The 69,000-nt window shown below is 49.6% G+C and overlaps 5 protein-coding genes across 5 annotated transcripts; 1 reads left to right on the top strand and 4 right to left on the bottom strand.

The window, feature by feature from the left end:
* Positions 1 to 137: 137 nt before the first annotated feature.
* On the bottom strand, positions 138 to 5,844 carry LOC104373639 (C->U-editing enzyme APOBEC-1-like). Its single transcript, XM_086610784.1, has 5 exons — positions 5,823 to 5,844; positions 4,506 to 4,533; positions 3,690 to 4,078; positions 1,326 to 1,444; positions 138 to 164 (listed from the first exon to the last, which is right to left on the bottom strand). Exons 1-5 carry the CDS (start codon positions 5,842 to 5,844, stop codon positions 138 to 140), a joined length of 585 nt encoding a protein of 194 aa, XP_086466910.1.
* A 4,704-nt stretch (positions 5,845 to 10,548) lies between these two features.
* On the bottom strand, positions 10,549 to 16,237 carry LOC104378426 (C->U-editing enzyme APOBEC-1). Its single transcript, XM_009985442.2, has 4 exons — positions 16,170 to 16,237; positions 12,497 to 12,897; positions 11,833 to 11,948; positions 10,549 to 11,075 (listed from the first exon to the last, which is right to left on the bottom strand). The coding sequence occupies exons 1-4, from the start codon at positions 16,235 to 16,237 to the stop codon at positions 11,046 to 11,048; spliced, it is 615 nt and encodes a 204-aa protein (XP_009983744.2). The 3' UTR covers positions 10,549 to 11,045.
* Positions 16,238 to 27,785: 11,548 nt separating this feature from the next.
* LOC104371585 (homeobox protein NANOG-like) lies at positions 27,786 to 30,378 on the top strand. The gene is made up of 4 exons (XM_086610902.1): positions 27,786 to 28,088; positions 28,397 to 28,665; positions 29,411 to 29,500; positions 29,962 to 30,378. The coding sequence occupies exons 1-4, from the start codon at positions 27,920 to 27,922 to the stop codon at positions 30,376 to 30,378; spliced, it is 945 nt and encodes a 314-aa protein (XP_086467028.1). The 5' UTR covers positions 27,786 to 27,919.
* A 6,852-nt stretch (positions 30,379 to 37,230) lies between these two features.
* Positions 37,231 to 42,329, bottom strand: LOC104371068 (homeobox protein NANOG). The gene is made up of 4 exons (XM_086610783.1): positions 42,179 to 42,329; positions 39,424 to 39,698; positions 38,004 to 38,093; positions 37,231 to 37,593 (listed from the first exon to the last, which is right to left on the bottom strand). Exons 1-4 carry the CDS (start codon positions 42,327 to 42,329, stop codon positions 37,231 to 37,233), a joined length of 879 nt encoding a protein of 292 aa, XP_086466909.1.
* A 15,305-nt stretch (positions 42,330 to 57,634) lies between these two features.
* Positions 57,635 to 68,227, bottom strand: LOC104374996 (solute carrier family 2, facilitated glucose transporter member 3). The gene is made up of 10 exons (XM_086610695.1): positions 68,127 to 68,227; positions 65,450 to 65,545; positions 63,956 to 64,116; positions 63,390 to 63,630; positions 63,063 to 63,225; positions 62,240 to 62,427; positions 61,761 to 61,865; positions 61,219 to 61,320; positions 60,786 to 60,989; positions 57,635 to 60,296 (listed from the first exon to the last, which is right to left on the bottom strand). The coding sequence occupies exons 1-10, from the start codon at positions 68,139 to 68,141 to the stop codon at positions 60,081 to 60,083; spliced, it is 1,491 nt and encodes a 496-aa protein (XP_086466821.1). The 5' UTR covers positions 68,142 to 68,227; the 3' UTR covers positions 57,635 to 60,080.
* Between the last annotated feature and the right edge of the window lie 773 nt (positions 68,228 to 69,000).

Here is a 69,000-nt window from a genome sequence, read left to right as displayed (position 1 = left end):
TCTCTGGTGACAGTATGTAACTCATAGTTCAAGGCTATGTCAGGAAAAACTGCCAGGGACTGGCTTTTCCAGTCTTGTAAATAATGTTATGATGCACAAAGTGAGCTTGGAAGCACGCTGCTGATGCTTGGTACTATTTAGTTTTCCAGGAATGGAGGAAGCCCCTAGCAGGAAGAAAGAAACATGAACGTTAAAAATGAGATGCCAAAAGCTTAAGCTGTCTCTTCAACATGATCCAGAGTTTGAAAACACAGCATCTAGTCCAAGAGATCATCACTCTGATCCACCTTCAGCATGTCAGATAATCTGCCTTGGGACACAGCCTTCCAGACAACAGGGTAGAGCCTTGCAATTTACCATGAGTGCCATGTAAACCCCTCCTAGAAAGATACACCGCTCGGAAACAGAACCATTTAATAGGTGGCAGATGGCGAAGCTGAAACTGGGGGAAGTGGAGGTAGATCCTGAGAAAAGGCAAAATTTTGGGGGTTAGAAAGGCCCTCTAGAGGTCTCTAGTCCAACGATGTGTTTGCAGCATGGCTAACGCCTAAGGTGGACCTCTGACCTCGGACATTAGGAGACTCAGGAAGGCTGAAAGCCAAGGGAAAAATGTCTCCTAAACAATGACATTGCATTAACTACTTTGTTAGATCAGGTGACCGACTGGATAATTCCACTGACTGTGTACCCTGTCACCTAAAAGTCTTATTCAGACAGTTAGGACTAGAAAAATCAGGTCTTGTTCAGTTGACCACCTTCTCTTTCTTGTCTAGTAGGATCTCGGGCCATACAAGTAACTTCTGCAGCTGTATGGATTGCGAGAAATGAGGAATGAAGATCTCAGCCGTACGATACTGTCACGTGTAAGCTCTGATCCTGGGAGTGAATCCACCCATCCGGGCTTTGGAACTTGCTCAGAACTTCACTAAAATCAGTGGCCCTGTCCCAAGGCAAAAAGAGCGCTTGAATCATGTTTGGGCAGCTGAATGAGCTTTTGGGATCAAATAGCTGCCCTAAGCTGCGAGCTCAGGAACTTGAAGGTGATCCTTGTGAAGGGTTGAAATAATTTATCCTTTCCTTAGTTAAAAAACCCTGGGAGTATTGCTAAATCTCTTCTCTCCTCTGGGCCACAAAGGCACAATGTAGCAGCATAGTCCTTGGCAACCTCTTGCCCGCTTGGCCCTTTGTTCATGCAGCATCAAGCCCATGCTCATCTTTCCTACTAGCATTTCTGCTAACACCATTGCCAAGATCCTCCAACCCTCCTTTTCCTAGGATTTTGGACTACTTTTGGCTCGTGCCTTTTACTTCAAGTGCCTACTGACCAAAAGGATGCGATGGAGCTCTATCTGATTCAGAAAGATGCATGAAGTGAAGCTCCAGGGCCAATAGTCATCTTCTCCGTGTTGACGTGCAGCAAATCTTTTCCACCAGTAGTTGTAATCTGAAAAAAGAGACCCAGTCACTCTGGATGAAAGGCTGTTGTGGTTTAGCCCACCTGGCAACTAAACCCCACACAGCTCGCTCGCTCGCCCATTCCACCCCTGGAGAATTGGGAAGAGAATTAAAGGGGAAAAGGGAAGGAGACTCCTGGGTTGAGATAAGAACAATTTAATAACAATAACAGTAACGATAACAATAATTAAAAGTAATAATGATAATAATATATTACTATATATATATAATGATAATAATAATATACACAAACAAGGGATGGACAGTGTAATTGCTCACCACCTGATGACCAACGCCTGTCCCATCCCAGCAAATGATCCCAAAACAGGTAAGTCCCGACAGCACAATCTCAGATGAGCGAGAGACCCAAAAAGAGAATGAGAGAGAGAGCACTCCGAGAGACCAAGAGAACCCTCAGAAGAGAGTTCCTGGAAGAGCAAGAGCACTTCGTCCTGGTCAACATGCTATGTTGGACCTTGTTCTCACCAACAAGGAGGGACTGGTGCAGAACACGAAGCTCAAGGGCAGCCTTGGCAGCAGTGACTATGAAATGGTGGAGTTCAATATCCTTAGGGTGGCAAAGAGTGCACTCAACAAGCTCACTACCCTGAACTTCAGGAGAGCAGACTTTGACCTCTTCAGGGATCTGCTAAGTAGAGTACCATGGGATAAAGCCCTAGAGGGAAGAGAGGCCCAAGAAAGCTGGCTAATATTCAGGGATCATCTCCACCAAGCTCAGGAGTGGTGCATCTCAACAAAGAGGAAGTCAGGTAGGAACACCAGGAGGCCTGCATGGATGAACAAGATGCTCCTGAACCAACTCAAACACAAAAAGGAGGTCTACAGAGGGTGGAAGCAAAGACAGGTAGCCTGGGAAGAATACAGAGAAATTGTCCGAGCAATCCAGCTTGTTGTGGTCCTGCACACTGGCTAAAACGTGGCGAGCTGAAAGGTCCTTGATGTCTCAGTGCCAACCGTAAACATCAGTGCACTGTCAACATTCTTCTCACAACAAATCTAGATGAAATCCAAAACACAGAGCTCTTCTAGCTCTTTCTAAAAAGAAAAACTAACTATATCCTAATCAAAACCAGGACATATGCCCAATTTTTTCTTCATCAATATGTCAGTGAGTCACTTCTTTCTCGGTGAGACAAAGGTAAAGGGCAGGAGAAGGATATTCTTCTGAGAGTATTCATGCAAGGGACCAACAATGACTTGCAACTACACGAATAAGTTAGTGGAAAAGGGAACCAAAACTCCACAAATAGCAATACGTCTGAAAAGGGGAATTGCCAGACAGAGAGATCACTGCAGTGGCCTGGGCAACCTTCATCACAGGCAGCACATGAAGGGTTAAAGCCAGAGCACATTGACCAAAGGAGAAGCAATGGGTGGGTGGCAGGTGGCTTCTTTGGGAAGGGCTGAAAAGGGAAACGGCACACGCAACCGGGGTGTTCACGCACACCTTTTGGCAGCCTTGTGTTTGCTCACAGGAGCTTCGGGTAAGGCCATCAACTCGTTGCTTCAACCATGAATCTGTGTGACTTACCTCCATGATCATAGCAGTTTCGTACTGATCTTAGTGTTAATAGGATGGCCAGAGCTTCTGCCAATGCTCTGGTGGTATAATCCCAGAGATGGGTTCCTTTAAGTTTACATTTGACCTGGAAAGTTTTGTAGCTGCACACTCCAGTAGCAAGCAGACAGGCAGGTGTTGAGATTCATCTCTTCAAGTGTACATTCCTTTCTGTGGGCTACTTATCGGGACTATTTTTACAGCCAAACATCAAGAGGCAAGCAAGATATACGTACAAGAAGACACACAGGCAAGACACAATTATCCTTTGTGATGCATCACCTGAAAGTCTCCCTTAGATATGTCTCCTTCTCTTCTCCAGCTATCAAGGGAAACCAACTACTTGCTGCAGCTGGCGTACGTATGCTAGGAGGGGCAGGTTCTGTCTCACACTCAGGGTTTTTCACTGTGTAAAAAGGAGGCATGGATGGCCAGAGAAAGACATAACTCTCCTTGTTCGGATTTGGCAAGAGGAAATGACCATGTTGGCCCTGCTGCTGTACTGGATTGAGGAAGAAATGAGGCAGCAGAGAGGCATTTTTGCACTCAGTAGTCCTCCTCAATTACTCCATTACAAAGCACAACTGCTGAGAGTGCACATAATCCCAGAACTTTCAATCTACACCTAGACAAAGCTAAAGAGTTGTGGGGTTACCTGCAAGATTCATGATACGTATGATGACTCCATTCATTGCCAGGTTCCTGAGTCCTTGCCTGTTATGGGTGTCCAGGTGCTTGAACAGCTTGGCTGCGTATATTTCCAAGGTCACATTGGGATGCACCCTTAGGAACTCCAGAATTCTTTCGGAGCATTTCCCACAGGGCGTAGTAGACAGGACCCAGGTGATGGAGCAAGAAACAGACGGCATGGCCTTGAAGCAGTTTTCCAAGAAGTTGACTTCAGCATGTTGGGTAGAATTGTTTGAACACCAGTTCCTCCAGATGGTACCTCTGCTCCACCTGATTTCATACAGCAGGTACACCACCCTTGGATGTTGGCCAGGCAAATAATTTCTTTTGAAGTCATTTGACTGTATCTTCCACCTGTGACAAAAGTACCAGCAATACTATGGTCCCAATACGTCAATGATGTTCGGGCCATTGTTCACTGCCTGCTCCCAGCATCAGCCAAGCGTCATATCTCTCAGCTTTTCCCATCATAAATGAGCAGCTTGAAGAACATTGCAGTCTAATGACCTAGATCTGGAATTTGATGAAGGCTCCAGAATCATTCCCCTAGAGTGGCCCTGGTGAAACACCCACAGAACCTCCTTGAGAAGCGTTGGGAGTGTAAGCAAGACCGTCACCACTCTGAGATCAGCACTGGTCAAAGCAGTGAGTCAACTGGAGAGGAAGATCAGGGAAAGGGATGGCGAGAGAAAAAGAAGGCACAAGGCTTCTTAGCTTTGCCTGTCTCTGGAAATTGCCATGGAGCCCAGGCAGCACTCGGTGATAGAACCATATCTCTTACCCTCGGTTGTTCCCTCTGGGTGGAGGACCTAGATAGAAAAGATTTGTGAGTCATTGGGTAGAGTAGGTCAGAAAACGAATTTCCTCCACACCTCCTGTCCTGGCCCCTTTCAGTCTATACACTCCCTGCCAAATCTGTTCTATCTAGAAGGGCTTTATAAGTAATCCCCACACAGCAGGGTAGCCGCTCTGGGATGCAGGAGAGGTGGATTTCCACCTGGGAGCTAAACTTGATGGTTGTTTAGACTGTGCTCAGTTTACACGGCACCAACCCTTGCTCACTTGAACACATTTGGGTTGACTGTGATCTCACTCAAGTTTAACTTCACCGATTTCAGCAGCACTGCATCTGTTTTTCCCTGAATCAAATCTCTTCTCTTCTCGTATCTTCCAAACCACTTCTACTAGGCAAAACTTGAGCTATTTTCATGTTGGTACTCGTAATGTAAACCTAGAAACCTGTGTAAAACGTTTTCACAGCCAACGGTTCTTCCTTTTCTTACTGTTTCAAAAGCTGAAAAAAATATCAACGACAAGGAAAAATACCAGTGCAGAAAGGAGGGTGATTTCTGGCTAGCAAATACCTATGGGGTGGCACCGTAGACCTGTCTGATTATATACATTTTGTCTCTTGTGATGGCAAAGAAGTTCAACCTTATGACTTATTCATCCCTTCCCAGCTGAGGGTCTAGATGAAAACAGCTGCAGGTGATCAAGACCAGTTATTTCTTTTGCAAAAGTCCATCCATAGCAAATTTAAGGATCTAGGAACTCTCATTTTATTGAATAAAATAATTAATATATTTAGAATTAAGATACTAAAGTCACTTTTCCATAGCTCTTAGCTCTTTAAGATGAGGAATTATGAAACATACACATTGAAATGTGAAATAGTCTTCCACATCAACAGAGACCTGATCAGCTCCTTGCACCGATTCTTTAAGAGGCATTTTCTAGTTGTTTATTGTATTGAAAAAAAAAATAGGTGAAAATATAAGCCAACTAATTTGCTCCGTTCTTAATGGCCTTTGAGATTTCTTCCCACATTAAGAGATCTTTTGGAATTCGAATTCTTCCTGCCTAATGCCGCATCGGGGTTAAAAAAAATTATATGAAGATTTTGAAGCTGGACCTAAGACTCAAGATACAGCAATGTATTCAAAGAGACAACACACACAGATCCACAAATGTCTCCTAGGTATCTTCATGTGCCAACCCACAGGTTTGTCTGTACTCATCAGTTCCTTAGATACTACTACAGTACGTATCTACACCGAATACGGAGACACAGACCTGCTTTTCACGTCCGTGTACTTACCTCTATCGGTGACAGCAGCCATGGATGTTTCTGGGTTTGTCTGTCACCTCTCAGGTGATGGAGGTCTTTTTATTAGCCTTACATTGGTTTCAGTTTCTTTTCCTGAAGACTGAACTTTGGACATTAGTAATGCTGCTCGGCTGGATATTTCCTTACGGTCGCTTGCCCTTATGCAAGTGAAGTACCTCGCTGGGTGAAATGGAAAGCAAATTTCTGGCAGCAAAACACTGCAAAAAAGGGCGAGTCTCATTCAAAAGGGAATCTGGGGTGTAGACAAGATTACCTGCCAGAAGCTGGAATTAACAGGTGAGCCATTTTTTTTTCCAGTGCCGAACAGAATTATGTCACTTTATTACCACTAGCTCCAGAATAGGAAAGCAACTCTTCTCCAGTCACCCCAGTGGTGACTGCAGAAAGAGCAGCTACACCAACGGCATCAAGTCACATAGCTGTGGCATGGCAGATAACTTTTCTGGCCCCCAGATGTCATCAGAAAGTTGAGCAGAACCTGGTGGGGAGAGGGAAACAGAAAACGTCATCTGCAAAAGCTTGTGATTTTATGGATCTCCAGCAGGTGGTGACGGTTACTGCCGTTTTTCTTCATGGGACCTTTCGGTGAAGTTCCAAGGACCGCTCATACACCCTTGAACCTGTGTCCTCACGTAAGCAAGGAAGACCCTCCATGTATGTGAGGCCACATCCACAGCTGTGGTCAGTAACTGGGCAGACACTCTCAGGCTAACTCAGTTGTTCCTGCCAGCCTAATGTGAGGAGTCCCTTCCAGATCTGGTAATTGGTTCAATTCTAACAAAATCAGAAAGAAAAGGTTACCACACAAGTGGATTTTCATGCTTCTAGAAGAGCTCGCGCATCCTGTCTACGGGGACCAAACTTCAGTGCTTCAGAGGATGATGATAAGCTCCAGAAGGGTCATATATCTGGGTGGAAAAACCCTTTCTTGGCCTTTATGAGCAGTAATCCAGTATGCCTTGAAGTTGCTGTATATCTGTAGCAGGGGTCACATCTCTGAGTGGGTTCTCATATTACTCAAACAGCTATGGCCAAAATATTTTTTTTCTATTTCTCATGCTGTCAGTTATGTCCCCTTACAGAAGTTGCTCAAGATAACGTTAGAGATAAAAGTGAAGGTGGTTTGTAATGGTCGGCTATCGGTAACGTCTGAATGTACCTCACCCAGTCCAGCAAACGGACTTTTTTTAAAATAACCACCACTCTCATATGCATACCTCCTGAACATGAACACGTTTTGGAGAAACACACCCAGCAAAGGGCACACAGAGCGATGGACATACGCTCACTCATGACTCCTTTAGCCACCAGGTTCCTTAGACCTTCAAGATAATATTCCCTTCGGTGGTAGCGGAGCCATGCTCTCTATAGATGACCATATTCCCTGGGGTTAGTCATCTGGAAACTTCACAGTTTCTTCAGAAGGATTTGCAGAGAGACTCCAGGATATACATTGGGTGATGGAGAGGTGGACAGAGCAGCAGGGAGCTACCTCCCTACAGATGCCTCCCAGGAAACAGATTTCAGCATGACGGTGTTACAGTAGTGGTGTCTACGGGATGTACCACTCCTCTGATCTATCCCACTGAGCCAGCTGTGTCTTGAGAGGACAGGCACATTGTTTGCATTTTTTCTCAAATGTCTTCTGGCTTATCTGGCACTTGGAACCCAAGGTGTACGTCTAGTAACACCAAGTCCAGCGTCACACTGAACAATTTTATTCAGCATGAAAAACCAAATGTGGGCTGAGGGAGGAGTCATAGAAATGGCCACATAGGAAAGAAATCAGGAAGGATGAGTAGGTTAGAGAGGAGCACAGCAGAAGGAAAGGCAGATGAGGCATCACAGAAGACAAAAAGAGACAAGATTTGAATCAGCCAAGATCCCAGTTTGTACATCTCCGAGGATTTCACAGGTACTGACCTTTCTATTCTCTGGCTGAATGATCTATTGGAAAGAGGTGGGAATTACCCGGTGGAAGTCTGGAAGCAAAGGGGAAGGCAAAACTTCAATGTGACTAACAGCTTGGGGTCACGCCACAAAGGCTTAAGTCTCAATCTCCATTTACAAGCCACCCCCTGGGCTGAATTTGTAACGGCAAATTTTGTGTTAGTTAAGTGTTCTGCTGCCTGAACATTCGACAACAAAAGGGAAATCCGTTATACGTTTGTTTGGATTTAATGGAGTTTTCTCAGTAAATACCGGCATTTTTAGGGAAAGCAAAAACACACAGGGCCTTCTGAAATTTAATCTGTGAGCTTCAAATTCAAAAAAGGGCGAAAACATACCTCTGTGTGTGTATGAGCACACACTCACGCAGATATTCCCGCATACACGTGCGCATAATAATCATAGAATCATAGAATGGTTAGGGCTGGAAGGGACCTTCAAAGGTCATCTAGTCCAACCCCCCTGCAAGGAACAGGGACATCTCCAACTAGATCAGGTTGCTCAGGGCCTCGTCCAACCTGGCCTTGAATGTCTCCAGGGATGGAGCATCCACCACCTCTTTGGGCAACCTGTTCCAGTGTTCTACAACCCTCATGCTAAAAAATTTCTCCCTAATATCCAATCTGAATCTACCTCCCTCTATTTTAAAACCATTACCCCTTGTCCTATCACAACAGGCCCTCCTGAACAGCCTCTCCCCATCTTTCCTGTAGGCCCCCTTGAGGTACTAGAAGACCGCTATAAGGTCACCCCGGAGCCTCCTCTTCTCCAGGCTGAACAGCCCCAACTCTTTCAGCCTGTCCTCATAGGAAAGGTGCTCCAGCCCTCTTATCATCTTTGTGGCCTCCTCTGGACCCTCTCCAACTGGTCCATGTCCTTCTTATGTTGGGGGCTCCAGAACTGGACGCAGTACTCCAGGTGAGGTCTCACGAGGGCAGAGTAGAGGGGAAGAATCACCTCCCTCGACCTGCTGGCCACGCTCCTCTTGATGCAGCCCAGGATGCGGTTGGCCTTCTAATGCAACAAGGCGCGTAAACCCAAGCTCGTAGCTACTCAAATACACACCCTAAGCAGTGTATGAGCTTCCAGCTCTTACTGAGGGTCCACCCACCCATGGCCTTTTTACCTCTCCCAGCACGTTCACCTGCCTTTCCTCCGCGGGTTACACAGCAGCATCACGAGAGCAGCATCACAGCAACATCACTGAGACCCTTGTTGGGTTTCCACAGGTGGAAACTGAAACGGAAGAGATTAAGATAACTGGTGACACCCCGCTACTACTGGATTAGCTTTATGAGTCTGTCTCCAAACAATGTGGTGGGATGGCAGCCAGAGGGTGTGTGGGCAGAGCCCTGACCTCGGCACGGTGAGGTGGTTAGTGGGAAGGCCATACATACCTGTGTGCTTACTTCAGGATTCGTTTTTCTTAGCTAAAAAAAGAATCCTCAACATCATTGTAACAGAATTCTTTCACATTAAGTGGTGAGGCTATAGAATCACAGAACGGTTTGGGTTGGAAGGGACCTCCAAGATCACCCAGTTCCAACCCCCCTGCCATGGGCAGGGACACCCTCCACTACACCAGGTTGCTCAAAGCCCCATCCAACCTGGCCTGGAACACTGCCAGGGATGGGGCAGCCACAGCTTCTCTGGGCAACCTGTGCCAGTGCCTTCTCAGTATCACGAGTAACCAGGTCTCCTCCAGAGAGGGCCCATGTTTTCCCTAATTCTCTTCTTATCACTGACATACCTACAGAAGCTTTTCTTGTTGCCCTATATGTCCCTGGCCAGATTTAATTCTCTCAGGGCTTTAGCTTTCCTAACCTGATCCCTGGTTGCTCGGACAATTTCTCTTGTGTTCCTCCCAGGCTACCTGTCCTTGCTTCCATCCATTATAGGCTTCCTTTTGTTTGGTTTGAGTTGGTCCAGGAGCAACTTGTTCATCCATGCAGCCTTCTGGTGTTCCTACCTGACTTCCTCTTTGCTGGGATGCATCACTGCCGACGTTGGAGGAGGTGATTCTTGAATATTAGCCAGCTTTCTTGGGCCCCTCTTCCCTCCAGGGCTTTATCCCATGGTACTCTACTCAGCAGATCCCTGGAGAGGCCAAAGCCTGCTCTCCTGAAGTCCAGGGTAGTGATCTTGCTGTGCTCCCTCCTTGCCACCTTAAAGATCTTGAACTCTACCATAAATAAATAATCTAGATGATAACAATAATTAATAATAAATAGTAATTAGTAATTAATAATTATCTGGATGCAGGAATCGAATGTACACTAAATTTGTGGACCATACTAAACTAGGACTCCTTTGAGAAGGCCTTACAGAGAGATCTGGATAGACTGGAGAGCTGGGCAATCACCAACTGCATGAAATTCAACAAGAGCAAACGCCGGGTTCTCCAACTGGGACGGGGTAATCCTGGTGCTGGTCTCCTCTCTCTGGTGACCAGCGACAGGACAGGAGGAAATGGAATGAAGCTGCGTCAGGGGAAGTTCAGATTGGACATCAGGAGAAGGTTCTTCTCTGAGAGGGTGGTCGAGCACTGGAACAGGGTCCCCAGGGATGTGGTTGTGGCACCAAACCTGTCAGAGTTCAAGGAGCATCTGGAGGATGCTTTTAGTCTTGTGGTTTAGTTGTGGTTTAACCCCGCAGGCAACCAAACACCACACAGCCATTGGCTCTCTCCCCACCTCGGTGGGATGGGGGAGAGAATCAGCAGAGTAAAAGTGAGAAAAGTCGTGGGTTGAGATAAAAACAGTTTAATAGGTAAAGCAAGAGCTGCGCACAAGCAAACAAAACAAGGAATTCATTCACCCCTTCCCATGGGCAGGCAGGTGTTGAGCCATCCCCAGAGCTCCACCACACCTAAGGTGACTTGGGAAGGCAGATGCCATCACTCTGAACCTCCTTCTTCCTCCTCAGCTGTACACACTGAGTATGATGTCATACAGTCTGGAATATCCCTTGGGTCGGTCGGGCTCAGCTGTCCCGGCTGTGTCCCCTCCCAGCTCCTCGTGCACCCCCAGCTCCTCGCTGTGGGGTGGGTGAGGAGCAGCAAAGCCCTGGCTCTGGGTGAGCACTGCTCAGCAGTGGCGAAAACATCTCTCTGTTATCAACACCCATAGGAGCTACTATGAAGAAAATTAGCGCTATCCCCCCCAAAACCAGCACAGGTAGTCCTGCAAGGAGCAGGGAGTTGGACTCAATGATCCTTATGGGTCTCTTCGATCTTGAGATATTCTATAATTCTGGTTCTAAGAATGGAAGATCCTGAAATTAAAAGAAAAGCATGACATTTAGAACCTTTAATAATTGCACTCTGGAATCGCTGTGATTTGAAATGGACATAGCAGGAGAAGTCTATGACTTGTAACAGCCCAGAATATTTATTTTCCACTGATGCCATATGAAATGGATTTCCCAGATGTTCAATGACCTCCTTAGCCACAGATTTCTTTCACTCTATTTGTCAGAAAACTCTAATACATCGAAATCAAAATGCTGCATAACTTATATTAGTTTTACTAGACTAATACTCCTAGATCTCATGGAAACTGTACCCTTTGGACCAGTCAGGGGGTTACTGAATCAAATCTGGAAGGGACTTTAAGGAAGTATGTAGGGGCCCAGTGACTGGGAAGGGGCGTCAGACCACCGCAGATATTGACAGACAGTGGCTGAGGAGCATCATTTGCTAAACAGGAACCCATGCTCAGATCCAGATTAGAAAGGAACCTGGAGGAGGGTTTCTGGGATGGGAATGGAGTTTCAGGTGATAATAAACAGATTTCCCACTCTGGAGCCCTGTGCTTTTAGCCTTTGCTTCATAAAATGATGGAAAGGAATCCACGGTGCTTCTCTCCCAACAGGACAGGATAGTTCCTATGATTTTACTAAATTACTTCTTCCAAAAGCATGCTGTAGCACTCTGAACTCCAACTAGATCTGGACAGCTTCTTTCCTGCTCAGTGACCCCAGACTGCAAGTCATTTCACATGGTTCCCCCCGTCCCTCAGAGTCCACTAACCTCGAGGACTTCCTTGAGCTTCAAACGATTCTCAGTTATCTTTGGCTCAAAGTCCCTAGTCCAGAAATCATCACCAACATCTCCTTGGATAAAGGTTTCCCGACAGTAAGTATATTCTGGAGAAATGGAAGCAAGATGACGAACCTGAGTTTATTCGGATAACAAACAAGCTCAGGGAATAAGACTTTTTAACCCCTTCCTGATGGCCACGACACAGAGACAGCTTGGCTGTGGACAGGCCAGCTGATAGATGCTGTCCACTCCATATTTGGAAACAATTCCATTCTCTCTGGGCTTTTTTTTTTTTTTAAATCTCTCATCAGCAGAGGGCCCCTTCAGCGAGCCTTATCCCAGCAGCTGCGTTTGTCCCCTAAGACAAGGGAGAAACGCCCTATTTCCCGTTCCCTCAGGAGTGACGGAAAGATGGTCTCTGAACAAGGTGGGAATTTTCATACAGGTCTGGATGCTCAGAGTCCTGTCCGCCTTCTCCTGCAATATTTGACCATCTTTGGACGCGACACTCAGTCACTGAATGGTGGTGGATGTGCCCCCACAGAAGCTGGCCAGGGTACTGGGCACAGAAGCAAGCCTATACCAGATTCACCCATCCACAAAGTTCACCAGTTGACCCATTCCCAGTCCCACAAAGCACAGGAAACCTTGCCTTCCTCTTCCATGACAGCAATGGTTACTCCTTCTAAGCTGTTAAGCTTCTTCAGACCTCGGCGGGTTTTTTCATCTTCTATGCAATAAAGCCGTGCTACATATATGTGCAAGTTTACATACGAATGCTCCTTTAAGAAATCCAGTATTTCATAGCAGCATCTTGCACAAGGGCTCCAGGACAAGTACCAGGTGATGGAACAGGTGTCCCGACTATTGAATCTTCTCACATTAAAGATCTTCTCCAAGAAGATGACTTCAGCATGCTTACGGTCATTTCTGACCCAGTGTTTCCAAGACTTTTTGGCCTTACCCCACTTCAGTTCGCACAGTAGGTATGTCTCTTTTAGACCCTCATAGGGGTCAAAATGATGCTTTAACGCCTTCTTGGATATATACATGCTGAAACAGAAGAGAAACTCCAAAGAATCACTGGCTACAACTTTGTTTTTAGTAGTTCTCCAGTACACAAAGAAGGGGGAGGGTGGAGGAAACAAGAGGAGATCTGAGAAGGACAAGACATGAGAGCGATGCAAGAAAAACGGAGAGGTGGACACCACAGCAGGATAAAGGAACCAAAACCTGAACCACATAATCCTCCCTTTGTCTTCAACTGCATGCAGAACTTTCACCTCCTCACCCCTCTCTATGGCTGTCCTCTTCCTCATCAGCATGAGTATTTCTAAGAGCTTTCTATATCTTTTTTTATGTGTCAGAATTTTCCAGGGCTCCCATGTACGTAACCTAACCCTTTTCAATGTAAGGAGCCATTGTGAAATTAAACAAACAAAAAAAAAACCACACACAAAAAAAAAGGAAGAAAATAAAAACAGTGATAAATTATGAAGTTGAATATTTGTCCTTACTGGATTCTCCTGCTGTTTGTATTTTCATAAGGATTAGCACAGTCAGCACCATCCTACATGAGAGAAGGAAAAAGAAGGCACAGCTCCCAAGAACAACATTTTCTGACAGATAGTCCATCTCTTAGATTCAGATCTATTCAGTTCAGAGCAGACCTCTAAATATTCTCAATTAAGTAACTATACAGACTGCTGTATACTGGACAGGGTCTTTACAGAGAAGTAATAAGCCTGTGGATTTTTTTTGTAGATTATTACCCATCAATAACAAAAAAAAACCCACACCACTATCTGAACTAAGGACAAATGAAATCTTGCAGGTCAAGCAACTGCCACATACTCTCTCGCTGCAGGACTCATCACTGATGTACAAAAGCATCTCATTTATCCAAGTCAGTCAGAAGGCTTCATCTTCCCACCCTGTCTCCTTCCCCATCCCAGCTTCCTACACATTAAAATACATATGTACATAAATCAGTTTATAAACCCCAGAGTGCATCTCTGGGTATTTTCTCTATGTAAACCACAGAAACCACGCATACAGATTTCTTTATCAGCCTGTCTGTTGAATTTATGTAAATGTAGCAAAGGTAAATGTCACCAAATGTTTAATTCTAGTAAACGAAGAACTTCTTTTAAAAAAAATACTTAATTCCTTTAGTGTTTCATTAAAAAAAAAAAAACAACAGAGAGAGAAAAGTGATGTACAGGTTGAATTTTTTTGTTCTTCTTTGAGATGCTAAAAGAGATATATATTTTTCTATTTCTATTATGTTATTTGGAAGTTAGTGCCTATTAGCTTAAGTTTCTTTAAAGCTTGTTGATGAGTAAGGAACACACATTTATAGATAAAATAAAACCATAGTATGTACACAATATTTATATACTCTGTGTGTGTGTATTTAGATACAGGGAATACAGTGACAATGGTTAAATTCACAAAAGAAAATAGATTGATCTCCCAATACTAAAGCCAAATCAGTTCATCTAATTCTCACAGAAGGCATTTTTAAGGTTTTGGAAAGCAGTGTTACAATAGACTGTGGAGATCTGCTTCGTTCCAAGGTATCTGCAGTTGGTGCCATCTGTTTATAACGTACAGGCAGGTTAAAATTTCCAGATCTTACTTAAACTGGTCTTAAGCATCCTCTTGCCAGTGTCTGGACCATGAAATATTGCACTTTGGATGAACTACTGCAGTGGGTGTCCTGTGCACATTTTCAGGGACGTAAAGTCACTTCTTTAGAACAATCTTTCAATACACTAATCTTGACAATGTGGCCACCTTAAAGATGTGTTAAGCCAAGTGAAATTTATTGTGTAATCAACCTAATTCAATATTTAAAAAGTCTGCGTTCTTATAAATATCTGCTACAGATATTACTTGCTATTTTTTAAATAATGGATTAATGTAAAGTTAAACGGCTCTAACAGAAAGACAGACAAGAAGTTTAAAAAACATCATAAAACATTTCCACATTATAGAGTCTGTACAAAATCCCAGCACCTATTCCCTTTTCTTCCCAAAGCAGGGAAGAAAACACTGAAAATAAATTGTGAGTTGACAGCTGAACTGCCCGAAGCCACAGTACTTGTCGTTCAGCATTGTTTTGTACAATACCCATATGGAGATTAACTCAAAAAAAAAAAAAATCCCACACTTAATAGCTGGTTCCTTGACACAACTATGAGATAAAATTAAGAGTTGGCAATTGAGAAAAAAAGTCCTAAAAATTTTTCAGCTTTCTTTCTAAATTTGGTTCATTGATCTCGTGAAGGTAAACTTTTAACCTGTTCAGAACTGGAGAAAAATACACTGACTGTAAACACTGACTGACTGTTTGAAAGGTGAATTGCACCAAAAAATGTTGAGTTAGGGGAGAAGATGGCAAAGGGATGACAGCCAACGTAACTGTCTCCTAGGTTTTATCTTCTTTTCTTTAATAATCAAATTTATTGACATGCAAATGTGCATTAAACCTTGAAAATGTATTGACTGATTACAAATATCTTTTAAAAGGTGTTTTTTATACCTTCCCTACTGCCCTGTCATCCATAACTTCAACAGGAATGCAATGGGTTTATTTTAAAATGTAAGTATTTTATGAAAACAGCTCCTAAACCGAATACCTCTCGTATTAAAACTCTGCATATTAAACTTCCTTCCTCTAAGACTTTTTATTAGAAACTATTTAAAATTCTGCTCATTGCAAGATAATAACAGCGAGAATAACAAGAGCTAAAAACGTACAAGCACGGATGTGTCCAAACTCCTTTAACCCGTGCTTTTCCTCCACAGCTAACGCCTGGCACAGCTGGCACCCGTCTTAACTAAACTTTGCACTAAAACTCTTTGTTTTTTCCCCTCTATTCAGACGACTGGTCTGAAACTTCCTGTTTATGCTGTGCCGCCGCAGCCCTTTCAAGATCTCAAAATGGGCGAGCGGAGAAGAAGCACTTCTGGCTCCTCTGGCTGCCCAGCGTTGGGCTGAGCCACCTCCAGCCACAGCCCTTCCCCAGCCCACCCTCACCTTCCACTCAGTTTTTACGGGCACCTTTGCTCCCCCGCCGCTTTATGGGACAGTTCTGTATCAGCAGGACCTTCCCCATCGGGCTCAGACCCCTCACTGGTACGTGGGGGACGTGGGCTCCCACCCGGGCACACTGGCACCAGCAGCACCCTGGCCCTTCCCGGAGCAAGGAGCGCGCCCCGGGGCGACAAAGCGAGGGCTCCCCTTGGCTCGGAGCGACCACAACACAGAGCTGAAGCTGGGGTGGGGTTTTTTTTGGGTCAGCGATGGCTTTTTTTACCCTCTCAGTTTTTTCTTGCGCCTGGCTTCTCCTCTCCCCGCGAGCCCTCCGGCGCTGCGCTTCTCCATCGGCGCGGTCCTCCTCCTCCTCCTTTCTGCTCCTGTTTCTCTTCCTGTGGACGGGGCTTCACGCGTGGCCGACGCCGGAGCACACCCCCCAGGCTCCACCGGCGCGGGGTGATGTAAGAGGAAAAGGAAAAAAAAGGGGTTGACCTCGGTCCCTACCGCACAGCGACACGTCTCCACAAGCCTGCCCTTAGCAGCGCTCCTTCCTCACCCCTTCCATGGGCAGCCAGGGCTGGGTAAGGACGGAATCACCCAACGATCTCTTTGAAACCTGCTTGTAAGTTGGAAAGGGGTGGTAACGCTTCATGGTGGAAAACGCCGGTGGATCGTGACCGAGGAGCCCGCAGGCGGCTCCCGCTCGGCACCAGCGGGACCAGCACCCTGCCCTTATCTCCATGGGCAGCAGAAGTGCAAAAATCCTTTCGGAACGGAATCGTGCTCCTATAGGAAAACATGTAATGGTTGAGGTGACCAACAAGGGAGAGCTGCCCTTCACGGACGGGACCTGCGCAGGGCACGGGGGGAAAGTCCATCCCAGGTCTGTCCAACGGCGGGAACACGGGGCGCCCAGCATCGGAAGGGATGTCGGATTTCCTTGCTGTCTGTATTCCTCTTCTTAATCTGTCTTATTAAACCAGCTGTTTTATTTAGCCATTTGTTGTCAGGGCTTCCTTACTGACACCCAGGGAGGACCCCGCACCATCTCTCTGGCACGTACTTGATCCTGGACAGGCCACTGAGATGTCTTCGTGCTGGTGAGTATACGGATAAGACAGTGCAAGGGGGCAAAATCCATTTATTTTGAGATTTGTAAAATAAAATCACAGCCCCCTGTTGCTCACCAGCCTGGGCTGCAGCACCAAGGACGCTGTTGCATCTTCTGCAGCCAGGAGGAAACGGCCTGCCTCTTGTGGGCAGGGTCAGTACCTTGAGTTGACTAGTAAATAGTAGTTCATTATATTCAACTCAATCCAGCTGGCTAATAATGACTGGATGCCATAATTCCCCCTTTTTGTTTTACCATTTTTTGTTTTCACGAAGGCTTTAAGATGAGCAGAGACCCAGCCCATTCATCCAACTCCAGCACACTTCCCTCCCACGAATACCACGTTGGGGCTTGCAGCTTTACCTTCTTCTCCAAAGGACTCTCGCTCGGGCTCCTGGCTCCGGATCTGGCTCCGGCTCTTTTGGCTCAGGCTCTCAGCTCCGGCGAGGGAGTCGGGGCTTCCCAGGGTCTCATGGATGTATCACGTCGGGGTCACCAGTTGTTGCTCACCAGCCTGGGCTGAGGCACTAAGGACACTGTTGCATCTTCCACAGCGAGGAGGAAATGGCCTGCCTCTTGTAGGCAGGGTCGGTACCTTGAGTTGATTAGTTAATTAGTCATTATATTCAACTCAATCCAGCTGGCTAACAATGACTAGTTGCCATAGCCCCCTTCTTTTTAAAGAAGTTAAAAAGAAATTAAAGCTTTTTGAGTTTCATTATACTAATTTCCTACGGAAACATTTAGGAAAGATAGTAGCTCCCTAGTCCTGCAGAGTTACTCCTGCTCACTCAACTGCTAAGCTAGAAGAACACCGTGTAGCTCAGCACCTTTGGCAGCCCCTTCCGAAAACACGGCCAAGGCAAAACGAACGGGACTCACAATCCGCGGGTGACACCACGGAGCAGCTACAACCACCAGTCACCCCGGAGCTCATATCCTGCTTCCAGTTTAACTGCACTGTGGATGCAGAGAGCTGAGCTGGCTCCGTGCACAGCCTGGCTGGGTTTCCCCAGTTAGGGGCACAGCGCTGCCCGCTTGGGTCTGGAAATGTGACCGACAGAGACATCATACAGCGACGCACCTATTTGGCTGCTCTTTGTTACTCAATGGTACAGAAACCATAACATAACTGAATTTTGTGACTCGTTTTCCTCTTTTAAAAGCCTGCAGAGCATCAGCAAATGTTTCATATGCACATATTGGGTGGCACGTTCAGTCTGTCCTTTATAAAAAGGCAGTTACGGTCTGGCACGTCACCCCAGAGAGGATCCTAGTCCCTCTCTCCGTGCAAACAAGCAAAGACGTACGTTTTGGACCTATTAAGCCAGGCCCAGCTTGCAGCCAGTTAAGTTGATGCCAATGCAAATACCAGTTTATAGAGGTTGTCTCTGGGCCCTGCTGCCAGCAACACAAATCACAGCCAAACCACAGGTGAGCGCTGTGAGCCTGAAGAAGGGAAATCAAGCTGGGGCAGAGCAGAAAGGGACAAGAACCGTTGTGCAGTGGGGGGAGCTATACTTTCAAGCTTTTATTTTGGATGCAAAATGAGTAAAGAGAATTTCCTGGATTTGTGTGCTGTCACAGCTTGATATCGCTGCACATCTTGTTCAGGTTCACAACACTCTGAATGTCTTGTGAAGGTACAGAATCGCAATTATAGAATGGTTTGGGCTGGAAGGGACCTCAAAGCTCATCCTGTTCCAACCCCCCTGCCATGGGCAGGGACACCCTCCACTACACCAGGTTGCTCAAAGCCTCATCCAACCTGGCCTTGAACACTTCCAGGGATGGGGCAGCCACAGCTTCTCTGGGCAACCTGGTCCAGTACCTCACCACCCTCAGAGGGAAGAATTTCTTCCTTAGATCTAATCTAAATCTCCCCTCTTTCACTTTAAAGCCATTGCCCCTTGTTCTATCACTATATACCCCTGTAAAAAGCCCCTCTCCAGCTTTCTTGTAGCCCCTGTAGGTACTGGAAAGTTGCTATAAGATCACCCTGAAGCCTTCTCTTCTCCAAGCTGAACAGCCCCAACTCTCTCACCCTGTCTCCATAGCAGAGGTGCTCCAGCCCTCGGATCATCTCCATGGCCTCCTCTGGATCTGCTCCAACAGCTCCATGTCCTTCTGAAATTGTCCTCTAAGCAACAGCCTTCAGAAGCCAACCCTGTTATGAATGAACAGGCAAAATGAGAATAAAGGAAGAAAGCTCATGCCGTGAAATTCCCCAAAATTTTACTCATATGATAGCGGTGGACAATGCCATGACAGAAAACGTCCAGCATTCCTCTTTCCATGGGAAAAGTGCAGTTATTGGGTTAACGTGAGTGAGGCTCTTTCCCTGCTTGAAGTGGCATTCCCTGGGAGGTTTCAAGGGACTGGGTGCCGCAGTGCCCCGGAGGATGCCTCTCTCCCTGGGCAGGAGCACATTAGGGAAATGCCACCATTCCCCACGGCTGTCTTTTGGGATAGGGAGTAGCCAGCTCCCACGCTGCCCTCCTGGCGGAGGACATCCATCCCCGGAGCCTGGCAAAGGTCCGTGGGAGAAGCTGTCTTAACAGAGGTGTGATGAGCCCACACAGCCTCCTACCCCACTGTGTGCCGTGCCTACGGCTCGGGCACAGAGCGCAGCGGTGCCACAGCCTGTGTGCCAGTTCCCTAAATGCAGATGTGTGGGCAGGAGGCACTGCCAGCGTGTCAGCCTCAGGCCAGACCTTCACCTCATCTCAGCCTAAGAACACCAGCTGTCAAAGACACTCAATCACCCGATGCTTGCCCCAGGCCTGGCAGGACCACCCAGTCACCACAAAGCCTTGTGCCTCAGTTTCCCTGCATGGGAAGAAAACAACCCAAAAAAAAGCCATAATCAGTCACTCACTTCAATGTGCGCTGCTGAGGGTGGGGTGGGGAGGTGGGCAGTGACCCGATTGTCGGAAGTGATTAATTAGGACTGCATTTTTTTGTCAGCTATACTGAGGAGATGATGTTGTGTTATTTTCAGCCTTCCCCCTAACCTGATAATTTAGGTCACACCAAGACAGGCCATGGGTAGATCACTTTGCCACAGAATTACCCGGTGTAATTGCTTTGCATTTGCTTGCAGCTTGGACACCACACTTTCAGGTCACTGACAGAGTATCTAACCAGCATCTCAGCTGGGTTTTGCACCTTCTTAGCTTCAAACTGTCCAAACTCCATCGTTCTTCACAACCAAGCCACAGTGCTGGCTTGGAGATGTACCCTAGAACAGAGTCCCTGTGTTAAGGTAAGGTCTTTCCCTATATGGAAAGCATCCTGGAGCTGAGCCTGCTGATGAACGCGGGTTTATGAGGGACCCAGCACAGTGGGATGGTGGAGGTCCCTTGGTTAGACTGGATGTTTACTGTATTCTAAGTATAGCACTTCCTAAAATACTGGCTCGGACCAGCTGGCCAGTTATCCTTCTTCTGGCAACTCATACAAAGAGAAACGCTCCTCCTCTCCCACCATTAGTTAGCAAACAGTGTTGGCAGCCTCCAAAGTCAATTGACTACAGCGCAAGGCCAAGACCGGGCAGTGTTTCCCCTACCCCTGTTGACCTGCTTTTCTTTGTGTCTGACCCGTGTTTCCATCCGAGGCTGCCCACTACTGACCAAACCGCCCAGTTCATGGTCCCCTCCATGTGCTCGCTGGCCTCAGACCACCATATGGAGATCCCTTTAAGGCTCTGAAGTCAACAGCTGCCATCTACTCCTGCCAGCAGTTCCACTTCACTGGTACAGAGGAGCTCTTTAACCCTATGGAAACCAAGACTAAGCAGGAGGCAGAGGAGTCTCTGGGGTCACAGTAAGGTTGTGCTACAACGTACCCCGATCTCACCGCTCCACTTTCCAAGCAGCAGGGGTGCTTCTCCAACACACCCCCCCCAAATGCAAATAGTTGTGAGCATGTTATGAACAAGCCCTAAACCAAGCCAGCTAACCCAAAGCGAAACTCTCCGCAACACGTTCAGTTCTCTCCCTGCGGGGAGGATGAGGAGGAGACGCAGAACCACATGGAGCAGATCTGAGTCAGGGCGCTGAATACGCCACCGGAAAATGCTCAGACACCGTCACGACAAAGGCAATCTAGGAACCTAAACGGATTAGACTGGTTTTCTGTTCTCTTTTTCTCTTTCCTCCTCTCTACTTAGTGTGGCCCACCTCTTTCTCAGTGCGTTTAACTTCATCTCTTTGTCCAGGAATGCACGTATCGCCACGTCTAAATGAAGGGTCAGATTATGCTCTCAGGCACGTTTTTACAAGAACAGAAAAATTTCAAACCTCAGTGCTGCCCAAGCCAACGTGAAACTGTCTTTGACCGTCATGGGACCAGAATCCATCCCTGCTGAGGAATTCTCCCATCTACACAGAGGGAACAGAAACAAGCACGTGGCCCACGGGGCTAATTCCCCTCTCTTTTGACCTTAACTTCAGGAGGTCGAATTCAGATGTTCATGTGTTTCACCACGGAGGAGGTTTTGAGGCTAGGAAGAGGATGTTACATAGAACAGCCTGATTCTGAGCATTTCCTTTTCCTCCTGTTTCCCAGGGCTACAGCAGATCGCTGTTAAGCAGTAAGCCCTTGGCATTTCCACCACTGCATCATTCAGCGCCGCCGGGGACAGCTTCAGGTGCTCCGTCAGCTCTCTCAAGCCACTGGAATGTCAGCACACGAAGGACACATGCAGAGGACAGCCATGGACCTGTTCTCTGGGGATGAAACCACAGAAGAGGACTGCAGCAGGAGCTGGCCTCCATCCCTGCGCGGTGCTGGGGAACGCGCGCTGGCTGCAGGGCAACGCGGCTGCCACGTCCCACGCTGGGTGCAGCTGGTGGAGAGATCAGAGACCAGACCTCCAGCTGGCACCAGCACACGTGTTCGCAGAGCAGATGGGTACTGACAGAGACCAAAACCTTCCGCGGTTTGTGTCAACGTGCCATCTGTGAACTGCAGTGACTAAGGAGAGGTGAACGACATCTGGCTCCACCATTTCTGCTGCAGAGGTGGGGAAGTCTGGTGGGTGCAGTAAGTGAAGACAGACAGCTGAGATGTTACCATGTCAGAGGGCCCTGCTACATCACGGGTCAACACCTGCATCTTTGCGCCAAAGCCGTGCAGCGCTCTGAAAGGTTACTTTGCATCTGCAGGCACTTTGACACTATTATTAGGCTGTTTACAACCATAGTAAAGCAACTTAGTCGTGAGTGGGGTCAAAAGCAGGTGTTCTCAGGCCTGTCATAGCCCCAGAGTTTGCATGGAGGACACAACTGGGGTTAGAACAGGAATTTTTAGCAAGACGTTGTTCCCAACACAGACAGTCATGGCTGATTCTCCTTCATGACTAAGCTGCGCTGGGGAAGCATTTTTATTTTTGTCACCGTGGAGTCTGGGGATCTGGAGTTCTTTCACTGTATGATTCTGTGGCTTTTCCTGACTTTACAGAGTGGGAAGAGACGCAGTCAATAACACAATCTCTTTGATTTTTTTTTTTTCTGCCTCAAAAGATGTGCTTCCACAGCCTAATATGAGCTGCTTCTCCATGGACAATCCGAAGGAGATGAAGTACAGATAACTTTTACCTTTATGCCACTAGCTGATGTCAATGCTATATTCCCCTCCTCAGCCTCCACCCTTCACTGGATTCAATTCCTAGACAAACGACACCCAGTTAAAAAAGTTACAGCCTCTCACTGTTCCTCTCTTCTTTGTTTCTTTTTCTTTCCACCTCAGCCGAGCCGCCCATCTGAATATGGTCAGACAAAAGCAGGCAAATCTTTTTCTTCCGTCGGTCCCAGACAACATCCACTGGCGGATCCCATTCCACAGCCCTGGGCTTCACCGGCTCTGCCATTCAGATGCAGAGCAGGTGGCAGCCAGGGAGCCTCACGCTCTAACACTTGCTAATCGCTCCCCAATGCATGTGCAAGAGCCAGTCTTGGAGAAAAAGGGGGGGCAGACAGGTGGGGGTGAGGGCCAGCCAGTGTGGGCGTCCCTGTCTCAACCCCTGGCAGACTGGAAAGACCAGCACGCTTTTCCCTAATCCTAGCTTTACCTGTAATTAAGACATTTGCCTCACAGGTGATTTGCTCTTCTGGGGACTTTCTGGGGCTTAAAAAAAAAATCCAGATGGCACAGACTGGGCACAGTGATCTGCCTGAAAAGTATGTGCTAACTCGGAAGAGCGTGGTTGGTGGGACGTGTCAGGAGGCTGTGTGCCCACTTAGGACCTGCACAAGTAATCGCAGCCATCCACTTGGCACGTAATCCTCATTAGTTCTGCTCTGATATTCGTTAACAGTGGCGAAATACACGGGATTAACCTCAGATGAGAGATGTAGAAGAAAGCAGGTGCCTTCAACACGCCTGGAATCTAGCTACCACTTCAGTGCCCCGCTCCAACCCAAGGCTCTCTTAAGAACTTTGCAGAGACTTTTCCCCCCGAGTGAGTTGTAGGAAACTCCCCATCAGAGTGAGGAAGGTGAGCAAAGAAAGCCTCAGGAAAAAAAAAAAAAAAAAAAAAAAAAGAGCTTCTGTTTCATTTCAAAGTTCATAAGCGGTGTGTGCTTGCAGAACAAAAGGCAAACTGCCTGCTACAAAGCATCCGTTTGGAGGAGAGAGGATCAAAACTCATGTTTTGAGGCTACGTAGGGCCTTCATACACCGAGAAACACAGGATTTGCCATTTCCCTCCGGGGGTGGAAACAGCACAAAGCATTTGGCCACAAGCCACCTCTGTGCTGGTGGCTTTTCACAAGAGGACATCTCACTGAGCCTGCAGGAACAACCACGCTATGGCTCAAGGCAAGGGGGGAGAATTGGAGCAGAGAGGACCCTTGGAAGGGTTTTGCCCAATGCTCACACCCTCTTCGTGCTCCCGAGGACTTTGAGCGACCCCGGCTCCAGGCTGTGCTGCTCACAAGTCCTCCTTTAGGGAGATTATCCCGTATTCCAGCTGATGGGCGCTGGTGGGGAATGCTTCCTGAGTATTTAGAACTATGGCACTCCAGCATCATATGCGTGGCAGGCGTGGATGAAGGGTTGATAAAGAAGGAACAGACCCATCAAACCCTAGAAATTTGGGTTGGCTCACCTGCTTTTTTTGACTGCTAAGCTTTCCTGCCTTTTCAGGGAGTCGCTTGGGTTTGTGCCATGGCTCCTCTGTCCCAGTCCGCCTCTCCGCTGCTAACAAAGAGCCACATCATCCAGCGATTCTCAGGTGATTGAGAGACTGGGTTGTTAATGGGAGGGAGGAGCTTTGTCCTTTTCTCGACCTGCTCCCCTAAAGAGTCAAGAGAAAGGAAAACTGTATTTTAATATGAATGAGGGTCTAATTTTTGTTATTCTTTCTTTCTTGACCACCTTCTTTCCACAAACATGGCATCTTGGGTCCAGACTGTGAGCTGTGACCACACTGGGGGGGAGGTGGTACAGGGGGAGGGTGGGGAGGAGAGGGCAGGGCAGGCTGTCGGGATCCGAGGCCTGAATGTTTCCATACACCCAACTTGAGAAGTGTTCAATTAAAAAAAAAAAAAAAAATTAAAAAGTGCCTGTTTGGGAGAAAAGCCAGACAAGCTCAACAAGGGAGGGATTTCTGCCTGCCTTCCCCAACCACGCACATCCTCGACAGAGGATGATGGGTCCCAGGGAAAATTGTGAGGGGCAATGGGGCTCAAGCCATGGTTCCCTGTTCACCAACGCCAAGCCTGCCACCTCGCCAAGCCTCCTGAACCTGAGCAGGACAACACAGCGACACTCAGTGACACTTCACAGTATCCACCCAAAGACAGATGACCCAGGTTTGAGCTGGCTACAGGATAACAGAAGGGCACCTGATCTACATAAAATTTGAGACAACCTCTACCCCTGTAAGATTAACCTGCTGATGAAAATGAGTTCAGCAGTGCTCTGAGGTAGGAACCCACCGCACTTTTGGCCCAGTGGTATGAGCTCCAGAGATGGATTTACGGGATTAGCCAGCTGCTGCCTCCCCAGCTCCTATCGATGTAAAATGGTGTCTCTGCATCACTTCAGGGCAAGGCTGAGCTCCAGCCCTCTGAAGGTTGACACTAGTGGGGGATCCCTTGTAGGGGAAACTTACTGGATGGAAACATCTTCCAGCTGTGGTCCTATCTCACTTATGCTTGGGCCAGGAGGCCAAGACTGCCTTTAGACCTGAGCTTCTATCTCTGCTGTTGAAGGGCTGTGGAAAATGCTTGGTAGGGCACGCTTCAGCCGGGAAAGTGGTTACCTTCACTTCCATACACGTCATGAGCCGATTCATACTTGCTTACCTAATGCTACACGGTATGAGGCACATAATGAAGCAAGAATTGCAAAAGGGGGAGCAGCCACAGCATGGAGGGAGAGGAGAACACAACCTTGGGCCAAAACTCCTGCTATTTGCTGCTCTTGGGAAGAACAGGACTCGATTAGATCTGAACTGTGTTGCTGTTCCAGCTGGAAACAGCTCCAAAAGGAACATGCGTGGATACTCGCATCTGCTCTACGAATCGTTCCCAACAGGTATCTTTTAAAAGCACATCAGCTCTAGACATTCATGGGCAGATGCCCAGTTTGCAGCCTGTTGGTGTCTCATCGTGCTTCCCAGAGCATCCTCTGTGTCTGTACAACTTCTGGATTTACCTTCCCGAGATGTTTTTGTGTGTCTCATTTATTAGGGGGTAATAAATGAATATCTTTCCCTAAATAAACTCTGACTTTAGATGGTATGGCTTTATACGCTCACAGAAGTCTTGTTTCGCTCACAAAGACATTTAAAAAGATATGTTTGCTCACCTGATTAGAGGTACAGTTGGGAAGAGAGAGCAAATTATCCTCATTGGAAAGGGATTTGGTAGTTAAAGCATAAAAACAAAGGGAACAGAACACAAGTGAGATGAGAAAATCAAAAGATTAACAAAGACAGGACAGGAAAAAAAAAAAAAAAAGAAAAAAGGAGAAGGGAAATGGAATCAGTTCCAGCACTCTACAAAACAGGTCTGTCCCTGGGAGGGAAAGTGATCTATACATGAAAACTGATCTATAGATGAAAATTGCAAACTACGAGCACTTCTGCTGCCTTTCCAAGCACACACGACTCCCCGAGGAGGATGTGCTGGCCCAGGCGGTGTTATTCCGGCTGTAAAATGCTAATCCCTCTGCCGCCGGCGTCCCTCGCCAGCCACGTCCCCTCCGAGGACTTGGAGGGGGGGTCGTGCCGCCTGCCAGGGGGCTGGCAGTGCCCCCCGGAGCCCTCCGGCCGGCTGCCCCGTCCGCAGAGCACCGCGGGGCCCAGCGGCCCCGGCTCCCGTCGGGGAACCCCTTCCCCGTGCCTGTGCACTAGCAGGGCTACAGCAAGAAGCGAGCGACCTGCCCAAAACCCACGGCCCGGGGGCTGCCGGGACCGGGGGAGCACCCCGGGGCGGTGGGCAGCCCCCCCCCACCCCGCTGGCACTGCCCGCTTCGGTGGGCTCCAGCTCCCGCGCTGTAATTCATCCCTCTGGCCCGATTATAATCCCGCGCGTTCCTAATCGTCTCTCCGTCTGGATCCTGTCCGGATTCTAACCGAGACACGAATTCCCCCGTTAATGAGGAGGTGATCAAAGGTGGGTCCTCGGAGCAGCCCTCCGGGCAGAACCTGGCAGCGGTGGGCACCGGGCACCAGCTGGGGCCCGTTTCTGAGGATGACTCAGGAGGGCAGGAGGAGATATATGGGAGCCACGGGAGACCCCTCTCCGCGAGCTCCGGTTTTTATCAGTGCAACAGGGTAGTAGCTACTCCCCTGCCTTTGTGTACAGGTAGGTGCCCATGTCCCATTTCCCTGCACTGGGGGAGGTGGGGAATTTGCTTGCTGTGTCACATGCCTTTGTTTGTACATCTTCCAGGTGGTTTTCCAGGTTTCGTAACTCCTGGGCTGTGAGATCCTCCCAATAAGCTTTTCATTTCCTGAAAGGGAGCAGGAATAGTTGGGGGGAAGAGGAGTTTATCTTCCCCACGCAGGCTGTAGACCCTGGCTTAAAAAAAAAAAAAAAATCCTTAAATCTATAGGGCTCCTTTATAGCTGCACTGCTCGGGATCTGCCTGGGTGATGCCCACCTCTCTCTGCTGCATTGCAAAAAAAAAAAAAAAAAAAAAACCACCACCTTTTTATTATTATTATTATTTCAAAATGGGAGGGAGGAGGAAAGTATCAGATGGCTGAGGAAAGAAGCTTGAAAATGGTGAAGTGCGTTTCTCTGTGCCCCTGCAAAACAGGCCTGTTGTCTCAGCCAACAAGTCCGACTCTGAGCCCTCTCCCCCGCCATACAGACACCGCTCTGTATACAGCGCTGTCCCCCCGCCCCCGGACCGCGCTCACTCGCGGGGGATGGGGGGCGGCTTATCTGCTGGCCGTGATGGGCCGCGATCTGCAATGCAGACACCCGCATGGCCCGGGGCGGGCCCCGGGCCCCCTCCGTTCTTTGCCTTTGGGTGGGGACCGGGGAGGAGGTGGAGGTGGGGGGCAAAAAGTGTTAAATGTGGGGGTGGGGGGTGTCTGCCAAGCCCAGTCCAGCTCACCGGGCGGTTCTGCTCCTGCCTTCTGGCCCCGAGGGGAAAACAAGGGCATTCCTCCCACCCCCCAGCAGGGAGGGGGGTGCTGGCAGCCACGGCCTGACCCCCACCGCGGCACCAAATTGGGAAGCGGGGGCTGGTGTCCCAACCCTCCCCCGCTCCCTGTATCCCCCCCCCCCAAAGCCCCTCCCCGCCAATCAACCAACTCTTAACATGACAATGGCCGTGACAATCCCTTCCAGCCAAGGCCGGGCTGGGGAGGACATAAAGCATCCCCCACCTCTCCCAATGGGGCACCTGCCTGCAGCCTCCACCGCCTGCTCGGGGCTGGGGGGCCCAGCCCGGCCATGAGCGCCCACCTGGCCATGCCACCCTACGTGCCCTACCCCGGGGCGGTCAGGTATGGGGACTATTACTGGTTCTCTCCGGGCAGCATGGACAGCGTGCCCGTCCAGGGGGCTCCGACGGCGGACACCCTCCCGTTCCCCGCGGCGGAGAAGACGCCCAGCCAGCCAGGTACGCGCCCCGGCGCGGCTCGCCCCGCGGGAGCCATCGGGGGTGGTCGTGTCCCAGGGGTGGGGGGGGGTGATGCCCGGCTGGAAGCGGCGGCGGGAGCCTGTGCCCAGACGGGACGGGACAGAGATGTTGCGGGTGCCCCCGGGTGCCTGTGCCCGCTCCTCCGCGTTGCGCTGCCTGCGGAGCCCCCTGCGCGTCCCCCCGGGGCACCCGCAGTTTCGGATTCTCCTGAGAAGTTGGGCTTGCAAAGTTTTGGCTCTTCTCCACCTCGCCCTGCTCACCCACCCCGTTCTCTCTTTTCGCTTCAGATGTCTCTCCGGCTTCTTCCAGCTCTGGGACCCTCATCCAGTACACTCCCGACTCTGCCACTAGCCCCACCGCAGAGCGCCCGTCTCCCCATCCCTCTTTCCAGAAGGTCAAGCAGGAAGGTGAAGGTGCGGTGAGGAAGGCCAAGAGCCGCACGGCTTTTTCCCAGGAGCAGCTGCAAATCCTGCACCAGCGGTTCCAGAACCAGAAGTATCTCAGCCCCCAGCAGATCCGGGAGCTGGCTGCTGCCCTGGGCATCACCTACAAGCAGGTGAATATCTTGCTCTGAGCAGCTGAGTCCCGTCGCTGGTGTGAAGTGCATCCTGCGGGCAGATTTTTTTTTTGGGGGGGGAAGAGGCGTTTTTTCTTTTTTCTTAGACCCCAGAGACGAATTTCTTTCGTGGTCTTGTTTATGGTACTGCTTACATGAGAGAGCAGAGGGTGCGAAAACTTATGACTCAGTCTTCCTCTCAATGTTTGATTCCAGCACTACCCACCCACTCCAGGGTGCAGGTGTTTGAAAGTGCTGAGAGAGCAGGGCTGCACAGTCAGGTTACCGTTCTCCGTGGACATGTGTTGTCTCTGAAGGTGAAGTCGGATGCTCTCTATGCCAGTTGTCTTTCTTAGTCATAGTGGCACCTGGGTCCCTCCCTAGAGAGAGGGTCCTTGCCCCACCAGCTACTCGGCTCTGAAGGAATGACTCACTCCCGAGATGCTGCTGCTGTACAAGCTGCGTTTCTGCAGTTGTCTTGGCCTGTCTTTCACGCAGGGTTTTTGAGGTCGTGGAAGATCCCACGGCAATCTGAGGAGGGAGCGTGTTAGTTTTTCAAATCTCACCTCCGTGATTCTACAGCTAGCTGGGTCTGCTGCATGTTGCTAGCTGGCTGAAATGATGTATAGTGTTAGAAACCAAGCATGAAACTGGATTGTAGTAGAAAACAAAACATCTTTAGGATGCGTAGTAAGCTCTGAGAAGGAATTTCTAATGCCCTGTGTCCTTTCCCCATCACTTCTAGGTGAAGACGTGGTTTCAGAATCAACGGATGAAATTTAAACGTTGCCAGAAGGAAAGCCAGTGGGTGGAAAAAGGGGTGTATCTACCACAGGTGAGAGAATTCCCCCTTCCCCCCATCACCACCAGTCATGGTTCTTCCAGTCTGTGGGGAGAAGTGCATCGCGTCCAACCTAATGCTTCAGACGATGCGCAGGACTCGATAGTGCCAAGCCAGTTGTATTTCTCGTAATAGGGCTTAGAGTGGCATCTCTTTAAGCCTGCCCTGGCACTGCAAGAGCTTTGTTTCCAGTCAACTTATTTCCCAGTTGAGACTAGATAGAAAGAAAAAAAAAAAGGGGGGGGGGTGGGGTGGGGACAGCCAAAGAGGGCCAGCAAGACAACTTACACTGTCTTTCTCTCCAGCATGGTGCTCCCAGACATGTTGGGTTGGAGATGACTAACTCGAGATTTGTCATCTCTGCTGTTGGTAGTCTCTAGTGAGGACAACGAGTATGAAAAAGCCAGTTGGGGTGGTGCTCTGGGTTACTCAGCAGCCTTCTCCGTCTCTCCTAGAACGGGTTTCATCAGGCTGCGTACCTGGATATAACCCCGACGCTGCACCAGGGCTTCCCCGTCAGTGCCAGCAGAAACCTTCAGGCTGTGACCAACGTGCACCAGGCTTACAGCAGCAGCCAGACTTACGGGAACGGGCAGAGCCTCTACTCTTTCATGGCTGTGGAGGATGAGGGGCTCTTTGGAAAAGGCGGGACAAGCTGCAGTACCCAGCAAGCCATGGGTTTATTAAGCCAGCAAATGAACTTTTATCACAGCTACCCTGCCGAAATGGATTACGTCGGCCTGGAGCCAGAAGACACCTATGGCTTCCAGAGCACCTCTGACAGTGTCACACAGTTCTCGAGCTCTGCTGTATGGCATCAGTACCAGGCCTCTTGGCATCCCCTGGGGACCCAGAGTGGTTATCAGTCTTAGGCCTAAGTATTTTTTTTTTTTCCTCCCTTCTCCTGGTTTCTCTCGTGAGGTTTCTAGGGTCTCGAGGCAGGGATCCAGGTTCTTTTCCTTTCTCTTGCCCCTCCTCCTGTTTTAACCATTGGTGGGGCTCAGCACCCTGCTGCCTTGGGCTAGCTTTCTGTTTAAAGGCACCTGTCTGTTCTTTGCTACCCCTTGGCAAGGGCGTTTTGTGTGTGGGTAGAGGAAACCTCATTCACGGAGGGGAACGTGCAATGCCACAGCCAGGAGCAGGTGGTAAAAGGTCTGTGTTTGCTGTCCGAGTCTCACCTTCCTCTGCTGCCTCTTAAGTGGGTGATCTCGGATCCTTGCCCTGTGTGCCTTGCAGCAGAGCTTTGCTGGAGAAGAAAATGCTGTACTTGAGCATGTTTCTACTAGAAATACCCTGTTGTAGCCCAGAATCTTCCTTGCTGCCTTGCCTATTTCTGCTGCTACCCCAGTCAGCTAACTGCTAATAGGTTCATCTGCATCCTCTCCTCCCTCCCTGAAAAGCTACAGGAGATCACCTGATTTCAGATGACTCCATCCAGTTACTCTCCTCCTGGAGGGGTCCACACCTGCCTGCCCCTCTCCTGCTGCCATCCTCTGTGCATGGGGCAGCTGAGAGGAGGGGTGGAGAGAAAGCAGGGTGGAGTATTGCCCATATCTCACCTGAAAACGTTGGTTTCCAAAGCTGCTAATTTGTGCCCATCAGCTCATTCTGGATGGTGTCTTTGGGTCTGTCCCCACCCAGTTTAAGTCTTGCCTTTCTACATCTCTCTGAGAGACTGCTGGCTCATCCCTACCTGCAAATTGGGGCAGCCCAAAGTGCCATTGTTGGAAGTGTGAAGAGAGGCTGTGTGCTCATCTTTGGAGTGGTGAGAACGGTCTGCTGATGTGTATGAGATGGTCCCCTAGCACTTCACAAACACAGCACCACTGCGGTGGGGCTTTCTCTGGGGTGGAGGTGGGCAGCTGGGTGAAGGGCTCAGTTACTTTCAAGATGATGTTTCATGTCATTTATCCTGGAACCTGGATGTTGGTGGTGGGGAATCCCGTTGGGTCCCAATGGAGTTGTCATCCGAGGGACTAGAGCAGGATGGTTCTCCACTCTTGTCTAATCCCAGTTTTAAGAGTGTAAGCTAGTAGGATTTTTGTCCCTTCCCTAGGGCTTAGTTGGATCTCTTCTGTAGTGTTCTGTTGAAAAGGACACTGGCTGCCTCATCTGATACAAGTACCCAAGCTCTGGGGGAGGTGAGAAGTTTACAGAAACCTAGTCAGGCAACATGAGAAAAATGACAAAATTTTCAGTTTCTTTTTTTTTGTTTGTTTTAAATAACCAAACCATCCTTTCCAGTATAGAGAAACTGGAAGTTGGCTCCAATGTATGTGAAACTGTGACTTTTTTTACAAGATGTGGAATTGCAGAGTCCAGTCTGCCACTGCCCAAGAATACAAAATGGCATGAGCTGGCAAGGGTAAATGTGGTGGAGTTGTTTCGTGGTTAGTGCACAATTTTTACTGCAACCCTGTCTTCAGATGTCTGCACAAGGGCTGTATGTTGTAGTTAAACTTTCACTGCAAAGGAAGTTAATGTTTGTTGTTCCAGAATCATTTTTCTTAAAGTGTATTTTCTTGCAGTGATCCCAAGCATGTTTTATGTTATGTGCATTTTGTCTTTTATTACTTGGTTCTGCTTAATGTTCTTACAGACTTGTTTGAATTGAAAATAAATTACTTTATTTTAATATTGAGTGTTGCCAGCTTGCATTGGAACAGACTGCAACCAGAATGGTTATTCTGCACAGGTGAGACCAGCAGTACTGAGGAAAGGAGGAAAAAAGTAACCCTGCCATATTTCTCCTAGGATCAGGGCCAAGCCACTGTTCAAAAGGAGCAGGTCACAGAAATCCATCAGCCCTGGTTTTAGTACACAAGTGTGTTGCCTGGTGCAAGGGGGGGCTCCAGGGAGAGGCAGCAGGACTGCTGGCTTCGTGCTTGCCGTCATGTGCAGCCCTGTAACATGATGGTGTTGGTCCTTGAACTGCAAAGCTTCAAAATAACTTTTTCACTGTGAGGGGCAGGAGCAAAAGTGTCTTTCGAGGTTGTGTGGCCACCTTGTGCTGCTCCAGAAGATTGCAATTATGAGGTCGGGAGTCCTGCCTCGTGCCAACCTCAAATGGCAACTGAAGTTTGTGTGTAAGTAGCCAGATCCTGCCCCCAGCATTGAAATAAAACCCTGCTGCTTTCCCTGCTTTGCCCCAAGACTGCGTTTATCTCCTCTTAACAGCTGGGAGAAACACTGAAAAGGTGTTGGAATGTCAGACAAGGTGTATTGGGACTCAGGCAGCATGTTGGTGGCCACCGATTTGGAGACTGAATGAACCTCTTCCTGCTGCAGGAACTTGGCTCACCAGAGCCTTGCTTTCCTCACTTCCCTCCCAGTCTGAACATCTGTGTGACTCGCACGGAGCCAAGTTTAAATTAGTTAAAATGATGTGTTTGGGTTTCATCCCAGGTTCCTTAAACTGCGGTACACCACCACAGATCTTCACCTGCTTGAAAAGGGGCAGCTCAATAGGTCCGTCCTCCCGCTGAGCACAATTGGCTAAACTGGGGGCTGACAGCTGGGGTCAAACTGCCACAGGTCCTTTGCTGAGCAGAACCTGCTTGTGTGGGCAGAACCTGGTTGCGTGGGTGCCGAAGCACCTTCTGCTCTCCTTTTGCAATGCTGTGGTGCTCTGCCTCCATGGGTGAGGTGGCACAGGTGCAGGGAGGAGAGGGAGTGGAGGCTTGACCCTGCAGAGGAGGAAGAAGGGCTGAGTTGTCCGTGTGCAGGCTGCCAACCTTTGACAGTAGAAAAAGGTATATCTGGCCTGGAAGCGGGGGAAATGCCTGGTTTCCGTGATTTCTTGCATCACAAAACAGATCCTTTCTCATCCTGACCCTGAACTTGGGTCCCAGAATTAATTTGGATGAATTCTGGGTAATGGTCTACTAGTAGTGTAAATTTCAACAATTCCCTTGAAAAAATGAAGCTGAACCATGTACCTTTTAAAAGTCATGGACACTAAAGCCTTGCCTTTCAGCTTTAATTTCTTTAAATGCAAAACTAAGTCCTAAAGAAGTACACGAGGTGTGCAGGTCTTTGCAGAATGGTTGCAGGGGATGCTTGTTACAGATGACACCTCTGTTGCTTGGATGTGTTCCTCTTCCATGTTTCTGCCACAAAGGTGAGGAGGCAGCCAGAGCTCTGCTGGTGGACGTCCTCCTGCAGAAACAGGTGCTGTTGCTAAAATTGCCCTGGGGCTGAGGGGACTTGCTCTGCGTGCTGTGGTTTGCATCCCTATGTTTAGCTTGGGAGCGTTCTGCAGAAATGGAATGTTCCCTCACACGTGTGCTATTCCCCTGCTGCCCAGCCTGGGCTGCACGAAGTAGTTGTAGGGCTGGAGGGAACACGCAGAGTGGCTCTTGTTGGAATTTTGGCAGGTGGGCTGGAAAGGACCGCTAGTAGACCTTTCCACAGGGCTGGAGATCTCCGGTGTTGCCTTGATGTGTCTGAGTCACCTCACCCTGCAAAACAGCTGCACGGGTGTTTGCAGCACTACTACCAAAACGATGGAGCTGCGACTGACCCCTCCAGACTCGTCATTCCAAACCAGTTTCTATTAGTTCCTGAAAGGAACTAAGTGCACGTCAGCAAAAGCCCTTTCTGCTGGGGTACGTCACGTCTCCGTTAGGACTGCTGCGGCTTGCGACTGCGCTGGGGGACGGTGACTTCTGCATGCTGCAAACACGAGCCGTCTTGCCAGCAAATCTTTTTGGGATCAAGATGTGAGCTCGTATGGAGCTCCATACGTGTGTTACAGCCTGTGGGAATACACGGTGCTTTCACAGTATCCGCGGTGTCAATGCTCCAGTTTGTCAACGATGCAGGTGTAGCTCCAGCGGTGCCGAGCATCCCACCCAAACAGAAGACATTAGATCTAGTAGAGACTATGTAGACCAGAGTTTATTCTTTAGTTTACTGGGTTCCAGGCTTTGCTGTCCCACAGGCAAAACACTAAGTAAGCAGCGTGGTGCAAACAACCTCATTCCTTGCTCTTCAGGTCAACGTGGCCTGCAGCAATGTTTTACAGGCTACACGTTTCTTCTGAGTGGCCCATGAGCAAGGGCTCACAGCCCCAGTTGTCTCTCCAGTGCAGGTAAAAGGCATGATCTTTGCTTTAACAGGCTCTTCCCTACAGGCATGTGGAAGCACTGTATTTAGTTACTCAACTACGCTGCATGACTCAAACACTGAGCTGAAAGAGTTTTGGAAATTTTCAGTAAAGCGTTACCGTGCATCTCTTGCTTGGCCCGTCGTCAGTGGTCAGCAGCATCTTGGCTGATCCCGAGCAGTCAAGAGTCATGAAGGACTTGAAAGCAAGATACTGGTCTTAGAAAAAAATACTTTTCCTTTGTTGTGAGGGCCATGTTGCCTTCATGCTGTCCCAAGTTTTGAAGAGCACCCTCAGCTCACACCTGTGAATTTCTATCTAGAACAAATTTCTTGGGTTTGATGGAAGTCCATCTGCTCACAGACAGGGTGTGTCTTCAGCAGCTGGGCTGTGTCTGAGTCACTAAATCTTTTACAACTTACGTCACCAGGACTGCTGCCTTGGGTGAGTCCCAAGATCCTCCAAGTGATTGCTTAGATGCTGAGGAAAGACCAGAAGAGAAAGCAAGTCCCCAGCATCCCTCTCTGGTTGGCGGTGACTGAGGGACTGCTTGTAACAGGAGCTGCATTCCTGCTGTTACTACGCAAGGCACTGGGAATGCAGCTCCTGAGCCAGTAGACATCAATGAACTTCCTTCCTAGAAGTTGCTTACTGGCCTGTTGGAATCGCTGTAGGCTTTTGGTCTCCAGAACCACTCGTGGTAATAAGCTCTGTCTTTGAACGACAGCCTCTGGAAAATGTTATGGGTCTCTTGAGGAAACTGCAAGATTTGGTAGGGTTTGTTAGCACAGCTTTGCTGAAGGTCAGTAGTAGGGAGGTCACAACTGCTGCTCTTCTAGCCAGCATCCTTCTGCAAGCCAGTCCTAGAGGCTTCACAGCAAGATCCTGTCTGTCCTAAAGCATCCCTGAAGGAACAGGGCATGACAGGTGACTCTTTTTTCCAGAGAACTATTAGTGAGGAGCAGTGAAAAGCTCAACTTTTGCACCTACAGCAGCCTTTGATGGGGCTGATAGAAAATCAGCCTTTTCCTTTTGATGGAAAAGTTCCAGAAGGTATTCAGGTTAGTAGCAGCACTGTTGGCTCCAAAGGAGCTGAAAAAAAACTCCTCCCGCTCATGTGAGAGCCCTGATAATTGCAGCTATTGTAGACCACTTTCAGATGTTCACCAGCACTGCTCAATTAAGCTAATCCAATCGATCCCCACCCTTCTGATGGGGCAGTAGTTGTAAGAACATGTCTTTCCCAAGCTCAGGCACTTGCTGGGTGTAGGACATGCGTGTTTGGGACGTGCTTTAAAATGGATCTCCAAAATGTTATGACTTAGACATTTGCCCTCTGAGAGGCCTGATTTTTCCCCAGATCACGCTGGTCAGACAGTTTGCAGCACAGCTCTATAAACAGCATCGCTCAACACCCAAAGGGTCAAAAAGTGGCTGCATGGAGGAGCTGGGGTGGGAGCAAGCAGCTGCGAGGCACAGGGACATAAACCAGCTTTGCCAACAGAAGACCATGCCTCGTATTAAACCAGTTGCAGACATCAATTGCCTTCATTTCATGCTTTTTTCTTTTTCTTTAAACCATGACAGCTACTTGATTGCTTTAAGATAAGGCCATTGTCATCATCCGAGAGTGATAGAAAACCTGTGACTCACAGAACTGGGGCTCTGTTATTAAATATACTTTGATACACATACCTGTTTTTAGGTTCTTAGACACTTATACAGTATTCAGTTTAGACCTTGGCATTGCCAAGAACCATGACTCTAATAACAAAAATCTCTGTTCATAGTTTCAGGGTCAAATCAGCAATCACGATGGCATACGGTTGCTATGGCTATTTCTGCTCCATCTGAATTTCATACTGCAGTGCTGTATTAGAGTGGGGAAAAAAAGATACAGAAAATGCATAATCCATCTGAAAAAAATATTTTATTGTTTGCCAAATCGAATGCACTGTTTGGTTTGCTTGAGAGGAGGCACAGAAAGACACAGACTAGGACAAAGGACTTATTTTGATGCTGATAAGACCATCTGACCAGCCTTTCTGCAAGCTACTCGCCACGTCTCCCTTCACTAGACGCTTCTGTACCTTGTGGCTGACCAACAGAACCGGTGGGCAACCCATCAGCTGAATGCCCAGTGTGGCACAGTAACTCCTCCACCTTCAGGGGAAGGTACGTGCCCAGCCCTCTCCGTACAGCCCACGGCTCCGTGTGTTACATGGACACAACTGCACAGTCACACGCAGAAACGAGACCCCCCAAAGCAATCTGCGAGTCCTCGGAGACAAGTTACAATAATTTAGAAGATCCAGGCGGTAATCTAGGTAGCCAGATCTTGGGTCTTGCTATAAGGGAACTCGGGTGTCTGTGCCAATACAGAAGGAGGGGGGTGTGCATGTGTAAGGGCGTACGAATGAAGGGCTGTAGGTACATAGGTGGGCAAACGGGTGTCTGCACCTCTGCGTGTCTGTGCACGCTCACAGGCAAATATTCGGATGCCAAAACAGCTTCTAGCTACACAATGCCCCTGAGTTGGAAAGCACATGGATAACAAAAGGAGAGATGAGAGTAAGATTGGATTCCCGGGTGCCCAAGTACCCCACGTCCACAGTGCTTAGGAATGGTAGAGATGGTGGCCAGCAGTGGTTGGGAAAGGAGCCCCCATGGTGGCCCCGTGGTGAAAGTTACAGCCGTCACCTGTCTTTGTGCCCGGATATTCCACACTGCCGGGACAGCTGTGGTAAAAGTCTACTTTGTGCTGGGCAATGAAGCCCACTGTCTGCTGGATGCTGCAGGTGCCCCCACCTTTGCCAAAGACTCCTCCATCCTCGCTGGCCATGACTGCGTAAGCGTTCTGCCCTGCTCCGTAGTGCTGACGGGGGGGAGGCACGGTTTGGATGTTGCTGGCTGCGGTGATCGGGTAGCCCTGGTGAAATTTGGGGTGCACGTCCAGGTAAGTACTTGGCTGGAAGCCACTCTGAAAGGGAAGGACAGGGAGTCAGAACGCATCGCTTCTCCACTGGTGCCCACAGGCCTGGCACGTACTGGGGCTCTGCCCCTTCGCGTTTCATGCTGTCTCGTGATCAGCAGCAATGGCATGGGAGGGCGAGAAGAACCACATCCATCCCCATAGCTCAGGGATGGATACACAGTCGTGTATATATACATATACACACATATCTGAGGAAAAGAGCTTTTCTCTGGAAGCATTTCAGTGGCGTAGTCAGCCCACTGCTAGGCTACCTAGGGAACACGGAATCGTGCCAAGCCCAGAAGGGAGAGTGCACCGACACGTGCACGCTTAGGTTGTCCCCGTGGAGGAAACACATCCCAGGACTCATCTGCCCAGCCAGAAGGGCCGTGCTGAGCCACACACTCTGTTCTTACTTGCACGAGGCACTGTGCCCGTTCAGTCCACAGGTTGTGCTTCTGGCACCTTTTCAGCTTCATCCTCCGGTTCTGGAACCAAGTCTTCACCTGGGTGGGGAAGGGAGAGCAGAGAAAAACATCAGCAAAGGAGAGGGGAGAGCAAACGTTATCAGGTCCACAAGAGTGACCAGATGGCATAGATACACGGCGGGTGGCAGCAGATACAGGCCTTTGAAAGCTCCCTGGGGTTGCAGCCAAGGGGAGAGCTCTGTCTAGCAGCCTCAGCAGGTGGCTACTGCATCTGCATGCGGGGGGAGGGAGCTGCATGATGCCCACGGGACACTTACAGCTGTGACAAATTGACTCATTTCCATGAGGGAGATGAATCTGGTGCAAACTAGAGCCACCTGGGTCTCTACAAGCCCCCTGCACTACAGGCAGACTTCTAAGATGCTGTTTCTGCACGCTTGTGAGCGGAGAAGGCAGAGCCTTGCTCCTTGTACTCGGTGGTTCCCAAACTCAAAGCTCCTTGCTGGGGTGAATTCCAGAGCTGTTTTCCCCCAGGGCTGTGTCCGTGCCTTTGCAGGGATGTGGACTGAAGGAAAGAGCCAATTGTCCCACCGGTCTTGTTCCTGACAGAACCAGTTCAGTGCGTGCGTGCCTATGTGCCCACCTACAATGCATATATAACTTTTTCAGTCCTGGGGCATCCCAGGGCATCCAGGCCATCATGCCCAGCTCTGAGATCTAAATTCCGGGCAGATTTGGGACTCGTAACTGCAAGCACTTGCGCCCCATTGCCTCACCCCCTCTGCTTTAGGAAGGCACCACTTGAGCCAGTACCACTTGAACCAGCACCAGTTCACTATGTAGAACCCACCTGGAGATCAGCAGAGGCCCTGTCGGGCTGCGATGTATGAACCCAGCAGTACCCATGTGGAGAGGGGAGCGGGTGCCAAGCAGCCAGGCAGCGTGCTGAGAGTGGGACCTTATTAGATATGGGACAAGATCAGCCCCAGGGAACGTCAGCAATAGCTTTCAGCATGTTGCAGCCCTGGGATTGAGCAGACTGATGCATGCCAGGGTTTCTGTGAAGTTCACCAGCGCGTGGAAAAAGCCTGTGAAGTGCTGTCAAGCCCAGGGCAGAGGCTGTTTGTGGCAAACAACATATTCATCACCGTGTTTGCAATTCTACTGCAAGTGTCGGCAACAGTAACCTTAACTGACCTCTCACTGGGGAGGCCTCAATGAGGTGCCACCGCCTCTCCCGTCCCCTAGAAGCACTTCTGATCCCTGGGCATGAATAGTCAGGGGAGCTAGCTGGCACCTTTGCCTCTGCTCTCTGCTGGGGACTCATCTTTCCATCCTGTCACTGCCTGATGTGACCGTTCAGCCACTGTGTGACAGACACAGTGTGGGTCAAAGTCTCTGTGCTCACCTGCTTGTAGGTGAGACCCAGGGCAGCAGCGAGCTCCCGGATCTGCTGGGGGCTGAGGTACTTCTGACTCTGGAACCGCTGGTGCAGGGTTTGCAGCTGCTCCTTGGAGAAAGCCGTGCGGCTCTTGGCCTTCCTCATCCCCTCCAAGCCATCTTCTCTGCCCTTCTGAGACTTAGCCGTAGGCTGTGGGGACGAGGACGCCGAATGTGGGCTGGTGGCTGAATCGGGTGTGAATTGGCCGAAATTTCCAGAACTGGACGAAGCTGGGGATACTTCTAGAAGTAAAAAGACAATGGGTAAAGGTATACAAAATATAATGCACCGCTATATGGGTATGAGCATGCTCCCTGCCTGCTGTAGAGCTCCTTACCTACCAGACAGGAGCTCTCTTGAAGCAAATGTCTGTGTCACTCTCCCTCCTTCATGGATCTGTGAGCACAGATGAGCCCACTGACAGCCAGCAGCTTCCCAGCTCAGCCCTTTGAGATGCCCATGGCTGCCTTCACCAGGTGGAAAAGTCAGGGCAGGGAGGGGAGAACGATGCACGTTGGCTCATGGTGTTACTATCCTCCTCCAAAAGGCCCCAGTAATATTTTGGTCTCAGCATGGTGTAAAGAGGCCTGGTCATGGCTGCACGCGTGGCCTTGGGCTGATGACTGGGGTCCCCAGAACTGCTTGCCCAGAAGTCTCACGGCACTCGACAGACAGTGGCAGGGCAACCTCTGACCAGGGTGTATGGTGGGGCAGATCAATTGGTGCTTACGGTGATGGGGTGGCAGGTGGAGAGCATCAGTCAGGCTTTGGGTATCGGCTCACGCCTGTTTGCCAGTGAGCCGATACCCAAACCATCCCACAGACCACCCCACCGCCGGAAACACCTGTACAGATGGAGGGACCGAGGTGGCTGAAGGTCTAGCAAGAGAAGAATGAAGGAGAGAAATTTGACATGGAAGTGGGGAGGGAGAGAGGAAAGGTGAGTGTGTGGGACAGGTGAGAAGAGTCAGTAATCCTGTACCAGGGCCATGGGGGACAAAATTCAAGAGTGCAGAGGAAGGTGTCCAAGCTCCTTCTCATTTGTCCTGGTACCTGTCTTAAGGGGTCTCTGTAGAGGACAAAACCGAGATAAAGATCTAAAGGAAAAACTTCCTAAACAGTCTATCTGGGGCTTCGAGGCCAGACAAAAGCTGCCGAGATGCAAAGTCATTCAGGCTGCCCGAATAGGAAAACGCCAAGAGAAGAGATTACCCCATCACCTTTCGGTCAGGCGCCTGGTCCCGGGGGTCTGTCAGAGGCTGAGACCTCCTCAGGCCAGTCCTGGCTGAAGGGCTGCAGTGCCAGTCTCACTGTACCCGCAGTGATAAATCTGCCCATTCCTCTTTCCTCCCTCCGGCTACTCCTCTGCAAACCCTTCTGCATGGTCCATCCCCTCTCCTCCAACTGACATTTCAGGAGAGGGGGGGTGCAGTGAAGGGGGCAGTGCCATTTTCAGTACATACTTTCTGACTACCGAGCCCAGCAGCTCCCAATCTCCTTCCTAGTCACCTTGAGAGCTGTGTCTTTGAAGCCCACTGAGAAACCCTCCTCGTCCTCCCAAACAGATGTACTGATGTCCTCCAGAGGAATGGGCTCCCTGCCCACCCTACCAAATCCTTCCTTCCTGTCCTAAGCTGAGAGGCTCAAAAGCCTCAGAAAGGTGGCCGTGTCTGCAATATCTTTTCCCTTGTTGCTCTCCTGGCAGAGGCACAAGCTGTCTTTGTGGTGCCCACCACTCTAGAGCTGCCTGCTTCTGCCTTAGCGGCCTGCTCTTGGCTATCTCCTATCCCTAGGAGATGCCAGGCACCCACAGCATGGGCTGTGCGAAGAGGCAGGTTGTAGTGGACCAGGTTTCTGATGCTGGGGTGCCAGGCCACGAGGACTGCAAAGGGATTCTGCCTGCAAGGAGAAAGAGGCTGCCAGCAGCAGGGGTGCAAGGGCTTGAGGTGGTACGTGCACAGGGGTGGACCACAGAGCCTGGGAGGAAGCTGGACATCTGCGACGTGGGTGCACAGGAGGCTAAAACATCATGTGGGAACACAGGACGCTTGGGTCCTGCAGGCTGTCCAGGAAAAACCTTACAGGTGGGAAACGAGCACGCTGAGAACGCGGGCTTGGGAAACAGGGAATTCTTCTGGTAGGCAGGAACTGCAGCAGGGCACCACCGAGCTGAAGCTCCCGCACGTTCCTGCTCAGCCTGTTCACCCCAAACCCCCTGCAACTTACCACCTGCAGCTGGAGCTCCAGAAAAAGGTGCTCCTTCTCCCCGGAGAACAGAGTGAAGGGAAGAGAAAGGAAGAAACACAGAGAGCAGTGCGACAAACACCAACATGGAAAAGCCAAGGCAGACCTGCTCCCGCAAGCCCTCGACACCTCCCTGCAGAGACAGGAGCCCGAGAAGAGTGTCCACATGGAGGGCACGAGGAGTCTGAGAGGGGATAAGGGGCACCACGAGCAGAATTCCCTCCAGGATTCGTTTCTCTCCAGCTCAAAGGAGGCGCGGGCGTTCCTACCCCGGGAACTACGTCCGCACCGTCCAGCCGCCCTCCCCGCCGCCGCCGGGGCTCCCTCGGGATGGGGAAACCAGTTCGCAGTCACCGCGGAGGCGCAGCGGGGAAAGTGACCGCCCGTCCCCCTCGCACACGAGGGCACCGGGCAGGGCACCGGGAAGGTCTGCTCGGGGTCGGGGGGAGCCCAGCCCCAGCCCCAGCGCCGTCCTTACCTGCCGCCGGCCTCCTCCCGCGCTGCTCCGGAGCTTGCCCGGCGCCGACGGCTGCCGCCGGCCCCGCCGAGCCCCAGCACACGTCCAGGTAGCCCATGGCGGCCCCGCCGGGGTAGGGCTGGCAGGGGGGCAGCGCCAGGTGGGCGCACATCGGGGGCAGACCGAGGGGTGCCTCCCCTACCTCCCCGCAGCCGCCGCCGCCCCGGGCGGGCAGGTCCGGCCGCGAGCTGAGCTAGCCCCGAGGTGCAGGCGGGTAGTCACTTTTATAGTTCCCTATGCCCTGCCCGGGACGGCGAGATCCACCAGCGCAGCTCCTCGGGGCTCTTTGTCATGTTAAAGAGGGCCGATGGGTGGGGTGGGACAGGGCAGGGCCGGGGGGGTGGGGGGGGAGATGCTCGTGGCATCGGGGCTGAGATATGTCCCCTCGGAATTCGTCCCGTTCTGCAGGTCCCGCAGTCGCACCCGAGCGAGGGGCTGAGCCGGAGCCCCCGGATCTCTCGCAGCCCCTCGCTGGCTGCTCTGGGCTCGGCTCGCATCGTCCTGTCACGATATAATCCCACCTGAGCGCGGATGTCGTGGAGAAGAGAGCCGTTCCTGCGCTGGAGGAGCGCGCCCCGACGGATCCGCACCGCGGGGCAGCGGGCAGGAGGCAGGGCTGGTGCTGAGCTGCACGGTGCCATGCCAGACAATGCCAAGCCCTGGATCCGGGTTATGGGGAGGGTGCCGGGACCTTTGCTTGGTGGCTCGTGTCACAGTGACACCCCCACAAGACCTCCCCCCCTCCACATGCATGCACCCTCCCAACCTTGTGGCACCTGCCACACTCGGCGCAGATATCAGAGCAAGAGGGACCTGGGGGCTGGAAACTAAATTTTTTTTGAAACTGAGAAGGAATTTCCTTCACAGAGGCATTTGAGGGAGCCAGCTGAAAACGTGTCTGACCCGTGTTCCACACGTCTGTGCCAGAGCAAGCTCAGAAGCACTGGACAAGTCACATCCAGTACCAGACCTCCTTTTGCAGAGCAGACTCAGAAATCTCAGCTGGCTGGTCTATAGAGGGACAATCAGCAGAGATGTTGTCACTATGGAGGGAGGAAAAGATTTAGTGCAGGTGAGGTCCACGGCTGACAGGTCTGTTCCCCCGTGCCTGTCAAAGGCACGTCTCATTTGCATAGTCTTGGCTTTGGCCTTTGCCAAGCGGTCTCAGGCTGGCTGAGATAAAGAAGATGAAAAGTTTCCTTTAAGGCAGGCTTAGCCCATGTTTGCTGACATATGGCCCACCCAAGGGGGACAGGCAGCTGCAGAGCTGTTCATTAAATGACTAGAGGTGAGTGAGTGAGCCAGCTGTGGACCTGCAGGTTGATCTGCTCGGTGGGCTTGCTCCACTCCTTGTCCCTCCGGAGGTTTTGCTCAGCCTGAGTTTAGGAACATTTTAATAGTCTCACCTCGAGAGGTTCCTACCTCTCTAGGAAATGTCTGTATTTCTCAATGCAGAGCAGAAGTCCCAGAGTTAATTCATATATTTTTTTTGCTAGAAGCAGCCCTGCCTTTTCACCAGGACACGTGCGTGTCTTGTGTCAGAAGCTCAGACCTGAGAGTAAAGGTCCACAGAACTGTAAAACAATTTAACGCAGCCTCTCCTGCAGCCCTCTGCACCTCGTTGCTCCGTAGGTGCTTGTCACTGCCTTCTTCCCAAGCCTGTGCTAGCACCCAGTACCTGCTCAACAGCCCAGAGAGGGGAACCTGCTTGCTGTGAGAGTTCAAGTATCAGCAGGGAGAAGAAAAAGGTAGGTGGGTGTGAGCAAGACCATAGGAAATGGGATTTAGATCACTTTAAAAGGACGTAGATCACTACTTCTATCAGCACTTCTGCTGCTCTGTGTCCCATGGCAGCTTCCTAGTCCTGGCTTCCCTGTCTGAGGAGCGAGGGCAACTTGGGAGCCTTCTGAGATCCAGGCATAGGAAACCAAAAGGAACCACAGGACTGACCTGAAAATCAATGCAGCTGCTCTTGAGCCATCATGGACCAGACCATTCAACTCCTTTGCCACATCACAGCATGAGTCTGCTGCCTTGGGACCATCCACCTTCCCATGAGGTGCAGGAGCCAAGGGCCTGGTTAGGGGCCTCTTTAACTTGCCCCTCAGAGTTACGTTCTGTGTTTGCATGAAACACTTGTCTATGCCTACACACTGCAGGGACCACCATCTCTCTGCACAAGAAATGCAGTTTTAAATACGAAATTAACTTGAAAACCTTACAGTAAAAAAGGGCAATAGAATCCTAGAACATCCTGAATATGTCAATTATTCTGCAACAGCCTCCACATGGTGGTTTTGGCTCATGCCTCACTTCTGAATCATGCCACGTTTCAGAGCTGCAGTGCCACAAGAGCTCAGGTCATCGTCCCTCAGATCTGCTGTCAGGCCCTAGCTGATGAAGCAGATGGAGAGACACCAATGACATGGGCCGTACAGAAGTTGGGACCTCTGGGCAGCTCCAGTGCCAGCTGCTCAGGGAGACTGGCATGTGCTCCATCCTATTCACATCTGGCCTTAGGTGGGCGTTCAAGTTTTCACAGCCTTAGGTGCGGTTAGAAAATGAAAACAAGGTAGCAGACCTGGAGGATCTCAACATATCTTCTAAGACTGTTTAATCTGAAGACCTGGCAGAAAAAATGGCAAAGACAGACCTGGGGTGCTGGCATGGGTGGCAGTGGGTGTCTGTGTACTTATTGGGAGTCCCTCTGGCTGAGCACTTCACACTTGATCTCCCTGATTTCAGCTACTTCTGAAGGTGTCTGGGATCTTTCTTGCAAAATGCCCGGAGGCCATGATAAAGCAGGGTAGTCCCCTGCACTACAAAGTCCCGCTGGGCAGGACGGTGGTGCTCCCCCTGGGAGCAAAGCCACCCGCCGGACTGGACCAGTGAGTGTGGCAGCACGGAGGGAGGCACCTCCCGGGGGGCAGAGGAGCTGAAGGGACCTCAGGGCCTCACCTCCTGGTTCCACATCAGCACCATCTCTCACGGAGCAGCTTATCTCCCTCTCCATGGCAGCGAAGGGAGCAGCTCCCTAAAACCAGTGCTGATGCGGTTTGGCATCAAACTGAGCCAGACCCTGGTTGGTTTGGTACTGTGTTATTCCAGGCTGGGCCCAAATACTCACTGGTATCTCCCAATGATCCTTCCCAGGCTCATGTTCTTGGCTCAGATGGCTTTCTAGTACCTTTAACAACCTTTATCTGCTCTTCTGTACCATGAAGCTGAAAGCACGCTCTGATAAAAAGAGGGTAAATTCTTCATGGGAGTGATGTTTCATCAAGAGCCAAGTTCTTTGCTTTCTTTGAGATGGCACTGACCTCTGCAACAGCCATGGCAATGAAAAGTAGCCTGTAAATGACCAGGTTTCCCCCATGAAGGTGGTGAGGCAGGAAGACTAGTAGTTAGACCAGGAGCAAAGAGGAAAAGTCCTATTTCTCTGTCCCCATGCTCTCCAAGTAAGCAGCTCGTGCTGACTTGCCCAAGACAGCCACAAACTAGTGAACGCAGGTGCTACTGGCAGAGTAACTCCAGTGACACAGAAGGCACGAGAGGCTGCAAAAACAGCCTTGAAAACTAGGCTGGGGTTATGGACATCATCCAGAAGACAGAGAAGAAGCACAAGTAGTGCAGAAGATGGGAGACTGGGTTCTGTAACTAGCTCCTTTCGCTGGCACAGTCCATACGGCTGTGACAACCAGATTTCCTTGTAACAATCCATACCTAGCCATGTTTTGTCACTGCCCTAATGTCTTCTGTGCCTTTCGTAGGTAACCTCAGCAACATCATCCTTCCATGCAACAGCTTTTGATTTGTTGGGGTTTGGGGTTTTTTTTTTGGCTTCTGCTTTTCACTGGGGTGAAAAGCTACAAATTACCTTTCAGACCTGTTCATTTGCCGATTGCTGCTCTTTTCTTCTAAAAGAGGAATCAGACAGGGTCCAGAGGGAAAGCTCAGATCTGCAGAAAGACAATGGACCTGACTCTGGGATGTCTGTGTTCTGGCAACCCACCCTATGACAGCTAGCACGCAAACAAGGCTGGATGTGCTCAGCGTGGCCATAACAGCTGAAAGTCAAAGCTGGTGGCATCCTGACTGGGCTCCGATGCCCAGTCACAGCCCGAGCCCTTGCGACTCACCTCTGGGTGCAGCTCTACCCAACAGCCTCTTCAGCAAAGATGCAGCTGATGCCACCAGCAGGAGCGTGGCTACATCCACAGTCGGGTTTAGCTGGCAGAGCTGTGGCACTTTGGGCTGCAACGGCTCAGAAGTCCTCAAGGCTGCCACTAGACCAGGAAAACGCCAAGTTTCTCGAAGGCTTGGCCACACCGGACCCTGCTCGAGGGGCACATGGGGAGCACCTGTCCCTGGCAACTCTCCAGAGGCTCCCTGGACCATACAGTCACTTTCTGCAATCAGCATTACTGGCAAACAAGCATTTTTTTTCCTCTCCCAGTTGACTTTTAAAAGAAATATGCTTTTCAGTCCTTGAACTTGCTGAACAGGGTTTTGGTTCACTATTTGAAGATAGTTAATGCAGTTGCTTTAAGAAAAAGGCTTTGACAGACTTGTTTAATGGTGCTTCTCCTTTCTTTGAAGCCTTAAACAAATGCCCTGCTTTGCTTGAAGATTTGCAGGGGTTTTGTGATTGATACTGATAGTAATGGCTTAATCTAAAGACATTTTTAAAAGCAAAAGTGGAAAAGTAACAGTTTGAATGATAGGAAGCAAAGTAGCTGAACCATTCCCACATCACAACAGTCCAACTCTGCCTGTCTTTTAACCACTAAGTTCAACATGTTAATTCTTTAATTGTAACTTGAATTTACTTCTCTTAAAGCACCATCTTTTTCTCCAAAGACTTTTCATTTTTAGTGATTGATAATTTTCTACATTTACTCTTGGCTTCGTGCGAGACCGTGCTGCAATCTCGTCAGATCCATGTGTTGGCCTGTTCTCACAATGACCCCGTCCTCCTTCTAAATACTGTTAATGAGTCTGTACCAGAAAAGGATTTTTTTCCCCCCTTAACACATCCCATTTTGTTGTACTGAGGATAGGCAGCGGAAAGGAAAATTGATTTAAAAAACCCATAAACATGTTGCTGCTTTTTTTTTTTTTTTTTTGGTGTGTCATGCTGGGCTGAAAAATTCTGAAAGGGGTAAAATGTATTCCCAGTGAGGGAAGATAACTAAGCTTCAGTTGGGTAATCAAAGAGAAAAAGGATTCCCTTTCTCTTCTTAGGCTACTCTGGGCCTAGAGCTAATTAGGGCCAGAGCTGGTACTTCACTGTACATAGCAGCCATCCAGAGCCACAAAAAAAAGGAAGGTAAGACCCCTCAGATCTAGAAGATGTAAGGGGAGCTATGGTAACACCTACCTAAAAGAGACTGGAGGAGGGGCTAGGAAGTCTGCAAACCTTAAATAACATTCCTTGGTATTTCCTAGCTGCCTTCCATTTTCCCTTCTGTAAATGTAATTTAGGAGGTAACTTCCCATGTTAAGAGGTTTTGGTTCTTGCAGGAAGGGAACAGTCTGTAGAGGCCCCTTCTCTTAAATTATTCAGAGTAGCAAAAGCCCAACCTACTTTGCTGTGCAAAATTTTTCAGGAAAATCAACAAAAGCTAAAAGTGAAAACCTGTGGAAAAAAAAAAGTAAGGGCCAAGAAAGAAACGGGCTTAGTTTCCAAGAAAGCGATTTAGGACAAGCTGTTGATCATTATCATGAGAGGGGTTTTTGTGCTCATGCATCCTTTCTGCAGTCCTTCACACAGAGAGGCCCTCCAAGAGGAGTGTAATGTGACCCTGATGCCAAGAGGAAGGTGTAATGGGAAGAAAAGAACTCTGCCAGCGTTGGCAGCACCCCCCCAGTCTCCTGAGTCTCGCATTTAGGATTTTACTTCCCCGATCTGCTAAAAAAAATATGATGAGAGTAGGCAGAAAAGAAGGGTCTGGGCAGTGTCACCATGTCTACCACTTTTAGCATCATTCCAACATCTCTTGAAACGTAGAGGGCGATTCCTCTGCTCTCAACAATCATTCACAAAGCTTTTTCTGCCAACCTTCTGTCTCTTGACTTTCTGGTTAAAAGGTGTCTGTGGTAACTGGCCAAAGCAATTTCTCTGGCTATGGGCAGCGTGTGAGTACAGCAAGTTCTCAGCCAGCCTGGTGCTGCTGTGTGTTTCACAAAGTACCTGTCCACACCATGTGTGTGCCACCAGCAGAAAGTGGTGCGAGGGTCCAGCACGAGGAATGGAAGGTGCACTTTCCTCCCTTGTTGGTCTTCCTCTCCCTGCTCAACGTGTGTTTGGTCTTGGAAGAAAGAAGTTTGTACCTGAAGCAACAGCAGGGTTACATTCCAGGTCCATCACGACTACCTCCCCTAGAATAACAGATCTTCACTGTTGTTAGTGTTATCTGTGCCATATTTTCTCCCTGAAAAGAAAAAGGATGAGGAATTTTTCTAATACTTACCTTTTTTTAGCACTTGAACACTTTGCCTTTCTTTTTAATGAAAGCTATGGAGATTTTTAATAGTGGTTATTGCCATGGCACCAAGCTGCCTAAGGTCGTGAAATCTCAAATCTTGTTTAATGATTTTGTGTAATGCAGAGCTTTTTAATCAAAATTTATACACAGAGAAAGCACTCTCACACCGCTGGAAACGTGGTCCTACAGAAATGTGGTCCCTGTGTGACCCTCCCCAGCTTGTTCCTACGCCAATCTTCCAAAAAAACTCCCACTTACGCCCAGTTTGCAAAACTGTGTGTGTCCATGGCTCCTCTTCCAGCTCACCTGGAAACACCTGGGAATCCATCCCACTCATCCAGCCCTTTGATATTAGGCTTGTCACCAAGATATTTCAGATATGCTAGGCTCAAGCTAGGCTTTCCATTCTCCTTTCATGGTTTCCACTCGTCCTGCTTCATGACCAGTGGATCAGCACACAGTCTCCTGAGGGAATGGTGAAAGGGTCCTCAGCATCTTGTGAACCTGTGGCACACAAATAGAGGATGAGCTGGTGGGAAGGGAAATCTGCCCACAAAAAAAGACAGAAGGAAGAAGAAGAAACTGTGTTGGGACACCTCTGCAGGGGTACAAAATACAGAGAGAGCAGGTGATGGATTTTGGCAGGTGGAAGAACGTTAGAGGTTTCTCAGTTGCATTAAGTGGAGACAAAAACGTGTCTTCAGGGGCTTATAGGCCCTGGAGCATCAAACTTTACAGACTCTTTGAGATATTTAAGAGTGGGAGAAGAATGCAGTGTGCTGCTTTTCCAGTCACCGGCTCTGGTATCTGGGATTCCACCAGCCCAAATGTGCCAGGAATTAAGTCTCCCCAGACAAACAGAGATAACATAGCAGAGCTCTGATCAAGGGACTGGTATCAAAGGAGCAAATCTCTCAGCCCCGGGGATGAATCATCAGAGCAGTTTATTCCAGCCTTTTCTCCTCCTTTCAAGTATCAGGTTCAATTGCAGCAACAGCAGCACAAAAGGCTTCGTCATTCTGGGTGCTGCAAAGACAGGGAAAACACAACCAGGAGGAATGGAATTCACAGGTGATAGAAGGCTGGGAGGGTGTTGCAAATACCACAGAGAACAAAGCAGTAATGCAAAAGGAACCTATCTTGCCTGGGCAGGGAGGAAGGAGGAAAGATGGGGGCTAGTCATGCACCTGGAGAGAAAGAATCCCAAAGGTAAGTAATCAAAGGGAGATGTCGAGAAAGCACAGCATGGGGGGAAAGAAAAAAAGTACAGGCAAGAGAGGTGCATGTTTGCCAGCTGAGGTACACCAAATTCAAGCAACAGCTGTACTACTTGGCAGGCATGCAAGCACTTGACAAATATCCACATAATCTCGTTTTCATGCATGGGGAAACTGAGGCACCACACGGGCTCAGGAAAGGGCCTGTTATTGTGCAGGGCTGGCCACACCTTGAAGGTGTGTTGGTTCCCTAGGCACACACAAGGAGGTTTGGAGACAGATCTACTCAAGAGCCTGTGAGGAGCAAGAACCACTGTGAGTTGGAAGGAGAAGAGGTTAGTAAAATTCTAGCTACTTCCGAGGCACTGGGAGATGATGGAAAGCAGAGGAAGGGCCTGATGTTGCCAAGCAGCGTCATGTTCAGCTCATAGTGGCTCCAATGGTGCTGGTGGGGTTGGAGAAAATACCCTGAATGGAAGGAGAGCCTCCACCAACCACACTATGCTGTTTCACCCCTCTTTTTTTTTTGTGTCGTGATTTAACCTGGCTGGCAACTAAACGCCACGCAGCCACTTGCTCACCCTCCTCCAGGGAATGAGGAAGAGAATTAAAGAGGAAAAGGGAAAGACTCATGAGTTGAGATAAGAACAATTTAATAATAATAATAATAAAATGATAAATGAAAAAATATAACATACAGAAGCAAGTGATGCACAGTGTAATTGCTCACCACCTGGTGACCAGCACCTGTCCCAGCAAGCGATTCCCAAACACCTAAGTCCCAACACCACAATCCCAGATGAGAGAGAGAGAGAACACACCGAGACCAAGAGAGCCCTTGGAAGAGCAAGAGAGCCTCTTCCCAGTCAACCCTCATCTCTATACTGGGCATGACGCTGCATGATATGGAATACTCCATTGGCTAATTTGGCCCTCAGTTCTAAGTCCAAGATGAAATCCTGAGGGGAGTTGTGGCCCCTCTGTCCCGGCCATGCTCCCCCCTATCCTGTTGTGCTCCTGCACCCTGGAAATAGGTGAGAAGCTGAAAGGTCCTTGCTGTCTCAGTGCCAGCTGCAAACATCAGTGTGCTGCCAGCCTTCTTCTCATAACCAATCCCAGGCTAAATCCAAATCACAGAGCTCTTCGAGCTGCTGAAAAGAAAAATTAACTCTGTCCCTGTCGAAACCAGAATGTTTTGTGGTAGCTGGGTCCCTGATGGAGACAAATAACCTAAGACAGCATCAGTAGAGCATGAGGTCTTTTCAGCTCTGGTCATAGAGGCTTCCACATGGAAAGACACTATCTCACCAGCACCTCCCGCAGCCCTTTGCACTGGCACCAGGGACAGTATGACCCCCTTCCCTTGTGCCCCTCTTGCACCACCTTGCCCTTCCATGCCAGGACACACGGGGTGATGACCCTCAAGCCATGCTGTGCCTCAGCAGTGTTGTCCATGTCAGGGCACTGCACAAGCAAATCCATCTCGTGCGCATCACTCCTTTAAAGCTTCCCACGAGCTTGAGATTTTCCTCCATCTCTACTTTTAAAGTGTCACTAATTCAGCCTGACCCTTTCTTCAGTAGGAGAAAAAGTACTTTCAGCTGTTAAGTTAACAAAAGGTTCTCTCAGTCAGGAAAAAAAAAACCATCCCAAAACTTTCTTTTCCTGAGCCACCACTGAGCTCTAAATCTTTGCTAAAGCTTAATTTCCAGCCAGCCCCAGCTGCTGGAAATTAAGGTGTGAGGCTTAATTTCCAGCTTAATTTCCAGGCTGCTCTGTCCTCACACACAGCCAGTCACGAGGTGGACTTTCCATACCCAAGGAAAAAAAAAAAATATCTGTTTGCTTCCACTTTTTTCTTTTTCTCCTTCTCCTCCTTATTCTTCTCCTTTTTCTCCTTTTTTTTTTTCTATTTTTTTTGATTTTCGCTTCAACTGCACTTGGAAAAAGAAATCAGACTTGCTCACACAGCAAATTTACTCCAGGCAATGTGTTTGGGAACACTGAGCCTTCCACTAATGCTTTAAACTTTTTGTGTGTGTGTCCAACACATTAGAACATACATGATTACCCATGAGCTACGCGTGATCAGTGTGAATATCATTCTTGCACCAGAATGAGAAAAAAGTCAAACAGCAAAGGCGGTGTGATGCTGCTCCAGCACTCCCAGCAAGTTTTGTCTGTGGCATGCAAGAAGGAAGCTGGAAATTATTTCTCTCAGCGCTTCTTCTGCATGGACAGTTGTTCCGGGCTGGCTGAGCCCCTGCAGGTGTCAGTGCCGAGGTGCCATCTGTGCCAACGGGGCTCTGCTGACATGTGTCCTGGCTGCTTCTGTCTGTCAGCACCATGTCTTGCATTACCCAACGTGGCTGGGAATATGCCTCTGTGGAAAGTCTGCTTCTGCTACACTCCTCTGCCAGCTTTGGTCCAGCTGAGCCAGCCCTATTTTACATGCCCATCAGTTTTCCCTGGCTGTGGCACTTCTTGGATCCTGAGCTTTTACCAGTCTGCCCAAACCCTTGATGCAGGTAGCTGTGAACAACAGCTGGTGATAAATTCCATCACTTCATGCTGTGTGAAACGAGTGTGTTTTGGTCATGTTTCTCTTTGGGTTCATGTGGAAAAAAAATCTCATTCTGCAGACAATCAGATATCCTAATTTCTAGTCTGCAGGATGTGAGTAGCTTTCTGCAGAGGTTGATTACAGCTGCCCCACAGGATATGAGCAATCTATTACATGGATGGTAAAACACAGTCTTGAAGGTGTTGCTTTCATAACCCAGTGGAAATAGAGCTGTGGTGTGCTCAGTGGAAACTTTCAAAAGCCGCCCATCATCTCCCACCACACCCTTACCAGTGATGGTTGTTAAAACTTGACAGTGCTGAATTTATCAAATCAAGTACAATTTCTGTGGGAACATGATGCAACTACCTGGCTGAAGAACTCCACTGTGATGTCTCTGGAGAGAGCACCAGGACAGGTCCTTTAGGAAGCCCTCAGTTACAAAGAACAACCACCAAGAAATACATGTCACTCGTGTGCAGAAACTCAGTGAGAAAGACATGGAAAGACCCAGACAATACTTGTCCTCCTTCCTTCAGCAGCAACCATCAACCCGAGTGTAGCTCTGCAGTTTTATCTGGCCAGGTCAATATTTAATTGATGGGCATGAACTTTGCTCACCGCCTTCCCTGGCGCCGTCAATTTGTTCATGAAAACACCCAGGAGCAGGGAGGGGAAGTAGTTTGCTCAAGCTGGCCAGCAGCAGAACCAGCTGCGAGCTCTGCCCTGCCCAGGAGATGGCACTACCAGCTTTCCTGCCTGAAGCTGGCCAGCTTTTTGGGCAACCACGGAGCACAGCCGGCAGTTCCAGTTCGACCTCTGCATGCCAAGCACCACCCTATGGTATGACCTGAGCGATCTGCCTTGTTCTGTTTGCTAAACTTTCACCCTGATTGTCCCTTCTTCCAACGAGGTTGCTCAGGTCAGAAGCTCAGAGGAGACAACATGCACTGGCACAACGTTTTGCTGCACCCAAAATACCAGGCCACCGCTCCTCTCCCTACCTACGTCAGCCCCATCCCTGTCTTCTCCTGCCTCTCACCTTGGACCGGTCATAAGTGTGTAGACACTCCAAACAATTCCTGTCTGCTTTTAACCAGCATTGCACCTCCACATCCAATATATTTCCCCACCCTCCTCATCAACTGCTGTCAAGCTCTGCTTTAGCCACAGAGCACACTGTGTGTGCTCACATGGGACAAACCAAGGCTTGTCCCATATGAGGTCTTTTCAATTATTTCTGCCTTCAGAGACCTGACTACTCTTCACTGCCTACTTCTTCGCTCTCCTTATCACACACATCTCCCCCGTCTCCTGCTCTGACTGCTCAACAGACCACCAGCTCTGCTAGCTTTGGTCCAGCTGAGCCAGCCATATTTTGCATGCCCATCAGTCTTCCCTGGCTGTGGCACTCCACAGGCATTTTTAATGCCCTCCTTCAAGCAAGCAGAACCCCAAATCTGTGCACCAAGAGGCAAGGTCCCACTGCTGGGAAGGCTGTGGCTCTGAAATGGCTATTTGTTCCAGCTGCAAAGGTTCTCATGGGCATTCAGGGCATAGAGGACACCTGTATTTCCCTTTCTCTCAGGTGTGGGGTTTTTTTTTCATCTTGCATCTCATTCCTCCCTTCCTTGGAGGCCAGCAACCCACTGTTTGCTTTTTACTGATCCCTTCAGGACATCCTCAGAATCTTCACTCCTTCCTACCGGCTCTTCCATACACTTCAAACTTCTCCAGCCATACTGCTGCATATGTATCCCTTCACACCTTCACCACTGCTCCCAGTGTTCATCTTTTCCCATGCTTTCCTCAGGGAAAAACTATTCTGATGACTCTGTCTTATTTGCAGATTCTTTAGGACATAGAGTTGCATCATAGACAAGATTCAAAGCAGAGCTATGAGGTTAAGACATGTCACTGGGAGCTTTGATCCGTATCAGGGAAAGCACTTTGAAATGAATAAGCAAAGCAGAGAGGAACAGAGATAGTCCAGACCCCAAAGTGTTTAATGAATAAGTTAAAAACAAGATAATATGCAGTCTGGGTCACTAATAGCAGCTGGTGGCAGGAAGCAATAAACATCAGAGTAGTCAGTGGCAAATTTGTTCATGACAGAGAAGAGAGGAAAATAGGGTGAAACAGAGACCAGAGCAGAGATGAGAGACCAGGTGATGTTTGATCAGGTTGATCACTGCATGGACGCCCAGCTGCTCATTCAGTACAAAGTCTGCAATGGTCCCACACTCTGCCAGTGACTGGTGCATCAGTGTGACTGCCTTACACAAACCCATGTGACCATTTGCTAAACAAAGACTCAGTGGTGCAACACAAGCAGAAAACAGCCTTGGCAGGTCAGTCATGTGTCTGTCAGACACGCTGAAGCCATGTCTCATGGAGAAGGAAAAGACAATTCTTGAAAACACTGTATTTTAGTGGGGTGTAGCATAGAAACTAGGTATACCATAGCAAGTGAATTGTTTGAAAACAATTACAGACAATGCCCCCACCAGATAGGGCATCCTTTTAAATAGCACTAATTACACTATTAGCAATATATTTTTAGGAAACAATCAATTTCTTTCCTAGTCTAAGCAAACCTATTTCCCCAAGTGCTGTCTCCCCCCAGCAGCACACTACGAAGACAACTGCCTGATCTGGTATCTCACATTGTAAAGACAGGGCCAGGCTTAAGTGTAAGCAGGACAGACCAGAGCCACATACCTCAGGTTTTCCAGTAAGTCTCAGATGTCTTCAAAGGACCCTTCTCAAAGTGAAGAAAACTTTGGAACTGTGTCTATGGTCCGGTCTGCAGAAAGCCTGAAAAAAACCCATCAGTAAATTAAAACCCATCAGATTAAGTTTTCCGTGCAACTCAACGTGTGTTTGATCTACCTGCTGGCAGGACCTTTCTCATCACGTGTACAGCAGGAGAAAAGGTTGTAGCAAGTCACCTCCTGCTGCTGCTCCATCGTGGCCCCACCACAACGGCATCAGCAGAGTGCCCACACCTTCCTTCCTCTCATATGAAACCAAGGATGGCACAGTACCCTACCAAACCTGCAAATGTCCCTTCTTGGAGGGCTACTTTGGAGCTTTGCTTGGAGGTAAGAACTGAAGCACTGCTTGGACTCTCACTCAGGTACCTTCCCCAAGAAGAATCCCCATGATCTCCCCAGCTACTGAGACACCTGGAACTTAAAAAGAACAGATACAAAGATTTGTGCACAGAGCATGCAGCTGTAAGGTTTATCTCCAAAAAAAATGTTCTTTCACATTTTTTCCTCACAGAAATCAACTGCTTTTCCTGTCTGGTACACAAATGTTTGTCAGAAATAACACATGCAGAAAGCAATAGATGTTGGCAGTGATCGTTATCATGGTGACACTTGTTATCATGCCCCAGCCTGTAAAATGGCCCTGAAGCCTTCTATGTGGTTGATGTCACTGACTCTTGGGGATCTTCTCTTGTCCACTCAGCAGTTTCCCTCCTAGAAGGGCTCTCCAGTGATCCAGTTCCTCACACACATCCCAAGGCCTTCTGGTTCCACATCAAGGCTTCCTGTGCCATTTGGGATTTTTCTGGTGGCAACACCTCTACCAACCACTGCTCAGATGGGAATGCACTGGAATAGAGATGGAATCCGGAGCGGTCCTGACCTGGCATGAAGTCCACCTCCAGCAATATTGTGACATCTGAGGCAGAGCTGACCAGCTCACAGGTGTCGTAATGTTGGGCAGAGAGAGGGGAAGTGGCAAAGGGAGGGGGTTTCCTCCAAAATCATTCTCTGGTTAAATTTTCACTTCCTTCATGATCACATTCTCCTTTTGTGCTCACTTGCTGCCTTCCTCCCTTCTGTTTCAGCTCCAGTCAGGGATGGGATGCAGAGACATGGGGTGTTCTGCTTCCCCCCCAGAGGTGATACTTCACCAGCTCTGAGTATCCCCGAGAGGTGATGTGGGGATATCTGCAGGGAAAAAGCCCACTGCAGCTAAACCGTAGTCCCACACACTGCACTCCCTCTCAGCATTAAATGACTTTTTTGTGGGGGATTGTGGTGGCCACAAGAACTGCCTACCTGCCTGTTTGAATGCAAAGACCAGTTTCAGCTGAAAACAACCCATTTTCAAGCATTCAAACCCTTTAAGTGCAAACAGCTTCTCCTTTTGAAGCTTCCTTACAATTTTCAGAAATATAATAACCACATCTAAAGCAAAGACTCATTCTCCAACCAAAAGTTCTCATAAACTACACAAAACATTAATTTAGGGCTCAGTGCCCCACGTGCTTTGGCCCTGGCTTGGAGTTATGCTGAGCTTTTTCAGATTTTACCTTGTGCCCTGCTCTTTCCTGGTCACTTTGTGCAGTCTGCTGACTCCAGAGGAGCTGCATTAGCCCAGTTCTTCCTCTAGACTACTTTGGGTTCTGTCATCTTGTCCTTCCTCTCACTTCCCTCCATCTTCCTCTGAAGGTTATTTCATCTCCTTACTTTTTCATCAACTGCTCTCAGTTTCTGCCCATGAAACACAGGTACAGACTTCCTGGGCTTGCAAGATGCCTGTAGGACAGGGAAAGGAGCACAACAGAACAAGAGTTTGCTGCACCATAGCAGTAGGTGGGTTCTCAGCACTCCCTAGGCAAGAGAGCCATGGGTGAGAGCACCCCACAGACCTGCCAGTGGGTCAGGAATGCCCCACCTTCAGGGCAGAGAAGCTGAAGACCACTCTCAGAAGAGGGCAGTGGCAGAAATCTCAGGTGGTTTAGCTCTGGGCAGGATTCCTAGCCTCCAGCCACTTCCCTCCTGTCCTGTTACAGAGACATTATTTGGATGCAAACAAAAGGATTTGGGCAAACAAGAGCCAGAGCAGTGCATTATTTTAAAAACCTTCTAAAGAATAGTAGTAGGGAAATTTATTAAAGTGATATGCATGGAGGCCAAGAGAATGTCATTTCTACTAGACTAAAACAGCAAATCCAGGGCGCTGATTAGCCAGAGAGGTTGCAGGGCAGAGTTGGAGACATTCCAAGGATGTATTCCCAGGCTGTGATAAAGGAGTCAAAAACCAAAGACCTACAGGGTAAAAGGTAAAATATAAACCAGATACTTAGTTCTGTAATTTTTATTTTAAAAACGGGAAACAACCACATTAATAAGCATATAAAACCCATCCAAAATATTCACAACGCTGTTACAGAAAAAGAAAACAACACAGATACCATGTGAGAAAGACCTACACGTTTCGGCCCAAGCCAACACACATCTCTGATGCAAAGTATGGAATGCTCTTATGCACAGCTGTAGGGGGAATTTCCTAACATATAGATGCCCATATAGAAATATCATGGCTGGGAGTGCAGGAGGGTTAAAGTAAGGGTACAAAAAACTGCGTAACTGAGCCAAAAAATGAAAACTGGCAAAGTCATCTATAATAGTTCTGACAATAAAATATCTGGCATGGAAGCCTGATAGAAAGTTGGGGAAAACTGGATCTAATGGGACCGCGTTGTGCAAAGTCAGAGTATTTCAAATGAAGTCACAGGAAGTATTTCACAGCAGCAAATTTTACTGATCTTTGCAACTGTTTCTCACTAGGGAAAGCAGAAGTGTCATCACTCCAGTTACAGAAAACGCCAGGATCCATGCCCCCAGAACACACATCAGTGGGACCTTCTCTGACCTGCTCTGAAGCACTATGTTGCTAAAAAAGCTCGGGCTACCCATACTACAGTAAATTCCTGCCTTTGAGCCTTTCTTCCTTTTACCCACCTTGAAATCTGTGGGCCTGCCTCTTTTCTAGGATATCCAGCGAGGAACTCCAGCATGAGTTTGCAGGTACAACTGAGCCTGATCAAGTCCAAAAACACTGAAGATCTTAAGAGCAGGAGTTCAAATTGGACCTACCTCTGTGCTCCCTTTAGTTAACTCGTGCAGGTCTGCACAGCCACAGGCTGGAGTTCGGCTCTCTCAGCAGAGCACCCCTTGATCTGCCTTCCCAAACCACACCATGGTCACTCAGCAGCAAGGGAGGTGGACACACACTCGGGATTGCCCAGCAGTGAGACCAGCATCTACTGGTGTGCTGTTACTGTCTGCCATATCCCTTTAACAGGGGCAGTATTACGGACCTGCACACATCCACGCAGCACGCTGCGCACTAAGGAGCACCAAAACATCTTGCAGATCTTCCAGAGAGGATAGATGGGGCAAAAAATCATTTGGCCTGCAACCAACCAGCGATCTGAACACTGCTAAGCCAGTGAGTTCCAGTAGCTCTGGTCTCTAGTCCTGCACCTCTGCCTGTCTGAGCTTCCACATGCCATAACTGACCATGCCCATGTCCAGAAGGGTTATGCTACACACCTCTAATATCTATAAGAAAAATTGCTATGAAAATACAGCTTTGGAAAATAGTTCTTATCCTCACATACCTTTAAGTAACAACCCGCAAATTTCAGACTTTCTGACCTACTAAAATACAGCAGAGAAGGCAAAAAAATCCCAATTTTTTTTTAAATTAAGATAAGGAAGGAAAAGTTACTTTCTGGTTTGCAATCCCTACCCTCAAACATCCCATACAATGCTTAACCATGACTGAAAACATAAACTAGCACCACTCATTTGCTGCAATACCACGCTTTCCAATCCAGACTCGCGAAAAATATTTAAAAATGCCACCTAAAAAACCCCAGATACCAGAGATTCTGGTGGACATACATACCTACCTCTTCTCACTAGTATGCAATTCTTTGACTTTCTTTCCAGAGGGCACAAATAAAGCTGATGTGCAAATCGGCTCTGTCGTACATAACTTCCAAAATGCCCAATTCTCCTGTTTCCCACATTTCTCCTTTACGGTCTTATTGCACCTCAAGTCTACAGCATCTTTTGTTAGAATAGCTATTTCTCTTAAACATCTTCAATGTCATTATCTGTACACTTTTGTACACCATTAAAAAAATAAATATTTACAAAGTGACATACAAATAAATAAACTTAAGTATAAGTATGCTTTCAGTCTGTCTATACAAAAAAATAAAAGCAGGAAAAAATATGCATGTAACTTGGTCCCCTTTTTCCTGAGGCTGAAAAAAGTGCACACTGGATAGGAAAAAGCAAGGAGATGGCTTTTTTTGGTAGGCTTGTTAAATCCCAGTGTAACACTGCACACACGCACACGGAGTCGACTCAAAGGGCCGGGGACTTGAGTGGGTCACTTCAACTCACTACAAAAATAGTAATTAGATTCAAACACGTAACGGTCACTGCGTGCATAAGGATGTTAACCCCAAACAGCAACTACGGGTGAGAACAGCAAAAAAAATTGGCAGCTCTTCTCTCTCCATGTTTGTGACAGGGAAGATGAGATAATTTTTGCAAACGCCAGGTGCCTTCCAGTACTTGAACACGGGATCACCCACATCAGATCTGCTTAACGCTGGTAAGCCCGGCGGGATGGGGGGGCATGTGGGTGCAAAGAAGAAAATAGCAGCAATTAAAGGGGGGGAAAAAAGGTCCCAGTTCTCATGGTTTTCTTTGCTCATTCTTTTAATGACTCTCTAAGCACGCAAGAGTCGAAGAACGGGAGTTTCAGGAATCTTAGGCAACGGCTTTGTCGGTTTCTATGCTGTTCAGCTCCACCATGGGGTTCTTCTCTACAGGGGATGTGGGGCTGGCTTCTGCTCGGCCTTCAAAGCCCCTGGAGATGTCTTCGAAAGTCCTGCCCTTGGTCTCCGGCACTTTGAAGAACGTGAAAACAAAGAAGATGACCAGGAAAACAAGGAAGATGAGGAAGACATAGGAGCCACACAGTTTCTGCAGGGAGGACAAAAGCAAAATATTTTCATTTGAAAAGCTCATAGACCTAAACTCAAAGTCATTTGCTGTTGACAGGTCAAAATTCTAACATCTTCCTCCAACTATGCATTTTTAAAAATGACATCAGGCTCCTGTGGGCTTCTGAAATGTTTTCATGTTCCTGAGGGTGACCATACCTGAGGCTTTTAAAAAGCAAAGCTTTGAAGTGCTATTTAAGATGGCTCTTCCAACTACCTGTAACCTACGAGCAGTTAAGACAGCAAAATATAAGGTGAGCCACAACACTCTGAACCTTCAGTAACAACCAGAACACAGAGTCAGGGACCTCTGGAAGACTAAGCAGCCCCCTGTTCAAAGCAGAAACATCTTCAAGGAGCGATCAAGGTTGTAAAGGGTCATCTCCAAGCACAGAGATTCTACAACCACTCTGGACACCTATTGCAACAATGCAGCACTCTCACAGTGCTTTGCAAACTGGGTCCTTACCTCTGCATAGGGGAAGAGCATTCCCACCAAGAAATTAGAGGTCCAGTTGGAACAACCAGCCACTGCCATGGCTGCAGGGCGCGGGCCCTGGCTGAAGAGTTCTGCCACGATGAACCAGGGGATCGGGCCAGGGCCAATCTCAAAAAGAGCCACAAAGCCAAAAGTGGCAACAATGCTGATGTATCTGATCCACTCCACAATGTCCTGCAAGGGAACAAAACACCATTCAGCTGCAATTTGAGGTAAACGTGGCACTACACGAGATGCTGTCTCCCATGTCACAGCTTTCTCGGCTGCACTGTGGACACTGTGGCACACTCGGCTCTAGCCCCAGCTGTACCTGCCTACAGGGCAGAACTGGAGAGCTAGGCAGAGGCATAGTCTGGTAGGTCCCCTGCTGGGGTCAGCCTGGACAAGAACACTAGTTACTCACCTTCAGAGCTAAGGCGATGGTCATAAGAACAGCACACACAGCCATGCCGCCCAAACCAACTAAATGGAGGGTCCTGCGGCCTGCACGCTCGACCAGGAACAGCTGGAAACATGGCAGAAGGAGAAAAAAACAAAATCACAATCCGTGACCTTGGCACCAAGAGCAGAAGAGGCTCCCTTGCTCAGTGTGCCCTGCAGCTCTTTCTTGTAGCCCTCAGTGCCAGTGGTGATGCCGGTGTAGGTCACCAGGTTGCTCCATCCTTGGCAAAAGTTTTCTCTCTGGTCCTTGCTACTGCCTTAGCATTCTGTTCCCCCCATGCACTCCTTTTCACCCTCTCCCTTTCTTCTAAAAAGACAGCAATGTCTCTTCCTCCCCTCCTCTCCTCCCACAACGCTTTTAACGCATTCTTTTCTTTGCTCTCGGAGGCCATTGCCTCACCCAAGGCTTTGCCACAGCCTGGCTACTTGTCTTCAGTCACATCTCCCAAAAAAAAATCCCAGGCAGGCAAGTTAGCTCTTACCATAAGACCCTGTTCCACCTACCGACACAACAGTGAAGATGGTGTTCACCACGCCAGCTCCAATGGTGGCATACACAGGCTGTGTGATCCCAGCTCTTTCAAAAATCCCTGTAGAATAATAGAACACCTGGGAAGAGGAGCGAGAGTTGGACACGGTCAGGATTTCAGCGTTTGAGAGCATGCCTCTTGTTCCCTGCCTAACGGTTTGAAGGCCCAACAGGGAGTTTCTAAGAAGCACTCAACAGTATGAACCAAGATGCTTCCAATCAAGGCTCATTCACTTGATGCAAAGCTGCGATGCCTTTCCAGGGTGCGTATGGGTAAAGTGAAAGCCAATATAACCTCCACCTTTCACTTGAGCAATCTCTGCATTTATCACAAAACAGCAGCCTCCAGTTAAGGTGCAAAAAGGGGTTTTTTGGAAGCACAGTTCTCAACATCAGTGGCAAGTGCAGCTAGAGATGAGGGAGGCCCAGCAGAGGGGACAGGGAGATAACTCACAGCATTGATGCCCGAGAGCTGTTGGGAGAGCTGCAGCATGATGGCAATGATAATGGCTTGACGGTAGTTTGGAGAACGGAAGAGCTCTGGTATTGTGGCTTTCTTTTCCTGGGACATCTTAGCACTCTCTTCTTTCATCTCCAGGATGTCTTGAGACACATCTTGCGTACCACGGAGCTTCTGGAGAACTGGAGGGAGGAATCAAAAAATGCCAGGTATAATACACCCACAGCCAGGAGGTTACCGCCACCCTGCCCTGCTATTTCAGGAGGGCCCACTGGAAAAACTGGACCACCTGCCAGTCAGTGCCTGGGCCTGCTGCATGAAAGACAAAGCCTCTCCATGCAGTCTTGCTCATTTCTTCAACCCGAAGCCGAGCTGCTGTAATCAGCTCAATAACCAGGCACTGCCCACATTGCTTCACGTCCAGACTTACATTCAATCCCTAATTCTGCTCACACACTTGCCACAGCTGACTCCAGTCCTCTGCAGTAGGAGAGGGAAACACCCTCCAAGCTGCTTGTTAGATGTCAGATGTTCTGGCTTTCAGCAGAAGCTGACAGAGCTGCAGGAGCTGGCCCTGCTACACCCCAGCAGGTCAGGTGCCACTCCTCACTCCCTAACCCCACCTTGAGTCTACTGGGATGCCAGGTTTCTCATGTCTTCTGGCACTGGTGCCAGGTGGGAGGGTAGAGACCTGGTGCCCTCCAGGAGTCACACCCTGATGCACCACGGGCTCCAGAGTCAGTCCTGGCCTCCCACTCAAGTTCAGTGCAGGCTACGAGCCAGAGTACAGCTCTGCCTCTCAGAGATGAGTTCTCACCTGCTTGTGCTCTCTCCTCCTCCATCTTGTTGATCAGCAGGAAACGGGGGCTCTCGGGGCAGAAGAGAAGAGCCACACACTGCAGGATTGCTGGGAGAACAGTGAACCCCAAGAGCAGCGGCCAGAGTGCTTCAGTTCCCATGATTCCCTCCAGGCCAAAGATCTACACCAAAAATTGGAAAGAGTGATTAAATACTCCACTTCCTCGCCTCCACACCAGTGAGTATGACAGGACCACAGATCGCACCCAAGAGCAAGCACAGCTCACCTTGCCCTCCACCAGCCCCTCTGTCCCCTGAGGGTAGGATCAGGTTGCATTAAGCCTACCTGGGCCACCAGGATGCCCACAACGATGCCCAGCTGGTTGAGGGTCCCAAAGGCTCCACGAAGGCTGGTGGGCGAGACCTCACTGATGTACATGGGCACAAAGCCAGTGCAGAGACCACAGAAGAGGCCAATAATGAAGCGGCCAATGATCAGCATTTCCACTGCCTCTGCCGTCTTGGAGAAGGCCATGAGAGTGCCACCAACAAAGGCCAGGATGTTCACCAGTAGCATGGAGTTCCTCCTGCCAGGGTGAAGATGTCAAGACTGAGCTTAAACTGGCAATACATTTGGAAAATCCTTCAGAGAGTGGTAAACCTACCCATGACCCCCTCATCTCAGGGGTGGGAGGAGAATAGAGTAATTCTCATTCAGCTTCTGCCTTGACCTGCAACCCCTTCTCTCTTTCTACAGCTCACACATTCTTGCTTCCCCCCCAGCTGTCACCTCCTCCTCCTACTTCCTTCCTCTCACCTCTTCTTTCTTCCTCCCAACACTTCCTCCCTCCTTCTTTCCCACTGTAGAAAGGAAAAATACCCTAATGGCTTGGACCCCTCTTCCCAACTTACCTGCCAAATCTATTGACAAACAGGCTGACTGAGAAGGAGCCGATCATGCCTCCTACTGAGAAGATAGCCACAGAAAGGGACCACAGAGAGGTCAGAAGCTCTGAGGAGACAACCGTCCCGCTCCGTTCTGACAAGGTTCTGTTGAAGAAACTCCGGATGATCTGCAAGAGCAACCAAGTGGGGACAGAGTTACAATCCAGTGGGAGGCATTTTGCACTGGGGAGATTACTTCTGAGGTCTTCCTTCCATTTTCATGGAGGCAAGAAAGCATGACAGACCCTAAAAGTCCAGCAGGCAGCAACAAGTCATACAAGGGACAGACGAGGGTGCAGAAAGAAGAAGTTTTGTTGAGAAGTTCAGTAGACAGGTAGCAGTATGATGAGGGAAAGATTGCTCCACTCAACAGGGTGGGGGGCCAGTGATGACTAAGGAGAACAGACTTATCTTCTCAATGTTTCTGGATTATGTGAGTCACTGGTCATGCCCTGGGGTTGGGGGGGGGTTGTGTGTGTGAGAGAAAGCAAGAAACATGACCAGAGAATGGAAGAGAACATTTCTGGCAATACCAGAACTCTGGCAAAGGGACAGGCTTTCTGGGATGGAAACAGTTTAAGAGACACAGAAAGTCTCACTGAGCTAAGCCTGCAAGACCACACCATTATGTAGAATAAATCTTTCTTTGTCTCATGGAGACATGACCAGGCTGCATTGCTGGTTTCCCAGGCATCCTCTTTGATAACGAGGGAAAATTCTGCCAGGGCTGAGGGGGTCGTGGCCTCTGAGCAGCTGCCCCCAGCAGATGGCAGCAGGACATCAGCTGGGGAGGACCTCCCCCACCCCCAACGCGTGATGCCACAGCTATTCCCGGAGACAGGGTGGATGTGGTATTGGTGACTCAGTTCCCGAGAGAGAGGAACCATCTTATAGTTACAAGAACAGCACATTTCTCGTTTTCTTCATCTCTTCTTAAGCTAAAGTCATGAGATGATTTGGTCAGAGTGCTCCAGTCATAACCCTTCCACAAGCACTGAATCCATGCTTAACACAAGGAATGAATAAACAAATACAATAAAGACCTGAGATGGTTCCTGAGATAAACTCAACTAGACCAACTGCAATCCCTGCCGACTCTCAACTGTTTTCTGCACGCTGCTCATTACATTCCTGCTGCCACAACTGGTTTATTCTGACTCAGAACACGAGTGGCTCACGTTCTTCCACGCACCAAATACAGACCCACCAGGAAATGGCAGCTGGACTCCTGCCCTAGTCAACCCTCTGCACTCCTCATTAAGAAAATTAACCTCTACTCCCCAAAACTTTGCCCTTCCAGTCCATTGTTGTAGCAGAGACAGGGCTTTGAATGTCTTCTTTCCTTTATCAATCAGAACCAGACTGTTAGCTGCTTGAGAGACAGCTCTTCTCCTTTCTACACCTTTGTTTTCTCAGCAGCCCCTCACTCGTATCTTCTCCCCAACCCATTCTCCATCTCACCTTCTCGGGAGCATTGATGACACCAGTGTTGTACCCAAACTGGAGAGACCCAATGGCAGCAATGGAAACAGCATAGATAAGGGGTGCTGTGATTTTCTGTGGAGAGAGAGAAAAAACAATTAGTTAATTTGTTTATTCATGCTTTCTACACAACTCTCTCTCCAGCAGCTGCAGCTCATAGGTGCCACATGCAAGTGTGCCAAGGGCAGGGAAGGGGCTTTTATCCAGCAAGGGTGGGGAACCAGTAACAGAGACCCTGGAAAGGGAGATGCAACTGCACAGCAGGAAAAAATTTCTGTGACTATTAGGAGAGCCTGTCCGGACCTCCCCTTTATTGTCTCCTGACCTTCCTCAACTCTTCTCAGCTCATTAGTAATGAATACACTGGCTGCATTAGTGGCTGTTATTTTGGGTTGATCTGCTTTACAGAAAAGCTTTTGCTGATCTCTGGCATGTCATGAAACGAGGGTCTAACTCTTCCCCATGCCAACTGACAAGTTCCCAGAAATGGAATCTCAGATCTGCCCGTGAGCCATGCTGGCAGTCACTCCCAACAGTCAAAACATGCTCTCTTCAGCAACAGACTTGCTTTTCCCAGGCTAGAGCTTCCCAACCCCGCTCCAGGGCACCTGGCTCAGCCTCGCAGAGGCGGCAGCAGCGCTGCCAACCTTTCCGTTTATTTTGCTCGATGCTGTGGCAATACTCGTAATTTAAATGAAGCACAGTCCCTGGGATTTGAGCATGTGTGAATCTCTATTTATTAAATTACAATTAAAAAAACTGCTGAGCCCTCAGAGCCATAAGGGAAGCTTGAAGGTCCAACCTCACAAGTCCCACAGACTGAGAAATTTGAGTGTCAGCGAAAAGCATCTGACATTTTCTACATTTTTAAAGCTTGTGGCATTTATGCCAGCTGTGTTAGGGAGGTGTGTGGGAGCAGGTGACTCAGGAGTTTGGCACTGAGACAGCCAGTGCTTGAGTTGGCACAATTTGTTAAGATCATGTTTTTGTCTCAGGAAGAACTAGAAGCTTTTCCAAAAATATTAACAGTTCCTTTTCCAAGGCTTTCCAATTACTATGCTGAGACTGGCAAGGGAGAGAAAAATACTTCGTGGGGCCTACTGTCACAGCTCTTCCAGTCTCTCGCTTTCCAGCTCAGCTCAAGGAGCAAGGGTTCCCAAGGCTGCCCCAAATTTTTGCCAATAAGCATCTGCCAGTGCTCACACCGCCTTCACCAGCCTTTCAAGCCAAGCATGTAGGTGCTTCTGACCTGCACCACCCTCACACCAGTCAGGCCCCAGTAAACAGAAACTGGGGAAATTACTCTCAGGCATGATTTCCCCCACCTACATCACAAACGTCTCAGGCTGAGCTCTCTTCCTGCCGAGGTCAGCGATGGAGACAAAGGGGATATAGTCATTTTCTTGCCTTATCTTGGGGCAGATGATTCCCCGAGGTACCCTTCACACCTGACGGCACCCTAGGTGGTCCAGCCCTTCTCCTCCCTGCCACCCTCACGTCTGCCACGAGGAAATCCAACACAGACCACAGAGACACAGCTCTGCCAAAGCAGCTGGATGCCAGCAGAAGGGCACTAAGACACCCAAGCGCCCTCGGGACTCCCGGCCAGGCCGTGCCCAGCCAGCGAGCACCGCAGAGCCGCGGACAAAAGCGCAGCTCTCCGCGTTTCCACCCCGTGACTCGACACAAGAACATCCTTCCTTCCTCCCGAGCGCTGCTTTGTCACGGCCGGCCTCTTCCTCGGGGTGCGGCAGGGACCACCGGGCACCCGCTGTGCGGGCACCCCTTGGCCACCTGGCACAGCAGCTGTGAGGCTGGTTCTGTCCTTTCCACGCTCCCTTCTCGCGGCTACCCCCCACCACGGACATCCCACGGTTGAGCCGCCCCCCCCCCCCCACCGCGATGTAACGTACGGACCGTTCGTCCCCGCTGGAAGCGCCTCAGTTCCCAAACGGGGGCTCGGGCACGGCACAGGCCAATGGCTGAGCTCCGCGCACCGGCGAGCAGCTCACCCACCGCCCGCGGGCACCGGCAGCGCTCGTTATCCCGGAGACACCTTCTCCCGACCCCCCCGCCCCGCTCCGAGCCGCCTTGGCCACACGCTCCCCCTCCTCTGCCTCCTCGCCGCATCCCCCCCAACATGGCGGGGCGCGCCGCCGGCCCTGATCCCGCTGTATCCGTGTCGCTAATCCCCCGGCATCCCGGCTCCGGGAACCATCCGCCGCCTCCCCCCGGCCCGTTCGTGCCCCCCCCCCCCCCCGACGCACCAGCACACGCAGTCATTAGCTCGCCCCGCGGGCGCACGCCCCGCTCGTAGCTGCGGACGAACCAAAGGCTCCGTCCGCCGCTCTCCCAAAAAGGGAAGAGGGATCCCTGTTTTTTTCCTTGGAATCTAAAAACACCCTTTACGAAAAGCCGCAGCAGCTCTGCCCCAGCCACCCGCCGAATGGCCGCGGTTTGCCGGCATCACACCGCATCCCCCCGCCCCGGCGGCACCGGACAACGACGCAGCGACGAACCCCGACCGGCCGCCACGTCCCCCTCTCCCCCGACCCTCCACCGACGCCCCCGGGCACCCGAGCGGCGGCCGCCAACCGACGACCCCCCCCACTGGGGCTACCGGAGGGGGGGGAAGAAGCCGCGGTGCCTTCCTTACCTTTTTGGCATCCATCTTCGGCGCACAACGGCTACCGGAAAACGGCTGCGGCCAACGGAGCCGCCGCCTAACGGAACCCGCGAGGACACCGAACCGCTCGCGCTCCGCCCCCGCGCACGCCACGCTCGCGCTGCGCCGCCGCCCGCGGATTTATGCGCTCCGCCGCGCGGGGCCGGGCTGCTGGGCGGGGCCGGGGCGGGGCTCGCCGGCATCCCGGCATCCCGGCATCCCGGCCGGAAAACGGCTGGGAAACGACGCTCGGAGATCACGGGCTTCCAGCTGGCACCGGCGGCCTTCCGCCGGCGCGCGTGCCGAGCGGCCGGGATGCGGCCGCGGGATGCGGGAAAGGTCACGGGTGGGGGGAGATGCGTTTTACCGCACGTTTAATGCCACGCAAATCATGGAATCACAGATGGGTTGGGCTGGAAGGGATCTCAAAGCTCACCCAGTTCCAACCCCCCTGCCATGGGCAGGGACACCCTCCACTACACCAGGTTGCCCAAAGCCCCATCCAACCTGGCCTGGAACACTGCCAGGGATGGGGCAGCCACAGCTTCTCTGGGCAACCTGTGCCAGTGCCTCACCACCCTCTGAGGGAAAAATTTCTTCCTTAGATCTCATGGAAATCTCCCCTCTTCCAATTTAAAGCCATCGCCCAGTGTCCTGTCACTCCACACCCTTGTCCAAAGTCCCTCTCCAGCTTTCCTGTAGCCCCCTTTAGGTACTGGGAGGCTGCTATAAGATCACCCCGGAGCCTGCTCTTCTCCAGGCTGAACAGCCCCAACTCTCTCAGCCTGTCTCCATAGCAGAGGTGCTCCAGCCCTTGGATCATCTCCGTGGCCTCCTCTGGACCCACCCCAGCAGCTCCGTGTCC

This window comes from Tauraco erythrolophus, chromosome 4 (genome assembly GCF_009769465.1).
Source record: "Tauraco erythrolophus isolate bTauEry1 chromosome 4, bTauEry1.pri, whole genome shotgun sequence".
NCBI lineage: Eukaryota > Metazoa > Chordata > Aves > Musophagiformes > Musophagidae > Tauraco > Tauraco erythrolophus.
Note: the sequence above shows the minus strand (reverse complement) of the source record. Positions and strands in the feature narration are given on the sequence as shown.

Coding starts and splice junctions, on each gene's coding strand:
- LOC104373639 (XM_086610784.1), bottom strand. CDS start 5,844: ATGGCTGCTGTCACCGATAGAG. Junction 4,534..5,822: donor GGCTGCTGTCACCGATAGAG/GTAAGTACACGG, acceptor TTTTCTATCTAG/GTCCTCCACCCAGAGGGAAC. Junction 165..1,325: donor AGCTCCATCGCATCCTTTTG/GTCAGTAGGCAC, acceptor TCTTCCTGCTAG/GGGCTTCCTCCATTCCTGGA.
- LOC104378426 (XM_009985442.2), bottom strand. CDS start 16,237: ATGGAGAAGCGCAGCGCCGGAGGGCTCGCGGGGAGAGGAGAAGCCAGG. Junction 12,898..16,169: donor CGCAAGAAAAAACTGAGAGG/GTAAAAAAAGCC, acceptor CTTCTGTTTCAG/CATGTATATATCCAAGAAGG. Junction 11,076..11,832: donor AGCTCAAGGAAGTCCTCGAG/GTTAGTGGACTC, acceptor TTTTAATTTCAG/GATCTTCCATTCTTAGAACC.
- LOC104371585 (XM_086610902.1), top strand. CDS start 27,920: ATGAGCGCCCACCTGGCCATGCCACCCTACGTGCCCTACCCCGGGGCG. Junction 28,089..28,396: donor GAAGACGCCCAGCCAGCCAG/GTACGCGCCCCG, acceptor TTTTCGCTTCAG/ATGTCTCTCCGGCTTCTTCC. Junction 28,666..29,410: donor TGGGCATCACCTACAAGCAG/GTGAATATCTTG, acceptor CATCACTTCTAG/GTGAAGACGTGGTTTCAGAA.
- LOC104371068 (XM_086610783.1), bottom strand. CDS start 42,329: ATGTGCGCCCACCTGGCGCTGCCCCCCTGCCAGCCCTACCCCGGCGGG. Junction 38,094..39,423: donor TGGGTCTCACCTACAAGCAG/GTGAGCACAGAG, acceptor TTCCCCACCCAG/GTGAAGACTTGGTTCCAGAA. Junction 37,594..38,003: donor GGGCACAGTGCCTCGTGCAA/GTAAGAACAGAG, acceptor CTTCCCTTTCAG/AGTGGCTTCCAGCCAAGTAC.
- LOC104374996 (XM_086610695.1), bottom strand. Junction 62,428..63,062: donor GGAGGAGAGAGCACAAGCAG/GTGAGAACTCAT, acceptor TCCTCCCTCCAG/TTCTCCAGAAGCTCCGTGGT. Junction 61,321..61,760: donor CCATCTTCACTGTTGTGTCG/GTAGGTGGAACA, acceptor CCATGTTTCCAG/CTGTTCCTGGTCGAGCGTGC.